At 37.6% G+C, this 54,017-nt stretch overlaps 2 protein-coding genes across 6 annotated transcripts; one reads left to right on the forward strand and one right to left on the reverse strand.

Moving 5' to 3' along the window:
• Positions 1–9,930: 9,930 nt before the first annotated feature.
• Positions 9,931–21,139, reverse strand: LOC132560809 (tax1-binding protein 3 homolog; the record flags this gene model as incomplete). The annotated part of the gene is made up of 3 exons (XM_060225496.1): positions 21,098–21,139; positions 13,897–14,049; positions 9,931–10,008 (listed from the first exon to the last, which is right to left on the reverse strand). Coding segments are annotated over exons 1-3 (273 nt in total), but the record flags the coding sequence as incomplete, so codon positions are not given.
• Positions 21,140–21,342: 203 nt separating this feature from the next.
• LOC132560807 (nucleoporin NDC1-like) lies at positions 21,343–44,094 on the forward strand. Of its 5 annotated transcripts, none has more exons than XM_060225486.1 (16): positions 21,343–21,441; positions 24,376–24,496; positions 25,728–25,829; positions 26,303–26,477; positions 28,227–28,350; positions 31,246–31,354; positions 33,295–33,340; positions 33,623–33,755; positions 37,063–37,155; positions 37,534–37,615; positions 37,914–38,069; positions 38,395–38,507; positions 38,777–38,891; positions 39,176–39,276; positions 40,416–40,567; positions 40,996–44,094. In XM_060225486.1, the coding sequence occupies exons 1-16, from the start codon at positions 21,409–21,411 to the stop codon at positions 41,057–41,059; spliced, it is 1,719 nt and encodes a 572-aa protein (XP_060081469.1). In that variant the 5' UTR covers positions 21,343–21,408; the 3' UTR covers positions 41,060–44,094. The 5 variants fall into 5 exon arrangements, with proteins under 5 accessions (XP_060081469.1, XP_060081470.1, XP_060081471.1 ...); XM_060225487.1 differs by having other exon boundaries at positions 38,398–38,507; XM_060225488.1 differs by having other exon boundaries at positions 21,364–21,441; positions 24,365–24,496.
• Positions 44,095–54,017: the final 9,923 nt, after the last annotated feature.

Consider the following 54,017-nt stretch of genomic DNA (forward strand, 5'->3'; position numbering starts at 1 on the left):
GATAATTGGGACTATAGCTAGTCTATCTACACATTCTGTCCTCATTCGTACTGAGATAATTGGGACTATAGCTAGTCTATCTACACATTCTGTCCTCATTCTTACTGAGATAATTGGGACTATAGCTAGTCTATCTACACATTCTGTCCTCATTCGTACTGAGATAATTGGGACTATAGCTAGTCTATCTACACATTCTGTCCTCATTCGTACTGAGATAATTGGGACTATAGCTAGTCTATCTACACATTCTGTCCTCATTCGTACTGAGATAATTGGGACTATAGCTAGTCTATCTACACATTCTGTCCTCATTCGTACTGAGATAATTGGGACTATAGCTAGTCTATCTACACATTCTGTCCTCATTCGTACTGAGATAATTGGGACTATAGCTAGTCTATCTACACATTCTGTCCTCATTCGTACTGAGATAATTGGGACTATAGCTAGTCTATCTACACATTCTGTCCTCATTCGTACTGAGATAATTGGGACTATAGCTAGTCTATCTACACATTCTGTCCTCATTCGTACTGAGATAATTGGGACTATAGCTAGTCTATCTACACATTCTGTCCTCATTCGTACTGAGATAATTGGGACTATAGCTAGTCTATCTACACATTCTGTCCTCATTCGTACTGAGATAATTGGGACTATAGCTAGTCTATCTACACATTCTGTCCTCATTCGTACTGAGATAATTGGGACTATAGCTAGTCTATCTACACATTCTGTCCTCATTCGTACTGAGATAATTGGGACTATAGCTAGTCTATCTACACATTCTGTCCTCATTCGTACTGAGATAATTGGGACTATAGCTAGTCTATCTACACATTCTGTCCTCATTCGTACTGAGATAATTGGGACTATAGCTAGATTCTGTCCTCATTCTTACTGAGATAATTGGGACTATAGCTAGTCTATCTACACATTCTGTCCTCATTCGTACTGAGATAATTGGGACTATAGCTAGTCTATCTACACATTCTGTCCTCATTCGTACTGAGATAATTGGGACTATAGCTAGTCTATCTACACATTCTGTCCTCATTCGTACTGAGATAATTGGGACTATAGCTAGTCTATCTACACATTCTGTCCTCATTCGTACTGAGATAATTGGGACTATAGCTAGTCTATCTACACATTCTGTCCTCATTCGTACTGAGATAATTGGGACTATAGCTAGTCTATCTACACATTCTGTCCTCATTCGTACTGAGATAATTGGGACTATAGCTAGTCTATCTACACATTCTGTCCTCATTCGTACTGAGATAATTGGGACTATAGCTAGTCTATCTACACATTCTGTCCTCATTCGTACTGAGATAATTGGGACTAAAGCTAGTCTATCTACACATTCATTAGTACTGAGATAATTGGGACTATAGCTACACATTCTGTCCTCATTCGTACTGAGATAATTGGGACTATAGCTAGTCTATCTACACATTCTGTCCTCATTCGTACTGAGATAATTGGGACTATAGCTAGTCTATCTACACATTCTGTCCTCATTCGTACTGAGATAATTGGGACTATAGCTAGTCTATCTACACATTCTGTCCTCATTCGTACTGAGATAATTGGGAGGACAGCTAGTCTATCTACACATTCTGTCCTCATTCGTACTGAGATAATTGGGAGGACAGCTAGTCTATCTACACACTCTGTCCTCATTCGTACTGAGATAATTGGGACTATAGCTAGTCTATCTACACACTCTGTCCTCATTCGTACTGAGATAATTGGGACTATAGCTAGTCTATCTACACATTCTGTCCTCATTCGTACTGAGATAATTGGGACTATAGCTAGTCTATCTACACATTCTGTCCTCATTCGTACTGAGATAATTGGGACTATAGCTAGTCTATCTACACATTCTGTCCTCATTCGTACTGAGATAATTGGGACTATAGCTAGTCTATCTACACATTCTGTCCTCATTCGTACTGAGATAATTGGGACTATAGCTAGTCTATCTACACATTCTGTCCTCATTCGTACTGAGATAATTGGGACTATAGCTAGTCTATCTACACATTCTGTCCTCATTCGTACTGAGATAATTGGGACTATAGCTAGTCTATCTACACATTCTGTCCTCATTCGTACTGAGATAATTGGGACTATAGCTAGTCTATCTACACATTCTGTCCTCATTCGTACTGAGATAATTGGGACTATAGCTAGTCTATCTACACATTCTGTCCTCATTCGTACTGAGATAATTGGGACTATAGCTAGTCTATCTACACATTCTGTCCTCATTCGTACTGAGATAATTGGGACTATAGCTAGTCTATCTACACATTCTGTCCTCATTCTTACTGAGATAATTGGGACTATAGCTAGTCTATCTACACATTCTGTCCTCATTCGTACTGAGAAAATTGGGACAATAGCTAGTCTATCTACACATTCTGTCCTCATTCGTACTGAGATAATTGGGACTATAGCTAGTCTATCTACACATTCTGTCCTCATTCGTACTGAGATAATTGGGACTATAGCTAGTCTATCTACACATTCTGTCCTCATTCGTACTGAGATAATTGGGACTATAGCTAGTCTATCTACACATTCTGTCCTCATTCGTACTGAGATAATTGGGACTATAGCTAGTCTATCTACACATTCTGTCCTCATTCGTACTGAGATAATTGGGACTATAGCTAGTCTATCTACACATTCTGTCCTCATTCGTACTGAGATAATTGGGACTATAGCTAGTCTATCTACACATTCTGTCCTCATTCTTACTGAGATAATTGGGACTATAGCTAGTCTATCTACACATTCTGTCCTCATTCGTACTGAGATAATTGGGACTATAGCTAGTCTATCTACACATTCTGTCCTCATTCTTACTGAGATAATTGGCAATCTTGCTGTGTACGGTAGGCTTTGTGCTCTCGTTCGTAGTTTTTTGATTGTTCGAGAACTTCGTTTCCGGCCGTGTTTTTCCTCCGCGTGTTCGAGTGCGTGACTACTTGTCTCGTCACTCGGATTTTCGTGAAGTTGAAATTGTTTTCTTGCTGCTTTGTCGGCCGTTTTGTACGACCGTTTTCTTTTTTTTGCAGTACTATCTTGCTGCGTACGGTAGGTTTTATGATCTCGTTCGTAGTTTTTTGATTGTTAGAAAACTTTTTATCCTTGTTTTCATTGTTACAATTTTTTATTGTTTCGATGCTGGATAAAGGTGCCGGGTTTACGTCGGGGGTCAGCGCATGGATGTTCCTATTTCTATAGATAATGGGAACCCCATGATACCTGTCCCATTTGCCGACATTGCAGCCAGACCTCACTATGTGAACTTTGTTTGCACATGGAGTCTGCTGCTTAGGCTCCCATGCCTTTCCAGCTAACTTTCCGTCGGAAGAGGGATTTGTCCTCTTCTTCCGGTAAGGGAAGTAAGCTTTTTAAGACCTCCCTCCTGAAGTTCTGAACCAGAGCGTTCCTGCTGGGGGTGCTCTCGTTCCACCGAGCTCCGCCCTTCAGCAGGGGGTGGCTCCCCCTGTCCAGGTGCGTCCTGGCCTGGAGTAGGGGGGGGGGGGGGGGGGGGGGGGGGCGGCAGCCCGACCCTGACTCGGCGCAGTCAAGGGTCGAATTGGCCGGTAGCTCTCGATAGGCGGCGGTGTTACCGTCGGAAAGGGACTTCCGGTCGAGGTCTCTGATTCCTTCAGGGACCTCGGCACGCCAGGTGGCGTCGTTGGTGGGGGCCGCTTTGACTCCGGAACTGTGCCTTCGGGTATAGGGTCAGGGGCCACAGACTTTTTGTCAGGATTGTCTGTGGCTACGGGGATTAGTGACACTTGAGTTCACTAATCCTGGTGTCAGCACGGGGTCTGTTTTCCCACCCTCACAGGCTTCTGGCTCTGGGACTTCCGTCCCAATCCAGATTTCCCAGTGCAGGGTTTCCCAGGGGGTTTTCCTCCAAGGGTTTGGGGCTTCAGGCCAGGAGTCCGGTTTCCGGTCTCCCTTTCCCCCGGGCTCAGGGAGTAGGGGTGCCTGCGGGCACTTATTCCTGGGTCGCCCAGGCCAACCTGCGGATGGTTTTGGGTACCAACAGTTACTCAGCAGTTACGGGCTTAGCCCGTACATGTCTGGGTTTCCACCTGGTGGGAGTGGCGGTTCATCCTGGTTCTTTGGACAGGATGTCCAGCCCCAGACTCAGGCAGGCCATCTTGGCCAGTTCTGGGGTCACTCCCGGCCAGCTGGACCGTTCCCATTCCCTCAGGGGTTTGGGTTTTTACCCCATGGGTCTTCACTCGTGGAACCCATAGGGGTTGGTCTCTCCTCTAGGAGATGTTATAGCAGTGCGGAATCCCCCCAATGTTCTGCTACTTCGGGGGCCTTGTTGGCCGGTCCTATAAAGGTTTGCCAGACCTTAAGGACTTCCGCCTCCAGCGCGGACCCGTCGGTCTCCTGTTCCCAGGGGTCGGCTTCGGGTCTCCGACCCAAGCCTACAGCTACAGCTGTTGGTCGCGCTGCGTCCAAATGCCATAAAGAGGAGTTCCCCTCTGCGGAGATGGCTCCTCTGGCGGCCCCTGTTCCTCCCAAGGGGACCTCGGTCTCTATTGAGGAGGAGATGGACATCGAGGGTGCGGGCTCGGCAGAGGAAGACGATGTCATTCAACTTTCTCCTGGGCCAAGAGGGTTCACAAGGGGAAGATGGCCCTGAGACTGCTGAAGCCGAGGCTCAGCATATGCTTTCTGGGATGCGGGTCCTCCGGGCCAACATCTCCCGGATTCTCAGGGCGGAGGTTTGCCCACCGCCTCAGCATCGTCGGCGCCTGAATCCACCATCCTTCTGGGTTCCCTGGTGGCTCCTCGGGCTTCCGTTCGCTCAGATCGGTCTCTGCCAGAAGGCAATATCATGTCTTCGGTTCTGGCCACGGCCCGGGCTCCGGTTTCAGAGAAGGACTCCTTCTCTACCCGTGCTCCCGGGTTTGTCGGTCTGCAGCTCAGTGTTGGTGAATTGTCGGAGGCTTCAGCTTCCGACTATGCCACACATGATGGGCAGCTGGCCTCTCAACCAGCACAGCTGGAGTTGAGACAGCTGGCTGCCTGGCCCGGCAAATCAGTGGACCAGGTGGTGCTCGATCCCAAAGAGCACCACAGGATGGAGAGAATGTTGCACCTCTCCATCCAAGTTCTGTCATACATAGACTTCCTGACAGTTTGTCTATACAGGGTATCCGATTTGCCTGAGTGTCGGTTATCCGAGACAGAACAGCCGACATACAGGACACGGCAGCCTTGCAGTTTTCAGTTCTGAAATTCCGCCCAGTCCAGTAACCCTACCGTTTTCGCTTGTTGAATGCCCCCTTCTAGGGCTCTACCCTGTTCAGGGGAGCTCTTCCTTGGGTTCAGAAGGATATGAAGGAGGACTCGGTCGCCTCAGCACTTCTGGTGAAGAGGTTTCAGGCTGAGAAGGCCAGTGCCTCGCAGGGGTCAGTGCCTCCTAAGAAGAAGGCGAATTCTTCGGCTGCTCAGTTTTCTGCACAGCCCAAGTCCCAACCTCACTTCAACGGCAACAAGGGGAAGGGTAGGAAGGGTAAGAAACCTCCTGGGGGCAAGAAGAAGGGTTCCTGACTATTTCTGCTTCTTGGCCGCGAAAGGCGAAGGGTATGGCCGGGTAGACGGTGGTTCTCCTGTCCTGGGCTCATGTCCTTCTCCCGCAGGCTCAGGCTCCGGGTGGGCAGACGATTCTCTGGTCTGGCAGGGGCTCGATCTGCCCCATCCGGAACTCCCTGTGGGCGGACGTCTCTCTGCTTTCCTTTCCCAGTGGCAGGATATTACAGAGGACGCTTGGGCTTTTGTCGGTGGTCAGGGAGGGTCTAGGTTTTCCCCTTCTTCAGGATTCGTCCCTCGCCTCCTGGCCGTTTTTGTTTCTTTCCTCCTCCCGGGGATTCAGAAAGGGCACGGGTGCTCCAGGAGGAAGTAGGGACCATGCTGCCAAGGCAGAGATGCCCTTGGGGCTCACGACAGCTCCTTTGGTGTTCACCAAGTTGCTGCTGGTGTTTCCTTCACTCACGCAGAATAGACGTCCACATCTATTTCGACGACTCCCTCATGCCTCTTTTGGTGTGGGAATCGTTAGTGAAGGACACTCGTCTGGTCCTGAAACTCTTGCTCAGAGTCGGCTTCATTCCTTCCAGAGAGAAGTCAGAGGTTCCTTCATATTAGGACTTCTTCTTCCTGGGGAACCATTTTGACATGGTTCGGGGCTTAGCCCTTCCACCTCTTGAGAAGTTTGAGAAGGTCAGGGCTCTGGCTCTGACTTTCATCACTTGGTCGCTTGTCCAGGTACATTGGTTCCTCAGTTTTCTGGGGTATCTGAACTCCTTGGCATATGTGGTCCCCCTAGGGAGGATTCACATCGGACATCTCCAGATGTTCCTCCTGTCTGACTGGGTTCCGTCATCCAGGAGCCTGGATCCCGCTTACCCAGTCGGTCAGGGAGTTCTCTTGCTGGTGGACCATTCAGGAGAACGTTTTCCACGGGGTACCTCTGACCAAGCCTATCCCCTCTATGATCCTGTTCATGGACGCGTTCATGACAGGAATGTGAGCTTACCTCGATGGCCAATGCTGCTTGGGGGAGTGGTCTGGCGAACAACTCTCGGAGCACATCAGTGTACTCGAGATGAGACTGTTCATTTGGCTCTGCAGTCCTTTAGGGGTATCCTGCAGTCCAAAGTGTGGCTACCGACAACAGTTGTCGCGTATCTGGAGAGACAGGGGCCACCAGGTCTCATGTCCTGTGTGCCCTCTCCATCCACATCCTTCTTCTCTGCCAGGACATGCAGTTGACCATAGCGGTCAAGCATCTTTCTGGCAGGCTGAGTGTGTTGGTGGCCACTCTCCAGGCGCCACCAGCCGGTGTTGACGGAATGGCAGCTGTGTCCCTTGATTTTCAAGGGGAATTGTCAGGCGTGGGACAGACCTATTATAGACCTGTTTGCCACTTCCCTGAACAACCAGCTGCTAACCTTCGTCTCCCCGGTCCCAGACCGTAAGGCGTGGGCTGTGGACGCCCCTTCTCTGGAATAGGAAGGGACGTATGCATATGCATTCCCTCCCTTCAACCTGGTGGGCAGGGTTCTACAGAAGTTCTGGGAGCATCACTGCTCCTTACTTCTGAGAGCCCCTCTGTGGCCGAGGCAAGCTTGGTTTCAGGAGCTCTTGTCGTTTCTGGTGGAGGAGCCCTTGGCTCTCCCCACCAGACCGAATCTCCTTCGCCAGCCTTGGCCCAGAACGACACACTCTTGACCAGAGATCCTCCACCTTCACGCGCTGAGGCTATCTCTGGAAGCCACGCCAAGGCAGGCTTTTCTCAAGAGGTGTCAGATTGCATTGAGCAATCAATCAGGGCTTCCTCTACTGCCGTCTACCAGTCACGTTGGATGATCTTCTGTGATTGGTGTGTCGGCAAGGAAGCTTATTCATTCGAAGCCTCTGCATTTGATTGCGGACTTCCTAATCTCTCTGTTTAGGTACTGCTATCTGCCACCTGGCACTATTGCTGGCTATTGTACAGCCATTGCCAGAGTTCTTGCTTGTTATGGCAGGAAGGAGATCGGTTAGTCCTCCTCTCTTTCTGCCCTAATCAGAGGCTTTGCTATGAATAGAGTTGTTTTTAGCGAAGAATCAGGTTCCGGGGTTCTCGCACGATCCCATCAGGATCCTGGCTGTGACTAGCTCGGAGGAGCGAGATAGGTTGCTTTGTCCTTGTCGGGCTCTTAGGTTTTATCTTGATAAAACCAGGGGGGGGCGGGGTTCTCGATCCCGTCTGTTTTGCCGATTAAACAGGGGCAACGAGATATCTCCTCCCAGTCGGTTTCCAGGTGGGTTTGCCAGGTGATTTAGTATGCTTACGAGCATTTTGATGATCTGGCTCGGGCGAGAGCGAAAGCGCGGTCTCACGAGGTCAGGGCCCTTGCTTCATCCTGGGCCCTTCTCTTAATGAGTCCTCCTTTCAGGAGGTCATGTCTGCAGTATACTGGCAGGGCAGGGATACCTTAACAGATTTTTATCTGTGATCCCTAGCTTCCCACTCAGAAGGCCTGTATTCATTGGGACCTTTGGTGGTGGCATAGTCAGTGGCTGGGCCTCCTCGTTAGCCCCGGGCCATGTCTTTCCGTACGGCGGCATGTGGGTATACCTGCTCTTTCACAGAGAGGTCCCTTCCTTCACTTTAGCACTCTGTTCTCCCTCCCTACTACTTTGGTTGTGCTGAAGGGGCTGCCTGGCTTCTAGTCACCACTACGGTAAGACGAATTCGCATACTAAAGTTATGGTAATTATTACTGAAATGAAATTGAGGTTTTTTAATGTAAAACCAATTTTCATGATGTAATACTTACCATAACTTTATGGAGTCCCACCCTATCCTCCCCTCTTCCTTATCTGCCTGGCTGCCCCTCTGTGGGGTTTACGCCATAAAGGTTATTAGAGGAAGGGAGATCACTCTGCGTTCCTGCCGTGATGGCTCATGGATCGTAGGGAGGGCGGGATTGTTTTTCTTTTGAATCTTTTGTTGTTGGGATACAAAGATGGGTGTAGGTACTGTATTTGCATACTAAAGTTATGGTAAGTATTACATCATGAAAATTGGTTTTACATTAAAAAACCTCAATTTACAAAAATTTGCACATGGACTAGATTTTTGATGGTGTAGTTGACAATGTGCTTCAGTTAACAGTATCAACAATTTCATTGTTTTCTTGCTGAGCATTTCTGTGATTGTAACTCTTGAAGTCTTGGGTAGATTTCAACTAAATTTTGCATGGATTATCATCACAAATCACAGATTTCACATTAGTGAATTCCGTCTTGGTTGACCAATTTCCCAGACATTTTCACACGAAAACATATATTGAAGCTAGTATCTTGATCTTGGAAAAGTTGGCAATTTGGGTGAAAATTTAAGCACAGCAACTCTCTCTTTTTTAATCGTGAAAAATATCCCCAAAATGTTCTCCATCCAAGCATACCAGAAGACTGTGGTTACTTAACAGTTTTAAGCTTGTAAAATCAAAGGAAAATTCAACATTTGTTTCTTAATATCCAAGTATCATACTTTTACTTTTAAAAGAAAGACAAAAATTTGTCTTAAAAAAGGTTGTTGTGAAAAACACTAAGACTGTCTGTTATTTTGGAAAATATTCAGAATAATATATGGAAAAGAATTCTTTCCTGTTTGACATATCTTGAGGTTTGTATCAGCAAGTATTGATTTTTTGCTTTTAAAGCACTCAATAAATCCTAACTTTTCAAAAATTTTGAAGAAGTACATCCTTAAGTATAGTCTAACTTTGAATGATCTTGGTATCTGTGATGAGATCTTAATAGTATTGTAGACCACTCTCTCATCACAATACAATAGATAAAGGATTACAGAATTTACAAACTCAATAAACAAGATTGAAAAGTCAGAATAATTTCCAAATCTATCTCAGCTTTATTATCTGACCTTATCACTAACAAATTCTAACTACTTAATGTCTGTGAATGGGATAAAAGATTGCCAAAAACAAAATTTATAGATATTGAAGGGTGTGTGAGAGGACAGGATTTGTGTGGACAGGTGGATAGGCTTACAATAGTAAAAGTAGGACCAAGTAGGGAGTGATGGGCATTTATTAAGCATGGTATAACAGAGCATATTGTTTGTTGACCCACTCAAAAAAATCAATATCTGATAAGGTAATCAATGAATGCTCTATAAAACAGATCAGGCATACAAAAACTTCCTTATGCAAAAATGTCAAACTTGTTTAGAGAAAAGCATACAAACTAGCATTGAGAAATAAACAAAGGATTAGTTTATTCTATCAAAATGCATAAGAAAAAATTTGTGTTACAGATATCTCTGAAGAATAAATCACATCAGTAAAATGAACCTACCTGTAAAATTTTGTCATGAACCTGAAGTCCGCACCTGGCAGCGGGCCCACCCTCATGAATGTAAGTGACATATATACCCTGGAAAACAAAGACGGTACTGATGTTGTACAAATGGTTCTCTATAATTGCTAATCATTCTGTACCTACAACTATAAAGTTGTGAACCATGACAATAGGTTGTATTGAAGAATTACTGGAATTATGATCAAAACTATTTCATTGCAGTAGTGAGAGTTATTATAAAATGAATACATATATGCAGAATATTAAGTTTGAATGTAATTAATTAATGTGAAATCTTTCTCAAAAAAAAAAATATTGAATCAATAGTATTGTTGTACAAAAGTCTACATTTTATACATGTTTATAGATAAAACGTCCACATTCATGTGTGTTACAGGAGAGCTTAGTGCATAGTGTTCTTTCAGAATCTGGGTAAAACTGAATCATTAATAATTTATTAACTTTAAAATTAACTATCAAAAGCTTAACCACGTAATTTCATCAAAGAAACATTTAAGCAGTTATTGCTTGTCATGCATTATAATTTTCTGTTTACTCAAATTTTAAACCATACAAACACATATACATACCAGGTAAACTCATTCAAGATAATTTAAACTCTGCATGAAAAATTCATGTATCTTTAAATTACACATCCCTTCATATCACAGCCCTGGAGCTCACACCCTGACTATACTGGTATACGTATCATAAAACTATGGAAGGTTAATAGGGCCTGTATCACTCACTTGGCTTTGCTGTATCCAAACTAAAGGATTTTTTAATGATTTGCAAATTCACCCCCTTGGGACTCTTCCCCTCTCAAATTTGTACAAAATACTATCACTTGTACTGGATAAGGATATCAGGGAATGTGCTACATATCCCCTAATGGGCCCTGCCCTTCCCTTTCAAGAGGACCAGCACCAACCAATTGTGCAACACTGATTCCTCTTCACCCTAGGACACTTAACACTAAGTTAGGACAGAATCCTGGCTTTCCTACAGAAGGATTAGAATAATTTGGTCAATTTCTTCTATTGGGCTCAACCCCTCCCATCCCAGAAGGAGGGGACCCATTGTTTATTCAAAGTTGAATTCCCTTTACAAAGAATGCTTCAGACCAAATTGGGACACAATTCTGGTTTACCTACTGCAGAAGTAGTATTTTAAAGAACTTACTCTATAACCCATATTTCGCCATGCCCTTACCATCCTATCTGCATAAAAAGTATCCTGATATAATTTATGCATGGGTTTATTTATGCCAAAGATTTGGTAATAATGTCTTATTTCAGTGTGTCACAACTTCACCATTGAAAAACTACTTATATATATACCTGAACAACTTTGCGTAAGTTTTTGTTCCAATCATTAATTACTGACAACTATACTAATGAGATTTGACTTTATTCTATCATGTTAAATACATTAAAAAACAGAAAACAATGATATTTTATTTTCTTAAAATATATTTTCAAAGTCATCATCACTGCAAAATGCATTTCTATAATTAATTTGACAGTCACTGCAGAAACTATTGTGTATATATCTTTGAAACCACTGTTCATGATTAATTTAAATTCCTGCCAGCAAATGTTTTCTTAGCTATGAAGTTTTTGAAATGATATTCAATACCAACAGATATTCGTTCACCTTCAAGCCTGTGTCTGACATTGGGCTCAAAAGTTCAAATAGGACACAACTATTTTGTAACTGTTCCAAGACTCAATATACAGATACTACAACCACCCTATTTCATGTGTTTTTATCAGCACACAACAAGACCGTGTAAATAACTCATTTTGATAAGTGACACTTAAAACCCAGATTGTACTTTGTACCCAGTTAAAGTTTTCTCTGCCACACTTCCAACAAGTGAATGATAAAGCTCTTTTTCTTCCCCTATTGAAATAACGATGGCTTTCAGTCAAAAGTAAATAACATATGTAAATTCTAATTTTCTAGTGGCTAGTCTTAGGTAAGAATGGGCCCAATCAGCCTAACAAACTAGAGATGTCTGGTAGACCTGGCACCTCATGTCTCTCATTTACAAGTCTAAAGTGTGCCTCAATCCCTTATTGTATGCACCTTCTACACTCAACCCAAACCCATCAAATAATTTTGCAGTTTTAGCAAACAAGATCATTTTAAAGACACTTTTTAAAAGCTTCAGCATGACACGAAGAATGTGGAAATGTAAATATCCAATATAAATATATGTCAGATTAACGTTACACTTAGAATTGTACCACTACAATTCATATACAGGCGAAGGCCTCACAATGTACACACTTTCCCTCGACATTTTACATGGCATGTTTGACAGAAGTAGAAAATATAAACAACTAACAATTGTTAAGCTTACAAGTGAAAAAAATATTATTGTTAAATATTCTGATAGATCTTTCATTTATCTTAATATATCCAAGTTATTCAAAACATATTAGTGTGTGTTTTATGTCATAACATTTAAATATAGAAAAATCATTTAAATATCTTGGTAAAATTAGTATTTATCATTGTAACAATAATGACACTCTATGCAAAATTTGTGATAGGAGAAAATCAGTGAAAGTCTGTCAAACAGAACAAATTTAAAATGATTATGAACAGATCCATAAATGATAGTTCAAACATATGAAGGGAGGTAAGCCAATATCAACTCGTGTAATACCAGGCAATTACACCCAATAACAAAAACATACCCATTTAATTACATTAATTTTAGGAATAACATTAATTGAGCACACATAATATATTAATGTAAAAATATTTATGAAGTAGGCTATTTTATTTCAAATACATATATATGACTTGATATATCCTTGTCCTGAATTCATGTTGTCACTTCTACAAAGAATCTCGATAAGACATTTTATGTAAATATTTGAAAGAGCTTACATTGAAAGCAACATTTAAAATTAAAATGTCACACAACTGTGCTTCAATAAGAAGACATGTAATATAATGCAGCTTTGCTTGCATTGGTAGAATTGCATACAAAATTCTATGTCACACTCAGTAGGCAAATACAATTGGTAACATTTACCTTCAAGTCAAGTGAAGGCAGCTGCAAACAATTAACATATGGATTACTTCTTCATATTCAGTTCAATATCTTGACTTTTGTTTTATTAACATGGGTGAAACAGGTTGCTACACTAAAATATATGTATCATGTACCTTTACATTTGATATTCTTTTAATCTTCTGCTAAGGGGAAAGAAACCAAATCCAATCTATTGTACCAAATTACAAAAAAAGTGGAGATTTTTATCTTTCTGGTTTCTGCTATGTATTAGCATTGAATTCACATGCCTATCATTTTACACTCTGTAACCCCATATATATGGCCTTGTTGATAAGCTTTTGAGACTTAAATCCCCTCTCCCTCCCTCCCAAAAAAAGGAAAGAAAACAAAAAAAAGAGATTAGTATACATTATGAGTAATTTGATTTGCATACAAGAGATCTCAGACAGAACTTGGGGCCCACCAATGTTTGATCTTATATGCTCTTTGAAAGTTGGAACTTTTCCCTTCTTTTCTCTTATCTTCTCCGTTTTTGCTCTTAATGATAAGACATGTGAACATTCCTTTTCAGAAACAGAGATGACAATCTTTACCCGCCAAATCCAAACTGGCCACCTTGAAGCCATTTTGTTACTTCTGATCAGACCCAAAATCAAACAAGCACAAGGAGAGACCAAAGGGATCATATGTATGAAAATTGATAGATATCCATTCAGTACTTACTAAGAAATAGCAATTCCAATCTTTACTTGGCAAAATCCAAGATGGCTGTCTGTCAGCCATTTTGTTTTCCTGATCAGTACTAAACTCAAACAGGCACAACAAGGGACCGAAAGAAACCTATATAAGAAGACATTTGAGAAAGATCCATAGAGTAGTTTGCTAAGAGAAAAGCACTTGAGTTCCTAAAACTGCAGGAGTCTATTTACCTTGTCAGAATATCCATAAGGACATTTTGTGTTATCCTGGTCAATACCTCCACCAATTTTAAATCCACAGCGGTGTCTAGGATTGCCATCTTGTCCAAGGACTGGATTCCCTTCATCATCCAAATCAGGATCTTTGTTCAAAACTAACGGAATCTACAACATATTCATTTGCTTGGTAAACATTGTTTTCAAATGATACATATAGCCTATTCAGCTAACAACTTCTTGGAAATTCCAATGCAGATACTGCTGAATTTAGAAATTTCAAACCTGCATACACTACAGTGAAAGTATTTAGAATTCATACTTGGTGTTGCAGTTTCTTTACAATTCCTACAAGATAATAACAAAAAAAGTGTAATATTTTCAAGTGTATGTCACTACAAAGACTTCGAATCATTGTAATATAACTTGAAATGCTACCCTAATGATTTCAGAACAGAGAAAACTTTTCCAATGTAAGCATATTCTTTATCTTATATATGGTACCATATTTCACTTGTATGTCAGTACAATTAAAATATTATCTGCCATACATATAAAATGTATCATTTTCACTAAGAAACCATTAGATATTCTCTTTTGAAATGCTACTTGGATATTCTAAGGACTATTCACTACTCAAAGGTTAAGAACTTAAATAGTACTAAAAGCAAACATGTACTTGTCAACTTTCAAATTAAAACTGGAAAGAATAGTTGGCAAGAATTATTACATATTGTCTTAATTTAATTATATAATGCTTTTTATTGCATATTTGAACTTTCTACTATGTACCATACTTGCCAACAATTGAGTTCTCAGTTCAGGAGAAAGTTTTACCATGAATGATCAGTCTTATATAAACACCAAATCATTGTTTCTCATGTTGAACCCTTCATCCATCAGATCATAAAACAATCACCACAGACTTCAAAAATATGATGTGATACAATCATTATAATGTATCACTTGTACAACAAATTATTAATCTTTACTTTTCTTATAGTTACATGTATATGAAATTAAGGAAACAGCCAAAGAAATTTTACATATATGGTTACCAAAGACATGAATTCACAAGCTGAAAACTGACATGGATTATATGTACATGTCAAACATTGACATAATTCTCATATGTTAAAAGTCACTTCTTGCAGATTCAAAAGTTGTGTATTTACTGATATTGTAGTGTTATAAAGGATATAGAAAGTTTGTTAGATTTGAAAATCTTTAAATAAGCCTTACTTTAAAATGAAATACCAAATATCGGCCATTTGGTTTGACTGAGAGAAGAAAGACAACTCCTTCATCTACTACACCCCAATAATGTCTGTATAACATGATGTAATTATAAAAGCAATACTCAGATATATTCAGGTCTCTGACATATTGGATAAATCGACCAGCCACCAATATCATTTCATTTACATATTGATATATGGCCATCATCTCAACTGACAACAGGATAATCTCAAATTGCTGCTTTTATCTCAAAGTTAGCCATATACAGAGGTTTTTTCATTATCTGTCTAATTTCTGCCTCCCAAAATTTTGTTAGACCTAACTACAGCTATTTGTGATCTTCAATAAACATGTATTTAATCAATAAACTTGCTTATTAATTGTTATGTTACATCTTGAACATCCTTTATGTGTATACAACAACCTTAAAATAGTTATAATGGATTGAAAGCATGTTATAATCACAAATGTTTTTAACAGATTCTTGACTGAATGAATCTCTGAGGTGATGTACTGCAATGTCTAAGCACGTTTTTTTAGTGGAGAAATAAAAGAAATGTCTGATCTCTTTGAATCCATCAATATAAAATTTATTATAGCATCAGCTCTTGAACTCACTCACTTCCTTGGAATGGTTAAGGGCTAACAAAATTGGACAAGAGCAATGAGGAGAAGAACAATATACATGGAAGGTCAGGTGGTGCAGTGGTAATGCACTCACCTTACACCTAGACGTCCGGGGTTCGACTCCTGGAACAGACGTGAAAAGGTAAGGGTCACTTGCCCAACCACATGGATTTTCCCCAGGTACTCCAGTTTCCTCCCACAATAAGACCCTTCACACGCTTACATCCGGGCCAATAAGAGTGATAAGTTTAAGTTGAAATAACTTGTATCGCAATTGTTGTAAAATGAATAAAGTTCATAGTTTTAACAATATACATCCATTCCAAGCAATATTCAGGACTTGTTGTATTGATACTAATAAGTCAAAATGTCAAGAGCTTCAAACGTAATATACATGTGGATGTAAGACACAAGAACTCATTACAATATACATATGCTATATTAATCTTATCTTACAACATGCCCCTAATCTGTGGTGAAGACAAGAAAATAATCTCTATAAACTGTATAAACCAAAGTTTTCCCCGAATCTCCAAAACCTGAATTTTGATCCCTTGATTTAACAAGCACAACAAAACTGATAAAATCATGTACTAAACATAGTAGTGTGATGTCAGTAAGAACATATAACAAGAGGTCTAGCGGTCTTGATGGTCACCTGAGATAAGCAACAAGAGGTCTAGTGGTCTTGATGGTCACCTGAGATAAGCAACAAGAGGTCTAGCGGTCTTGATTGTCACCTGAGATAAGCAACAAGAGGTCTAGCGGTCTTGATGGTCACCTGAGATAAGCAACAAGAGGTCTAGCGGTCTTGATGGTCACCTGAGATAAGCAATATTGAATATAAAGGTTAAAGGATAGTTATTAAGTGTTATGAAACAGAAATTATTTCTTATAAAGTTATTTCCAGTGGGAACTGACCAATGTTATGCTCAAAAATGCAATTAATTTTTCTATGAAAAGTTATAAAAGTGAGACCTATTTTGGTAATTAAAGATCCTGAAGATGCTTCAATTCATACAGAGCATTTGATTCTACCATACCAGGGTGTTGAGAAAAAGATTTTTAAAACTTAAGTCAATTTGACCCCTTTTGGCCCCGCCCACCAGTCCCTCAGGGTCAGTCAGTATCATTATGGGCATACCATCATGCCATCATCCTTCATTCATAATTCTCACCAAGGTTGAAATATTTCCAATGAATATAAAACAAATTATACTCAAAAATCTAGTTTTCCTAGTAAACTTTACCCCCCTCCCCATGGGGAAATATGAGATCCTGGGGTCATGAAATTTGCTTTTTTTGTAAAGCACTTTAAGATGCTTCCATTCATGAAGAGTATAAGATTCTACCATATCTAGGTGTTGAGAAGAAGATTTTTTAAATTCAAGTCAATTTAACCCCTTTTGGTCCTGCCCCTCGGGCCCCTGTGGTGCAGGGATTGTATAATTCACAATTCATCTTAGGCAAGGGAAGGTTTCTGCAAAATTTCATTGAAATTGGATCAGGAGTTTTTGAGAAGTCAAAAATGTTAAATTGTTTACAGACGCAAAACGCCCGTTGAAGGTGATTGCAATAGGCCACCATGAGATTTTTCTCAGGTGATCTTATAATTGCTAAAAAAAAAAAATAGCCTGCATAACATACAAAACAAGAGGCCCAGAGGCCCATAAGTTCCACATTTAACAAATTTGACCCCTGTGACCTTGAAGATTGGTCAAGGTCATTTCTTTTAGCAAACTTTGTAGGACACCATAAAAGGAACATAGTAGCCTAATATAATGATTCTAGGCCTTCCGGTATTTAAATTGAAGTCATTTAAATGTTTTAAAACATTTGACTTCTGCAACCTTGAATATGGGTCAAGGTCATTTCTATTCGCAAAATCTGTTGGGCTATATCAAGGGAACCTACAAGCCATATATAATGATTCTAGGTCTTCCGGTTTTGGAAGAAGTCGTTTAAAGGTTTTAACGCATTTGACCTCTGTGACCTTGACTATGGGTCAAGGTCATTTCTTTTTGCAAACTTTGTTGGGCTTCATCAAAGGAACCTTCCAGCCAAATATAATGATTCTAGGCATTCCGGTATTTTGGAAGAAGTCGTTTAAAGGTTTCAACACATTTGACCTCTGTGACCTTGAATATGGGTCAAGGTCATTTCTTTTTGCGAACTTTGTTAAGCTTCATCAAAGGAACCTTCCAGCCAAATAAGATAACTCTACGCCTTTCGGTATTTCAGAAGAAGTTGTTAAAATGAAAAGTTGACAGCCCCAGGATGGACGGATGACGGACGAACAGACGACGGACGCCGCGGTATGGCATAACCTCACTTGGCTGCTTGGGCTAAAAATTATGTTTACAGGCAACTTTTATTGTGATTGTAATGAGTGTAGCTGGGGCTGCCCAACAGGGGCTGCTGGTTAAGTCAGCCCTAAAGATAACATGCGCAGAGAAAAAATATTGAAAAAATTCACATATAGTATAAGTCATGAAGTTGTGACATGGAATTCCAAGTAAAGCTTTCTCATAGTAGGTCATAAATAACCTTGCTATGTTTGTCAAATTTGTAAGGCTAACCACCTGGCCACAAAATAAAGGCCTAGATAGGTGAGTACACTGCCCAATTATCTAATTAGTATTGCCCAATTCAAGTTAATCCTAATTGACAGCTAATTTGGGAGCACACTTGTACACGGCCAATTGTTCCCTACCTAATTAATGGCAGACCATTGTTCAGGACTAAGAGGTGGACCCTGGTTAATGTTTGGTTAAGATGAGGTCATTTTACAGATAATTAAGTAGTTATTACCATGTTTATACTAGGTTTATACTACTAATTCGGTCAAATAACAAATTCAACAAGAAAATGGTTTGAAAAACAATCTTTATTATGTAAGCATTCCTCAGTCAATACCAATAATTTAACCACATCAGTTATTAAAAAATTACTAAGTTGGCATCATGAGTAAAAAATCAGATAAAACAAAAATTTCACTCACTGAAAAGTTGACTAAACTTTCTAGTATGTTTGGTTCTCCTCAAAAATGTGATAATCGTTAAACAGGAAGTAGCTACACTTAGGCAAAAAACAGAAGGGATCCGGACCAAATTTCTGGATTTGTATCTGTCTATGGTTATTTTCTAAATATATATTTCACAGTTAAAGGGGCTATTTAGTCAAGCAACATTTTTTCCTTTCAGCTGGAAATGAAAATATATGTGTCTAGACTAACAAATCTGTACATAATAGTTTCCTCCTACATAGCCAATGTCCAGTGTGGTCAGTTCAAAATCTGGGAAAGCCCTGCCAAAAATAGCGATAATCCAAATATTGCGCAAAACGCTGCGCACTCTGGCGGGAAGAAGGCTGTTTGTAAACAAATGCATGCCATGAACACACTTCGGCTGGGAAGCCATTTTTGTTTAGTCAATTTATCGTGTCTACAGACGATTAGGATTTCCCCATATAATTAATTAAAACACCAATGGAAAACATGCGCTTGTATTAATATGTCAGTGAGGATAGTTCATAAGGATTATAGAACTACATTTTTACGAATGAATTTGTAACAAGAAAAAAAAATAAGCCTCTTTAATACAAAATTTCAAATATCATGGACCATTAGATCTAGATTAAAACATTTTGAATTTTATGAAAGAATTTATTTCATCTATCTTTTTTGCCTCTATCTATTTTAATAAAATGACAGCTTTAAACTTAAAATTTCCGCAGATGATTAACATTATTTTTCCCTTATTTAAATTAAAAAAATTCTTTCAGAAGCCTCATATTTGGAAAGGCACATCCTTGCAACCTTTACTAACAACCAAACAGATAATCACCAATCTTGATATCTGTTCTATTGTGCGAGTTCTGGGAATTTAAATGAATACATTTCAACTTGAACCTTACTTGCAAAAAAAGCAAATATTTTTTCACTGTTATAGTATAGTAAAGCATGCACTTTATCAATTTAAAGTTATCTAGATGTATAGATTATATATCCATTAATTAATTTCTTTTGACAAATATCACAACGGGCAAGGTATTGAAGCAAGTCAAAAATGCTGTTCACACACTTTTCTTCCCCATGAGAATTTTTGAAAAGTTGGCAGGTACACAACATGGCAGACTTAGCAAGAAATATTCTCACTCACCAAGACACTTGATCATGTGTGCAGACAAGAGTCTGGCTGATGGAGACTATGCCATTAGTATCTAATTTCACAAACATAGAGATTGTCTGAATGGATTAACTAGTGAAAAAAATGCCATGAACTAGTTGGAAACACAACAAATACAATATTCAAGGAAGGAAGACTTTCTTAAACATAAGTTAAATATTCTGTCAAATTTATTTACCACGATGAAATACACAAGTTATAATTAATACTTCCCTGTTCCAAGTAGCTTTGCCTTTACTCATAGTATATGCATAGCTCTTTATTAACTAGAGTATTGGATTCAAATAGGAGACTAGACAGAATTTATAAGGGATATCACTCTAACAGAAAAAAAAACATGTGTATTAATCAATGAAACATTGTCTATCTTGTGTGAAACAATAACAACATTAATACAACCAGTACATTTATTATACAACTTCAAATTTAAATCAACACTGAACGAGTCCTACTTTTATTTACCTTGTTTATTATTTGTCTGAGCTCTTACAGTAATCATATATACACAAGTTAACAAATACAATAGAAAAAAGATACAACGTCCCAACTCAGGCAAAAAATTAAAACCTGCCAAGATCGTCTGAGAATGTTGTCCATTTCTCTATTTAGTTTCCAAGTAAACAAATGATCAGGTCTTTAAAGGCTTGGTCTTGGTTAACATTGACAAAATGCCAGACTCCTGGCCCCAGTTGCTCAAAGGTTAGTTAGAGTTAACCAGTGGCCATGGAAAAATTATTTTGTTGCCATACAAAATAAACAATCAAAATGTAGCAATCTGTCTCAACAAATCTACAGCTGTGAAATGATAAATTAATTTAGTTTAAAAGTTTGAACTATCTACACGTTACAATTATCACTAATCGATGAATACGTATTCGCGTGCGATTAATCAGGTAACATATGAAAAAATCAATATTCTAAAGGATCCCAAAACAAGCTACGTTTCTTAAATATTTGCATCTAGGAAACACCTGTCATGAATGATATTCTAGCAGACGATTTTTGGGCAGGGCATGGAACATTCCGAGCACAAATGACTCATATGAATATCAAATTGAGACAACGATAGAAACAACTTCCCATCTGTGAAAGATGTATTCAAAGAAGCAGCTTAATGATGATTAATCTTTAAACATTAGCGGCATACGACAGAAAGCACTTACACTGTAGCATTCCAAGGGATCACCTGCCTTATGACCCGCCATATTTGTTATTAAATCTCATAAATACCGTCTTAGCGAGAACTACCAACAGAGAGTGTTTAATAAAAACTAGATAGGGATAGCAAGTATTTCACCAAAAAACTCATTTTCCTGTTTGAAATTTTTTGTTGTGATAATTTTCATATTGTTTTTAAGTCTCGCTTGTCCGAGAAGTACGTCACTGTCAATGGCGGCTCCTTTGAAACATGTGAGAAGAGAAGAAGTCGAATTGACTGAGTGTTTTTCTTATCTTTCTGTTTTCACCTGTTAAAATGGAGACCTTAGATAATTGGTACAGGCGTGAGGTATATATTTTTGTGTTTTATTTCGTCGTTGATAGGCAAGCTGTCTTCATACCATTCTCTAGTGTTGCTTTTTTGTTTTTACTTGTTCGCCGTAACCACTTGAGCACTTCTAATTTTGTTCCTGTATCGCCAGGACATCGGTTCCGGACCATGAAGTATTTCCGAACAGTCAAATTTGCGAGTTGTATCAGATAAACTATTGATATTCGTGACCTTGCACCCGGATAATTTTGGTTGTTGTAACATGTCACACTTCCAGAAAGAATAAAAAAATTGTGATTTAAACAATTCACCACAAAATATTAAGATTTCATTGACAAATTTGTGTATTTTTTACTTAATACACATTTTTACATGTCAAATATCCTTTCAGATATGATGAAATAAGCTATCAATCCATCCTCGGTCGCCAATGTTTTGCTGTTGTCTCTCATGTGAATAAATATCAACCATAAATAATTAAAAGGCCACACCGTCTAATTTTTTGCTACAGAAGTCCAAACTTGCACGTCTTATATTGAAAAAATGATGATTTGTAAGTTATCACTTTTGACGATTCAATTCTGATTTTTCTGATAAAAAGTTGTAGACAGAAAGATGAAAAAATTACTTTATATACATAGTGTTTGTTGTAAAAAAGAAGTTTACCACGAAATATGGTTCATTTGAGAAAAAAGGATCAAACAATAAAAACTTTAATCCAACCCTTAGAAAAGGTGCATACGTAAGCGTAGCTTATGGTGAATGATCACTTTCAGATACTTGGCATTGCTGACATCCTCAAGAGTGTGGCTATGTAATGTACAACCTGTCTTGAGTGGGTAGTCTCTTGTTGGTCACGTGGATCACCATATACTTTTGTGGGTGGAACTCCATCTGCCACTTGTGTTCCCAATGTTGGGAGTGTTATCAGATACTCTTGTAATCGTTTTGCATCAACTGGGCTTGATATGTGCCTATGCAGGCAGTCATCTGCAAACAGCCATGCATCTGACTGAATGTGAGCTGGCAAATCATTTAATATATATGTTAGGAACAACAGTGGCTCTAGCACTGCCCACTGTGGCACTTTCGAAATGACATAGCTTGGCTAGATGTTATACCATCTAGGTTGATGTACTGCGTCCTCTTTGTCAAGAAGTCTTTGATTCATAGCCATGTGGTCCCTCGCACCCAGTAGTAAAGCTTGTGTAGTAAGCATTGGTATGACACCTTTTCAAACGCAGTAGAGAAGTCAAGTAGAATTTGTTGATGTCAACTTTGATAGTATGTACATAATTTTCTCTACGGCTTGTCTGAACTTGGTCCAAAGTCAGTGTCTCCAGTATCTGCTATGTCACCATGAAGTGCTATCCTGATAGTATCAATGTTTGCCTTTTTCCATTGCTTGTTGATATGCCTCGTATTTGTAGATCTAAATGATCGAAGATTTAAATCGCACAAAATGATGTCATGGTCGGTTTTGCCATGGCTGGTATGTATTTTAACTGGTCTAGAAGGGAGGGATGTGAAGTAAAGAAAAGATCCAAACTGTTATCTTCCCTTGATGAAAAGTCCCCCATGTCTTGTAGATCCAAATCCTCACTAGTAGATAGGATGTTATTAGTCAGTCTGGCTGGTTATCTTCTTTCCTGAAATGATGATTTTCAACCTATGTCAGAGATTGAAATACCCACCTACATAGAAAAATGAACTGGGATGTGAGCATCTCAAATATGTGATTTTGTCTGTGAATGTCTGTAGGTATTCCTTGGTGGTCTGTAGAATGCTGATTAAATCCTAGATCTCTTATTTGGTAGATCAACTTTCACTGTGATGGATTCTGTTGCATGACGTACTTATCTTGTAATAAGATTATTCTTCATTGCTTTAATTAATAATACCTAAGTACTTCAATGTGGTTGTCTGACACCCGGTCTCGGCGATTTACAGCAAAGCTACATGTATAACCTCAGATGATGATACTGAACCATTAAGCCATGTCTCGGTACCTATTATTATGTCTCATTTGGTGAAATTAATTAAGACATCAAGTTACCCTTGTAGTTCACTTTGGTCCTGATATACTGGCAGTTGATGACAATGTTCTGTGACTGCACAGGTTGGTTTTGCTTCAGGTTTGATAGCTGGGTAGGTTGCATCTTTTTTGGTGATGATGCAATATTTTGGCTGCCTATTGAGCCTATGTGGAAGGATGTATTGGTACTGCTTGTTAGTACAGCAGACAAATCGTCTTGGCTTTGGCTGAGATGATGATATGGTACAACTGGGCGATGGCATGTTGCACAGTACCAGGATACATTTGCTAGGTTCGTGCACACTGAATCTGATAACCCTACATACTTGGCATGTTTCAACTTGTCACAAGTAATGGCTTTTTGATTCCAGTGACATGGTTGGGTGCAAACTCCTCGTGGGTATTTAATAGGTCCTGGGTTGCTCACTTCAGCCAATACTTCATGTCTAAGGCTGGCTGAATTATAAAGCACCAGTGATGTACTTTGGGATAAGTAAACAAATTCTTTATCATGTTTTTATTGTAACTGTTCTGTCTCAAAATTTAACAGCACCAAACAACCATTGAAACAGCACGATCTATGTTTTATCCACAAATTTACATATAATACAGAAACTGGCCTACAGATATATCAAACACCAATCGGGGTAAGTAGTAGTGCACATAGATTCCTTCTATTTTGTTCATTCATTTGGCCAATCATAGATCAATCTAAGGTGTTTTCTTTCCTGAACTCTTATATTACTCTGAGGTAACTATATATTTATTCCAAAATATCATTAATTGCATTGTCTTAGGCAAATTTGTATACTTATATGTTCAACACCACAAAGCAGCTGTGTGCGTTAACTAATTGCCTTGGATGGCTTATACTTTGGGACCAAAAGAAGATTGATTATGCTTGAGTATTTGATTAGGTGTACAGCTGGCGGACAGGGGCTGCTGTGGGATGGACTCTGTTGTTACAGCCTTGTGTTTTGGCGATGTACTTCATCTTCTGTACCTTGGATATATTTCACCCTCTTTCATGGATAGCAGGTATGTTGCTCTGTTACAGAAATTGCATATATACCATTTATTTGTTTCAGAGTTTCTCAAAGATACAGCAGGTGTACTACTATCTAACGTGTTACACAGCCCTGGATTTATTTCATACTTTCTCTTTATTTCATTATTTTGTGTCAAAATCGAATATTGAAACTTGCCCATCACATTTTGGCCATTGAGGAATAGGAACTGAAGTTATATATTGTAGCTATTTTTCAATTAGAATTGACCAGTTCATTATTTGCTGTATAGTGTAATTGCAAAAATTAGACATGGCGAAAAAATATTTTACATTGTGTACATGTGTATTCAATAGAAAATGCGTTAGTCATGATTGGCTCATTACCAAGCTAAATTATGATTATGTTCCTTTCTGTACCAGGTTCCTTTTCAACCTGATTTGATATCTGTGCCAGGTTCCTTTTCAATACTAATTTGTTTGCTGTGCCAGGTTCCTTTCCAATACTGATTTGTTTGCTGTGCCAGGTTCCTTTCCAATACTGATTTGTTTGCTGTGCCAGGTTCCTTTCCAATACTGATTTGTTTGCTGTGCCAGTTTCCTTTCCAATACTGATTTGTTTGCTGTGCCAGGTTCCTTTCCAATACTGATTTGTATTCTGTGCCAGGTTCCTTTTCAATACTGATTTGTTTGCTGTGCCAGGTTTTTTTTCCAATACTGATTTGATATCTGTGCCAGATTCCTTTTCAATACTGATTTGTTTTTCGTCCCAGGTTCTTTTTCAATGCTGATTTGTTTTTCGTCCCAGGTTCCTTTTCAATGCTGATTTGTTTTTCGTCCCAGGTTCCTTTTCAATGCTGATTTGTTTTTCGTCCCAGGTTCCTTTTCAATGCTGTTTTGTTTTTTGTCCCAGGTTCTTTTTCAATGCTGTTTTGTTTTTTGTCCCAGGTTCTTTTTCAATGCTGTTTTGTTTTTCGTCCCAGGTTCCTTTTCAATGCTGTTTTGTTTTTTGTCCCAGGTTCCTTTTCCAGACTGTTTTGTTTTTTGTCCCAGGTTCTTTTTCAATGCTGTTTTGTTTTTCGTCCCAGGTTCCTTTTCAATGCTGTTTTGTTTTTTGTCCCAGGTTCCTTTTCCATGCTGTTTTCTTTTTTGTCCCAGGTTCCTTTTCAATGCTGTTTTGTTTTTCGTCCCAGGTTCTTTTTCAATGCTGTTTTGTCTTTTGTCCCAGGTTCCTTTTCAATGCTGATTTGTTTTTCGTCCCAGGTTCCTTTTCAATGCTGTTTTCTGCACATTACATATTTGTCTTGGTGGTGCTTACAGTGGTGTCTGGAGTGCTGGGTATTCTGATGTCCTCCTCTTACACAGGTAAATTGTCTGGATATGTATTAAAATCAATAGGGCTTTATATGCATCATTGAAGGTTAACTGCAATTTAAATGCCATTTAATGTTTTTTCTTTTTCTTATAATGTAAACTTTATTTAATTTACAACATTGCAAAACAAGGTATCAGCTTATCAAGTGTATTAATCACTCTTGGTGGCCAGGATAAAAGTGCATAATGGATGTTACTGCTGGAGCACACAGGAGTACTCTGAGAAAACACTCTTTATACAACAGGTGACTCCTATACCTTTTCATTTCTACTTAGGGAATCAAACCTTGAACATCAAGGTGAAAGGCAAATGCATTATCACTACACCACCCAGCCACCCTTAAAAAGTGTTTTTTCAATGGCATTATCAGTTAGTTTGTTATATAGGTATTAAATCAGTTAAGAGTATCTAGTTAATTATGTAAACATGATCTTGGAAACTTATAGAATATTTTTGATTGCAGTGATTCCTGACATCCCTTTAACCCGCCTGCATGAACTTGTTCAGCTTCTATTGCCATCATGTCTTTTGCAATGCCTAATGTATCTTGTGTCGGGTGTAGTGACAGCTTGGGTGTGCACTTCCTGTATTGGAGAGCGCTACTCTTCCCTCATCATCAAATCAAATGATAATGACAGGTGAGTTTGGTGTTATACTTTGTCCTACTACCTTTGTTTTCACTCTTGCAGAAAAATGCGTTCATTTTAACCCAGTCTTAAATGCACCCTAGAATACATGTAACACATATTTCAGCTTTCATTTCAAAAAATGTAAAAGGCCAAAACTGGAAATAGCTAGAATGTAACAAAAAGTATAGATTATGGTTTATTATAAATTTTTAGCCCACCATTATCAGATCGCTCTTCGTCCATGGTCTTTCATCTGTCCATCCATCTGTCCGTAAACAATTTTTGTCATTACTATTTCTTGAGAAGCACTGGATGGATCTCTCTCAAATTTCATATGTAGGTTCCCCTTTGTCCCTTGTTGTGCCTATTTGATTTTGTGACTGATGAAAAACCCAAATGGCTGACATCTTGTATTTTTATACCCTGCGGAGGCGATCATGTATTGGCGTCATCTTCTCCGTCTGTCTGTACATCTGTCTGTATGTCCATTTCTTGTGAATGCAACTCCTAAACTAATTTTTTGTAAGATTTATGCCATTTTCAACTTTGCTCATAGTGGAGCCTTGTGAACGCAACTCCTAAAATTAATCAAGATTTTCACGAAACTTGCTCAATGTCACTACTACAATGGGTAGATGTGCATGAAGGGGCGATTTTTCGGTTCTTTGATTTTTGTAAGATTTATGCCATTTATGATCTCAGGTCCCTGTCTCTTCCAGCTAAGCTAACTGGTCTCACAGACTTCATTTTGAGCTTATGTATACAGACATGTTAAAAGCGATAATTAAATGGACCAATCTTGATCTTTATATTTTGTGGCAGCGTATATTGTGTCCACGGCACTCTTGTTAACTTTCAAAGTTTGTTAGCACTATTTCTTGAGAAATACCTTATAAATCTTTCTTAAATTTCATATATAGGTTCCTTTTGGACTGTAGTTTTTGGAGTGATGAGAAATACAAAATGGCCGACATGTCGCCATGTTAGATTTTGACTTTGAAAGTTTGTTATTGCTATTAATTGATAAGTACAGGATGGATCTTTCATTAATGTCATCTGTAAGTTCCCCTTGATCCCTCGTTGTGCCTGTTTGATTTTGGTACTGATAGAAAAAACAAAATTACCCACAAGCGGCCATCTTGGATATTGACATTGGAAGTTTGTTATCACTCTTTCTTGAGAAGTTCTCTATAGATCTTTTTTCAAATTTCATGTAAAGGTTCCTTTAGGTCCCTTGTTATGCCTGTTTGAGTTTGGGATTGATCAGAAAAACAAACGGCCATCTTGGATTTTGCCAAGCAAAGATCGGTATCCCTATTTCTTAGTAAGTACTGAATGGATATCTCTCAAATTTCATATGTATGTTCCCGTTGGTCTCTCCTCATGCTCATTAGATTTTGGAACTGATCAGAAGAAAAAAATTCCTTCCAGGCAGCCGTTTTGGATTTGGCAGGTAAAGATTATCATCGCTATTTCTGCAAAGGAATATTCACATGTCTCATCATTAAGAGCAAAAACAGAAAACAATAAATAAGGGAAAAGATCCAAATTTAAAAGAGCATATAAAGATCAAATATTGGTGGGCGCCAAGATCCCTCTGGAATCTCTTGTTAATATACCTCTTTGTTCATTTTAAGTCTTGTGAAGTTAGATTTAATGCAGAAGCGACCATTTTAATGAAACAGTAAAAATTGACAAAAGAGACAACTGGACAATTCAAATTACCATGTAAAATGTCAAGTATATTTTGAATTTCAGAGAGGTGTATTACCTGAATGAGTACCATCTATTCCTGGTGGTGTATGGTATGTACAGCGGAGTCCTGTACAACATCACAATGTTTCTTCACCAGAATAACTTGATACAGTTCCCAGTGCTTGAGGTAGAGTTACAAAGATGAAAGCCAATTATAGAGCTGCTCAATGGTCACTCAATTACCTAATATGGGATTGTCTTCTGAAAAAATAGCTTTGCTCCCTCAATTTAATAAAAAAATCTTTACGCATCATTACAAAGTGTCTGATATTATGTAGATCTGGATCTGAAGTAAAAGTTTTTGTAAGGTCTTGCTGTAGACAACACCTTGTCCAAAAGAAGTAAAAAATGTTGTACTGGGCCATTTCAAAATTTTTGTGCAGGCTTCTGTAGATAGCATATATAACTAGTCATTTTTTGCAATTTTCTTTAAAATCAATCAAATTATATGCTAAGAAATTAAAATTTCATGATCTGGACGTAAACAACATCTATTTCACACATGTCTTACCAGTTCATGGATTAAAAGGAGGAGTGCCATTTTGGGCCTTCTGGTGGCCATGACGATTACTTTTTATTTTTTGTCTATTAAAACCTTGAGGTCAGACGGTAATGACATGACATTAATCTAAGGTCAGCTCAAGGTCGTTCAGTTGTTATAGGGGGGACGAGTGGGGGGATCAAATTCATAATTATTGCAATAATTATCAAACTAAAATATTTTTTTTCAGTTTTTTTCTCTTAAATGTCATTTGATGATATATTTCAAAACCTTCATTAGAAAAAATGACCAAAAATTATGCCATTGTTGAAAAGTAGGTCACTTTAATTAAGTGCCCTATTTACTAATTAAGTCACACTTGAGCAGGGTTTTTTGTCTTAATGCATCTATAAACAATACGTTTATCACATGTAGTGTATTTATTTGAAATATTTTTGCAAATATGGATGATATTAAAATGGAAAAAATCAATTTAACACCGGGTTTCACAGGATCATAAATGACCTTTGTCTATTACTTACGAGATTGTATTTTTGTTTACTGCTTTAGTAAGGGGAATGGTGGTGTTGGGATATTCATTTAGGAGTCACTGTGGCTGTCACAATCTGACCAGTTCTCCACCGTCATTGCGTCATCAACACAACTAAGGAAACTTGAGGAGGCAGTTGTTTGTGCAGTATCAGACTGGTGTCGGTCATAAGAAAGATACCATAGGACAGATGCAATGTGGGCACAGCAGCCGACTACTCTGGCCTCAACCTTACATTGACAATACCAGCCTGATATTGGGGTCAGTCCATTAGAATATTCAATCCAAAGATTGTACACCTTTTTTCATCTCTGGACTTTCCACAAACGAAACAGCGATTCAGTAAGCGTAGCTCGTGGAATATCAAGTTTGATTTTTTTTTGAGTCAGGTGTCTCATTCTGATGGTCTTAACCACTGTTAGAATCCTCTACTGGTTCATGGTATTTGTTGAATCTCCCTCTGCATTTCTTAGATACAGGGTCACCTAAACATAAATCTTTATTGATGTTATCTTTCACGAAAGACAGAACATCTGCCTGATTCAGACAATATATTCTGACTTTATAATCTGCTTTGCAGCAAGCACACTGCTTGTGTACTGGCATTTTACAAAAATAACAAAAAGTTAATTAAAACTAAACAAAATACTATAATACTATTATATATATGTCACACTTGTATGAATGAAATTATATTTAACATTTTAGTGATACACAAGATATGTGCATAAGTCAATGCATGTATGAACTACACAGAACAAAGTATACTTTTATATCTGGATATGCCATGTGTTACATACACTGCATTGTAGATTACTGAAGTTTGCTAGTGTTTGAAACAAGACCATTAACAAGGTATACATCAGAAAGATGTCATGATGTCATACTATTTTATGTTAAAGCTCTAGTGTCAAACCATCTTATGTTAAAGCTCAAGAATACAACTAACGGAAGAATTATTATACTGTGAAATTTATTTGAAGTAATTTTTCATACAGTATAATTCAATATTCATTTGCATTGACCGGAATAAAATAGTGACTTGTGCTCTTGCATTTTAAGTTGTAACTAGTCTATTTAAATGGCATGCCTCTCTTACCCTAACTGCAACTTCTTCATTGCTCTAATTCATGCAAAATATTTCAAATAGATACACTGCACATGATAAACGTATTGTTTATAGATGCATTAAGACAAAACACAGTGCTCAAGGGTGACTTAATTAGTAATTAGGGCACTTAATTACTGTGACCTACTTTTCAACAAAGGCATATTTTTTGGTCCTTTTTACTAATGAAGGTTTTAAAATATATCATCAAATGACATTTAAGAGAAAAAAAACAAAAAAAAAATATTTTAGTTTGATAATTATTGCAATAATTATGAATTTGATCCCCCACTCGTCCCCCCTATAACAACTGAACGGCCTTGAGCTGACCTTAGATTAATGTCATGTCATTACCGCCTGACCTCAAGGTTTTAATAGACAAAAAATAAAAAGTATTCGTCATGGCCACCAGAAGGCCCAAAATGGCACTCCTCCTTTTCAGCATCACGTAAGTGCATCATGGAATAGCAAAAGTATAATCCCAGCAAACACCACCAGCTATATGTAGTACTGTACCTTTTTATAATTAATCAAGACCTGCTGTTGCTAGATATGAGATTTGTAGAAAAGCATTCATTATGGTTTTGTACATTGAGTGAGACAAAGTTACATCATGGCTTTATCCAGATATGAGGTGTTGAATTTCAACTACCTTATTCTGAATTTTCTAAGATTGAAATGAAAGGATGTTTTCATCAGTATTTGTAATTAGTTTTATAAATATTAGACTTTATAATTAGTAGTATCACAGAAGTATTCATTAAAGTCCCAATCATGTGTAGTACCAAAGATTGGAAATTGATTCATTGAAAGTAAAACTTCATATATTCTTCTGAAGAAAATTGACAAGTCTCTTTTAAATTATGTTTGAATTTTTATACAGCAAGCCAAGTTTTTCCAAGTGAGAAGTAGACTCTACACGGAACTGCTGAAATCGCTTTCCTATTCATTCTGGCACACAATGTATTTTTATCCATTCTATTGGATGTTTGGTAAGTCATTACAATGTGTTTCTATCAAAGAGTATTTATATCTGTTTGATGTTTGCTTCAGTTAAATGAAAACCTCTCTCTGTTTTCCAGGACCTATTTTGATTTGTTTCCCCTTCTTGCTTTTATAATCTTAACATTTAGCAGGCTTAGTTACCTTCACATGAAACTGTTTTCCTGAACAGCAGTTCATTTCAACTGTATTTGGAAAAGTACTTATATATAATTCCCCTTGTTTGTATCATAATCTTGTTGAGAGATCTTCTCAGTCAGTTTTCAACTAAAAAATTCTTTTAAACATTGTAGGTTTTGCAATCATAAAATGACTTTGTGTCTTCCTCAGCTTTTAACCGATTTCTCAGAAAGATGCTAGGCTTTATAAATAATACATAAAATTGTGTATTCTTTAATGGGGATGTGAATTTACAATTTTGGCTGTTCCATCTTTCATAACACTGAACCTACATGGAGGTCATGTTAGCTGCACAATCTCCTAAGTTAAGAAATGCATAATTAATGAGCTCTAAATCCTTTTTTTCCACATCATTGTTGTCTTTAATGTAGATGAATGTTACTTGATTGTTCTAACATCATTGTAAACAGGGAAAATAATCTGAAATTTTACATCCACAGCCAGTTCATTCTTATGAGTAAGACAGATTAATGTTTTCTACCTTCTAGTCTGTTACTTAAATGGACCATTCAGTATAATTTCTGTGATATATTTCAAGAAATGAAGTACCTGTTCAAGTACTTTGGCTTGACTCCCAGAAGATCCACAACCATTCTTTCATTGTCATTTCTGAGATTCTTAATTGATCTCATAATAGGGTGAAACATTAATTAGGCAGTAAATGTTTTCATGAAGATGGCTTGTACCAATGACACTATTTTCTAATTAGTAGGGGCAAATATAACCATCTGGAACAATTGCAAAAAATGATATAAAAGTGGTGTGAGTATGCTGATGTTGCTGCTGCAGATGATATTGGTTTTGTATTGAGCAACCAGTTAACATTCTGATGTTTCATTAAATTAGGCTGTACCAAGCACAAAAATCTTCACATGAACAATTTTAGAATTTGTAACTTCAATCTGAACTTGGAAAGAATGAGGATTATAAAGAGGTTTCATCAGTAAAATACAAAAATTTCATCCTCTGAGAGAGTTAACATCATTTGAAACTTGTGGGCATTGCCTGTTTTATTGATGTTGATAATAACACATTGTTGCCTGACCAATAAGAAATATGTCTCTCCATCAAATTAAGGGAGGAAGTTTAGTACTCTGTATCTTAGTTTGGTTCCTATTACTTTTAGTCTTTGCTGTAACTTAAACTGTCAATGTTATCTTAATGAAAGATGATATACACCTTTATTACCTGAAGCTGATGTGCAGTGCACTGCTATGAGGTCGCTGTAACATTGACCTGAAGGTCAAGAGTCAACTTAGAACCCTGTCAAACTGCAAGCAAAGTATTAAAGTCTTTTTTAAGGATTTCTCTAACAGTGCAGTGTTCTATAGATACAGTTATTTGAGTCATCCAGTAATGTATCCCTTATATACATATTGCATCAGTACCAGTTCTTTTAAGAATTTCTTGTCCTCAAGGTCAAAGGTTGAAAAGGGCTAAATATCCCGATTATCTCTTGTTTGGGTGATAACTCTTACACTGTTAACAATATCCGAATGAAAAGAACTGTAGACCTTTATCATTGACTGAAAAAATGCAATCGTATTGGATCTCTGCCTTTAACCTCAAAATTAAAGGTCAGACTTATCAACATTGTTAAGAGTAGCACAATATCAAATAAATAACAACAGTGTTTTTTCATTTGTATTCTTGTTCACCCAATCTACTACAAAAACTGTACATATACAGCTTTGTTACTGGGGAGGGAGATGATTTTGGTGGAGTATCTTATTATGGTTTTATTTTTCAGGTCATATTCCAAAAGACATTGTTATACAACATTCATCAGTATTAAGGTAAGTGACAACTGTTTTACAACATACCTCAGTATTAGTGTGATAACTATTTTACATCATACTTCAGTATTAGTGTGACAACTGTTTTACAACATTCATCAGTATTAGTGTGACAAGTTTTTAACAACATTCATCAGTAAAAGTGTGACAACTGTTTTACAACATTCATCAGTATTAGTGTGAATACTGTTTTACAACATTCATCGGTATTAGTGTGATAACTATTTTACATCATACCTCAGTATACGTGTAGGTGACAACTGTTTTACAACATTCTTACAGCTCTGAGATAGCACTTAACTCAGTATGGGGCCTGTTTGATGTGTCTCTCCTGTACCAGACTTTCCTGTGTGGTGTGTTCCTCTACTTTACTTGGACTGTTAGCAGTGTGCTGTACAAGATCTACAACACAGAGGTAATACAAGTCAACCAACACTTTTGTCAAATTATTGGTTATTTGTTATTTGTAAACAATACTATTGTCATTGCTATTTCACTTGTCTAAAGCCAGGGCTCTCGATCTGCCAGATATGGGGCCAATATTCGGCCCCATTCCCAATGCAAAATATTATCTTTTTTTTTTCCAATTCAGACCCCAAGTTTTCCCAATTCTAAGTAAAACAATGTTATTTTTCCCAATTCTTAGGAAAACAATGTTATTTTTCCCAATTCTAAGGGCCCCGGACCCCAATCCAGAAATGGGGTGTGAGAGCCCTGAAAGCTGTCTGAGTTACTGTATAGTTGATGTTTCTGGTAGGATATTTAATTTCACTATATTCCCATTTATCAAAGAAAACGAAACAGAAATGAATGCAAATACTCAGCAGATATTTAGCATAAATCAAAATGCAAGGAAATAAATGTTATATGCATACGGATACCAATATAATGACAAAATTTCATCATTGTGAAATAGACTACCGTAAATTTCCGTGTATAGTGCACGCTTTTTCAAACTAAAACGTGTCAAAAAGGGGGTACGCATTATACGCAGGAACATGCAGGTTATCATTCCGAGTTCTGCGTCTGCCATATTGGATTACCCTTCACATAGTTATATGTAAAAGTCATCGGTCATATATGATAGTTGGGAGATAAAAACAACAAAAAAAATAAATAAAATTCGAATGTTTTAATCATCGGCCATACACGCTGGCATTACGGTGAATCTAATTTTTGTTTTCGTTTCCCGTTGTTCGAATAGTAGTGTCTGAATTTCCGCCTGATTTTGATGATGTATCTCTGTTGTTCTGTTCATAAATCGGACAGCCCATCCCACCAAGTTGGTGACCCTATGACCTCTCTTGATCTGCATGGCCCGCACGCGCAGTTCTGTTGTACTGGCAGCGATGCCGGCATCTCGGTGATCGCATACAAAGTTGAACAGCTCTCTCTCCATCTCTGGGTGTTTCACTGTCGTATCTATGTCAGCCCTTCTGGTCAGTGGTTGGGACTTTAAACGGTCTTTTTTTCTTCCGTGCCTTGATATTTCACTCTGGAATGTCGAAGTGGCGACCGGCGGCACGAAACTCAAGTCTCTCGGCGTAGTCAATAGCGTCCAGTTTTTCTTTCGCTGTAATGATGTTTGCTGTTTCCCCATGTCGAAGTCGGTGTAAACAATCTATAATTACGTACCTTCGGAGACCGCGGTAGGTACAGATATGGGGACAAGGTAGGATTGAAACTTTTCAGACAGTTCAAACAACATCGTTTTCTGAGCAATAGTACGTGTTCAGCCCAAGCCGGGTGTCATCAATCTCCTCATACTCAGCGTGTTACCTGTTGAGAACCATTAATTATCCAATTAGCCAAGCCTTTCACACTTGTTAAGTCAGGCACCTGTGTGAATTTGTTTACATAAGGTAATTAAATATGTTAGGGTCACGATAGTTGTGGTTTCCTAATTATCAATGGATCAAACCACATCAACTGTTTCATCGCTGTAACCAGTAATCAATTAATCTTTCTGTAGAAAACTTTTCTTTTTTTTTTAATCTGACCCCAAAAAAGTACCTGCGCACTATACCCGAGTATTTATGGTAAATAGGAACATAGGAACATTTGCGAAAGATTAGCCCTTGGAAATTGAACAACTATACAATATATATACCGTAGGTACCCGACTATAAGTCTCTCTCGCTTATAAGTCGCACCCCCCTTTTTCAGCTGTCAATTCTTGGGTTTTCACCTAGGACCAAACTATAAGTTGCATCCAACATTTTGACAAATTCTGGGCTTGCATATGTTTCATCCCAACATGTATAAATTGCATACACTCCGTACTGAACTCGAGAACTTTACAACGGCATAAATCAAATTAAAACACAAGAAAGAAAGAAAGATGACAAAAATACGATGGTATTGGTGATATCTTTTACTTATTGTGTATAAAAAAGCAGTCGGACATGGTTTTTTGTTGTTGTTTTCTAAGCGTGAGCAAATTGGGTTTTCAATATGAAGCGTATTTGGGATATCAGTAAAAACCGGTAAAAACCAGAAATGTCGGGTAGGTTGGAGCTTCGTCCCGTCAGCGAGACAGAATAACGGTGAAGTGCACCTTGTCGCTGCCGGTTGTTTTGACTGTCACGGTGTCGGTGCCTTTGATGTCTACAGTTCTGCTGGCTGGCATGTTGTTTCGTACATGTTTCCTAGTTCTTTCTCAGATCAATGACATATGCTTGAAGGCTGTTTTTTTTTATCAGCAATACGACCCATCTTCAATTTGGCCAATCAATTTGGAAATGTCAACGTCATTTAACTAGTAGTCCAGCCCATCAACACATTTCACCCAATCAGGAACAACTTTGTGCAAACATGGTTGGGTACCAGTAATGCTAAATGGCTTCTTGAAAAGGCGGTGTTTTCACAGCAATCAACACTGTGAAAAGAACCCTCCTCAAACTGTCACAGTTTGACACATGCCTGTGTTTATAATTAGTGTTGAAAGGGTAAAGATCCACGTAACACATTTATAGACACAAGACGAAATGTAATCAGGTTCGTGATGTTGTTGTCTGCAATCGGGTGTCATTAATTTGTTTGACAAAATGACGAAGCCACATAAAATCAAATTACCTTTATTTCTCAAAATCGTATTGAATTATAATCCCAGAAGGTAATGTTTTGAATAATAATAACCATAACGAGTAATTAATTAACTTATTAGAACTCGTATGCTAGTTTTGTTATTTATTTTTTCCAAGACAAAGAAAGAATACCCACATATGTTATACAGGGCCGCGATCTAAACGATCTCAATATGGCGTCCATACTGAATAACAAACTCAGCGTGTTTACTTTTTACAGATTATTTACACATTTTAAGCAAGTAAAGAAATTCTGTTGTAAGTTAACGTTTTCTGTTTAAATTTCTTTATGGCAAATCCTGTAGTTCAACTTTTTTTATCTCTTCTGACCATTTTCCATCAGTAAAACCGTGGAAGTCATATATGGCCTTTGAAGTCGGTATTTCTGTCACTCGGAATGCTGTTTTCCTGTGAAAATTTTAAGATGTGATTGTTATATCTCGCTTATAAGACACACCCTACTTCAAACTGAATTTTGATGGGAAAAAAGTGTGTCTTATAGTCGGGTACGTACGGTAATTTATGGTACTGTCATTGAAAACATGATAAACATTTTGGTTGACATAACATTTTATTTTTTCTGTACTGAACGATAACGACATATGTTATGTAATGTGAAAATGTTACTTTTTGTAGCATTATGCATTTCCTGTAGAAGATGTCTTTGATGATCAGAAAAATAAATGCCTTGTTGACGCCTTGTCTTGTAATACTAACAGTTTACTGCAGGTAAGTTACCATTCATTTTGATAGCAAACATTTTATGACATCATCTTTTGGGAATTCAAAATGGTTAAAAGCCATTAATGTGTTTCGTAACCATTCAATATTAAGGATTGCATTCTAAAGTCTCACAGTTTGTTAATCTAGTCATATCCATGTACTTATATACAGTTAAGTAGCATTCTGGGAAAGCCAAGAAGGGTAAGAAAACTATCTGTAGATGAAGTAATATAAAAGCGCTATATTAATTTTGGGACTCAATATTCATGCTTTTTCAAACCTCATAATATGTTTCCATTTGATTTCCTATATAAATAAAGATCAATAAATCTGCTAATTTTAACAATGGAAATAAATGCTCGATGTTGTATTTTGTGTTTACAGTGTCTGGGATTCTATGATTTGTGCCACTTATCCAGAAAGTGTGGCGTAAGGAGAAGTGTTGTGTTTAGTCTGAGTCAGCCAGGTTGGTAATCCATCAAATGTTGTTTATGAAGATTGGATATAATTTTCTACTTTGAAGCTTTATATCTTTCACTAGGAACAGTAGATACCGCTGTTGTGAAGGAATGTTTACCTATTCCTGGAAAATTTTACTGTTTCATGTTTATAGGCATTAAATACTTTATTACATAGTGGTAATATTTTAGGTATTGTTGATAGATGTGCTTGATAATGAAGGCGTATTATTGTACATCAGATACTTCCTACCTCTAGAATTAACCATTACAATGAATACTCCTGGTAGGCAATGAATATTTCAGGTGGTCATCCCCACAACTGGAACAAGTTGTATTCAGCTTGTGTGGCTGAAGTCAATGCCCTCAACCAGAAAGTACAGGAAGCCAACTGGAGAGTATTTGCTAGTGTTCCAGTTAGACAGGCCAGTGGTGAGAAAAACCTACCTTCAACACCAGCAGGTGATTGTAATTTGCTTTCTGAAGCAAACATGTGAAAACTGTGAAAATGTTTCCTGATAAAATGTGAAAGCATTTTGTGATTTACTTAGATATCCAGATTATATTAACAGAACTCAGAAACTGACTTTAATATCACAAACAACTCCATGATTGGATCACTTAGTCATAAGCAGTGTAGCTGTGTTAGAGTAATATATCAAAAATCTCACCTATATGAATTCCAACATGATTGAATATGAGAGTTTTACAAATGACCCAGAATAAGATTTATGTTATATTCCTAATCATGTCAGTGTGAGAGAGAGAGAAAAAACAATCTTTTCAGCAGAGAGAACTACTGCAACGTTGTCTTACCGAGGGACCACAAATGTCACCGATGGGAATCCAAGTCTGCCTGTTGATAAGCCATCATCCAATGTGCAGACTTTCAAAGATCTGGTTTGTATTGTTTCTAATAAATGAAAATAAAACAATTCTTTAATTGTAATCTTTTATTGCCAAATATGAAATTAGAACATTTTTGTACAGACGTAAAACAATGTTTTCAATACAATTTCTACAAATGTGCATTACAAAATCCTGAATCATTGCTACCTTTATCATATGTAATGTCATATATGAGCATTTCTGTAACAGTTGATCAAGGTTATAAGGCTACCCCTGGTGTCAGTTGATTATATCGATGTGCTGTTATATGTTACTTGTAGACTCTAGTGTATCTAAAGAAGAAACCCGTTTTCAGTTATTTCCTGTCGGAGTTGCCTGATTCTAAAAGCAGAAAGCTTTTTGCTACATGTCAAGTACAAGTTTGGGCAGTTGAAGGTATTATTCCTAAAAAATGTGCTATAGCGAAATGGTTTGAAAGCTACACTTTACATAGAGGGTATTAGTGGTTAGCTATAAATTCAATCACTTTAAGACATTGAAATGTCATTTTTATGCCAGTTATGTGAATATGAAGTATATCTGTAAGATATATCATTCATTACTGGACGACTAGTGAGACAATCAGATTATTTGGGAATGCATCAACGAGACAGTATATATGTTGTAAGTTGTGTATTGAATGTATTGAATGATAAGTTAATTTCATTGATAATTTTTAGCTTTGTCCAACTTTGCCACTGCCTCCTATACTGATGATAAATATGGTGTAGTCCAAAGATCCCTACCAGAAATTGTTACTGCAATCGTGAATTTACAGGAGGTGAGTTCTCAAAAACTTCTTTCGTTCTTGAAAAAATTAATTCAGATGTTTCTGTCTCATTGTTTGGTTTTATTGTGGTAACATATATATATGATATTATATAAATCATGTGTACGCTCTGAAAGTCTGAAGTTTGTATATAGTTTTGCTGTTGTCTTACTATATCTTTGTATCATCCTGTTCTATTCTGTCTATTCAAATGTTTCTGACAGACATGGAGAATACATGGTCAATGTCTTTATATAGAAGCTGTATTTAGTTCGGTAAAGAGAAATACAAAAAGCAGCAAGCCTCTGGTGAGCCACTTTCCTCTCTCAAACTGCAGCTTGTATTTTAAAACTCTGGCCATGTATTCATTTTGTTTTACAACTTTTATTGAAAATTCAGATAATCAAACTCGAACAGTTTGTTGTGCCTATTCAGTTTTTGTTTATGTGACGTTGATGTGACGTTGATTGTGCCTGATGATTACCTCACATGGAAATAAAGTTCCACACTTATAACAATACATTTCATGAATTTCCATTTACTTTTGTTTGTTACACCTATTGCAATTGCTTATTTAAACAGTTATTTGAATGTTTAAATGAAATATTTAAGTATGTCTGAAAATTATTCCGTTGAACTAATGCACACGCTAAAATCTCTCGTGATGGTAAAAGTTTTCATACTGAAATTATACCTATCTATATAGAGTGATGTTCACTGCTGTTCTCTTGACTCATCAGTTATACTCGTGCCTTCTATTATTGCAAATATTGTTTGTTGCTTTGCCTTGGTAAAATCTTGTGACATTTTATTATCATAACCGTTTTTTTTCTTCAATTTCCTCTCAAGATGATAAGGCGTCTTGCATGTATGATTTGCTCTTAAGCCTGATGTATGGAGAGTTATGGCTCTTTGTTCTGCATTGCTAACAAGTCTTGTCCAGAGGTTGAGGGCAATAGAAATTTTTTGCAATGATTTGTTTTTCTTCTTTTGTCATATAAAATTGAAACATAGAAGCCAGTTTTTTTTTTCAAAGTTTTGGTACAATATATTTTTTTTCTGATTATTTTGGAAATGTAATAAGATCAATGTTTACAATAACATCTGATTGTCCGGTGTATAATGAAAAAGTCTTGATTTCCAACTTACAGAATGTTGAAAAACATTTTAAATTGGCCACAGCAACGAGTCGTCGGAATCAGAGAGACCTGGGACATTATGACACTCAGCTCGGATATCTGTTACAGACAACACTGAAAAGTTCCATGTACAAAATCGTAAACACTTTCGGAAAACATATATTGTAAGTGTGTTGTGAATATGCTATATTGTTTGTACAAGTCATAATTGTTTTCACAGCATGCACTTAATAATTTTTTTTTCTTATTTTTTGTCTTCTTGATATATATGCATTAAGAAAAATATTAGGAAAGCGTATGCTTTCACATCATTACGATATTACTTTACTCTGACATTACAAAGATGGTATGGTGTTGATATTTTGGATGAATTGATTACTGAATGACTTTGTGATCAAAATGACCATTAACACACAAAATAGAAATATTGTTTTTAGAGAATTCCGCTTTCTTTCTGGAAATTTTAAAAGTAAATTATAAAGAACTGCTCAATACAAAGAATATGACAATAGAAAAAGGTTAGAATTTCTTTCTTTGTTTGCTGTAACATACTAATTTATTGTTTGAGACAACTGTCTGATTGCTTTTTCAGAAGCCTTAATCTTTCTCCAGAATGTGTGAGGAAGCTTAGACTATTTATGGACTACAAGGAGTGACACCAAGAAAAATTTATTTGATTGCTAACAGAAAAATCTATGATGATAACTATAATGGGAGAAGTCACACCTTGATTACATGTTAAAGAGTTGAAATATCTACAAGATAAATACTGTATCAGGATCTATCTATACATGTATATTGTGTCTAGATGTGTTGATGTAAGTGCTGTGATTAAGTGACTTCATTATTGTTAAAAAGGTATTGAAGGCTTTACCTATACATGGTACTTATGATAGACTGATATGTGGAGATTTGGCCATAGCTAGTGCCTGTGATGAAAGTGACGATGGTTAATCATGTCTGATCAAATTAAGGCAGTATATATTGTCTTAATTTTAAATTTGAATTATTGAAAATATATGAAGAATTCTATTATTGGTGCTGGTTGAACATGCCATTGATGATGCAACCTCTTGAAGCAAAAACAATATCTATGTGAACAGTTCATCTTTGTAAATTACTGACTACACATGACTTATAATAATCAAAGCAATAGATGGAAATAGAAAAGAAGTGATTACATGTAGTCCAGGATTTGTGTGCATAAATATTGCTTGTGTAAATTTTGTATAAAAAAAGGCCATGCTGTTACAAAATCCTACTTTGGTTCTGGTAAAGCTAACTGTAGTTATTGAAGAAGACTATACCAGACTACTGGATAGTAATCAGTATGTCAATTTCTTGTGAAACCTACTTCCTTATTGGAGAGTTTTTCTTTCTGATGTTATTTGGCATATATTCTATTACTGTCACAAAAATAGTGTTGCTTTTGAAAATTAAACATATTTGAAGAACAGCTATCACACTATTTACTTATATAGCCTATCTTTGTTTGGTTTTGAACTGATTTCAGACATTTTTCATCTCATGATATGTTAATTGCTCCCGTCTGTGGAGTGTCCATCATTCCCTACTTTTGTCTGCATGCTCATGAACAATTCATGCTATCACGAATTCTTTAAAAGTGCTTAATTGATCTTTCTCAGATTTCAAATGTAGAGTCTCCTCAGCCCATTGTGCATGATCAATTTTGGGACTGAAAGAAAAATAATTTGGCTGGCAGGTGACCATCTTTGATTTTGACAATAAAAATTTCATGGAAGTAAGGTATAAATCTTTCCCAAATTTAAGATGTTCCTTGGGTAGTTTTCTCTTGGTCCCTAATTGTACCCATTTGATTTGGGATTAATCAGAAAAACAAAATGGCTGACATCCCACCATCTCAGTTTTGAACCATGAAAGATTGTGCTCTTTTTCTAGAGGTATACTGAATGGGTCTTGTCATGTTTTATAAATAGGTTCCCTGGTCTTTTATTGTGCCTTTTGATTTTGGACTGATCAGAAAAACAAAATGGCTGACTGGTGGCCATTATGGATTCACTATTTCTTGAGAGGGAATTTAATTTTGGAACTGATGGAAACATTTTTAAAAAATCAAAATGACTGACAGGTAGCGGTGATTAACATAGTATTATTGCAGCAATGATTTATGTTTATTTCCAGAATACGTTTACCTCCAGCAATTACATAATATATGTTAATATGTAGGATATATCAATATATCATAGCAGGTTATAACCTCATTCTACCACTGTGTTGGTACTTTGTTGTAGATAAATTTTCATTCTTGGATATTTTTGGTTATTGTTTGGAGTTGTCAACAAGTAATTGTTACCCATTGCCATGGAAACATATTTAGAAAAGAATTGATAAGTATCCAAACTCATTTCTAGACTGTTCTATTATGGGTCCGTCGTCAAATTGCTATGTGTAATGAATGATTATGGTCATGCAGTAACCTATTTTGATCAAATTTGCTTGGAAGCATCCTAGGGGGCAGGAGAACCATGTTTGTGTAAATATTGGTCTTAAGCAATCTTTGGTGAAAAGAAAACAATCATGTGTAAGCATAAGGTCTCGGTCCTTTGGGGCAAGAGGGGCGAGTCCTAATAGGGAAAATAGAATGAATTCTTTAAAATCCTTCTCCTCCAGGAGAGATGAATGAATATTGCTCAAATTTGGTCTGAAGCATTTTTAGGTGAAGAGGAATCGGTTTTGCTAGGTGATTGATAATGGCCCTACAGGCACTCAGATTGTTGCTGTTCACAATATCAGTGCACAGATAATGGGTAATGGTCAGTCATTTTCCTGAAAACCATCAATACCTTATTTTGCACACTGATAGGTTTTGAATAAGTAACATTTTTGAGGTGTGCAGTTTTATGCATGAAATAAATGAGCAGATATGTTGATTAAAATACTACCCTATGTAGATGGATGAGGAGAACATCTTCTGGATCTGTTTGATGTTATTTAGATGTGTTTACTTACTAGATCAGTGAGGAAGATTAATGAAAAATAATGGTGTTTACCAAAATTCTTTTAAATACTTACCAAGATTGATTTTTCACCTCTCTAGATTTTGATGTTATTTGAATTATGATTTTTCTTAAAATTCACCACAGGGTTCACTTGATTAAGTGACATAAATCATATCAACTGATTGGAATTCTGAGCCTATGAATTAGAATCAGCAATATTCAAAATGTTATTTTAAGAAATTAAAGGTCACCAGCCACCTCCTTTCAGTTTGGAGAAGCAAAGTCGTTAATTAAAATAAACATTGAAAACTCAATAACAGTGGTCTTTAGGAACAAACAAACAAATTAAAGGGAGGTGAATTTCTCAGGATGAAAACTGGTAAATATTTCTTAAAAAATAGACATGTTGGCTTGAAATGTCCATTTTTCTTTTATTTTAAATGGCATATATTTTGTGTTTCAGAACTTTTGTCATATTTATGAATTATTGCTGAGAAAGTCAAGTTAATGAGAAGTACACAACTAAAGAATATGTACATTATAAAAAGCATTTTAATATAAGGGTAGATCATCCTGTACACAGCTTAAAATAGGACAAAAATAATTATTCCTCTTTTGGGGTAAAAAACATTAAATTTGATGGATTTTTCTATTCGTTGATAACACCATCAATAGATATTGCATTCATTTCTGGTTTGTACACACTTTCAATAAACACTTTAACCATTAACATTAAAAATGTATATTTGTTTTGCATACATCAAGGGGACTAAATTGTTAGATTTTTATTTCATAACTGATGACAATCATTATAGAATTTAAATATCTGTTAAAAGTTGTGCACTTTCTGTTAATTATAATTTTTAAAAGTTGGCATAGCCACTTTATTTAATCATCAGAAAATTGAAATAGGAGCAACTCAACACTAATTCATATCATTTTTGTTTGGAGAGTGTAAACAATATCTTTGCACATGCATTTAGAAATCATAATAAAGCGATGGGTTAAAACAAGGTTTCAAAGGGCCATGCGATGGACTCGCCTATCTCCGATTAAAAGAGTGAATGGCAGTAGGCACAACAGCAAGTGTCAATCAGTGTTAGTTTAAAGCTGATAATCTTTATCAATTTTTCTCAAAAAATGCTCAAATTTTGTGATTATTTTTCAGTATTACACTGCTTGCCCGAAATCAAATGCACAGAAAAAAATGATGAAATCTAACCATTTAGTCACTTCAAGAATACTTTTTTTCCACAATATTTTTCTTTCTTTTTGGTTTTTTACACGAGATATTTGCTTCAGCCTATCGATCAGGATATTGGTGTATACAATAGAAAAATTCCCAACTTCTTTCATAATTTCCTTCTGATTTTGAAGTCGGGACATTTTCAGGAACCCATCATTGTTGTTCTGACCAAAAAAAATGAATGAGCTCAACTGTGAACCAGGAGATGATTGCATATTAATTATGAAAGAAAGTCATCCTGTTCTTTCTGAAAACATGTTAACATTCTTCAAACACCAGGCGGGTTGCTTGTTCATCTAAACTTTAAGAGGAATTGGCTGTCATGAAATTTGAAAATTTCACATCCTGTGCTGGTGCACCACAAACAACTGCAGCAAGCAATTTAAATCTGAGATTTCTCAGTATCAGAATTGAAGACAGCAACATTGGAGCCATTTGTTCTTCAATCAGTTTCAAAATTCAAGAACCACTTTTGTCTTGAAGAGCAGACATATCTAGTGCTCTTGTAATGAGCTAAATAAACTTTTGAAATATCAATGGCAAGTTTTATTTTGAAAGATCTTTGATAATCTGCTAAATAACTAAAAGATCTAGGATTTTCGTTTGTGGCTAGTGGCTATAAAATTCCTACCTAATTTCAAGTTCAGTTGGGCTAAAATTTAAAGCTATGAATTTTTTGTAAACTGTAAGGTCATCATCAAATCACTTTTGATGTTATCAGGGTATTTATATATCTGTACAGCTCCTGTCAACTATCACTGATTCTGGGTTTGATAGTTATAGTCTGAACATAGTTTCTGGGTTTCATATGCAAACAAGATTTAATCTAAACCAGAGTCCTGTTACAGACAGTGGTCAGAAGTAAGTGATGTGGGTGCTACTTACCATTCCATGAAGGCCAGCAGTGACATGTGACATTGATACCATTCCATGAAGGACAACAGTGACCTGTAACAATGATACCATTCCATGAAGGGCAGCAGTGACTTGTGACAATGATACCATTCAATGAAGGCCAGCAGTGACTTGTGACTGTGATACAATTCCATGAAGGCCAGCAGTGACTTGTGACAATGATACAATTCCATGAAAGTCAGCAGTGACTTGTGACAATGATACCATTCAATGAAGGCCAGCAGTAACTTGTGACTGTGATACCATTCAATGAAGGCCAGCAGTGACTTGTGACAATGATACCATTCCATGAAGGACAGCTGTGACTTTTGACAATGATACCATTCCATGAAGGACAGCTGTGACTTTTGACAATGATACCATTCCATGAAGGACAGTTGTGAATTTTGACAATGATACCCATTCCATGAAGGACAGCAGTGACTTGTGACAATGATACCATTCCATGAAGGACAGCTGTGACTTTTGACAATGATACCATTCCATGAAGGACAGCTGTGACTTTTGACAATGATACCATTCCATGAAGGACAGCTGTGACTTTTGACAATGATACCATTCCATGAAAGTCAGCAGTGACTTGTGACAATGATACCATTCCATGAAGAACAGCAGTGACCTCTGACAATAATACCATTCAATGAAGGACAGCAGTGACTTGTGACAATGATACCATTCCATGAAGGCAAGCACTGATTTATGACAATGATACCATTCAATGAAGGACGGCAATCACTTGTGACAATGATACCATTCCATGAAGGCCAGCAGTAAGTTGTGACAGTGATACCATTAAATGAAGACCAGCAGTGACTTGTGACAATGATACCATTCCATGAAGGCCATCTGTAACTTGTGACTGTGATACCATTCAATGAAGGACAACAGTGACCTCTGACAATGATACCATTCAAAGAAGGACTGCAGTGACTTGTGACAATGATACCATTCCATGAGGGACAGCAGTGACTTGACAACTATACCATTCCATGAAGTGCAGCAGTGACTTGTGACAATGATATTCTTTGAAGGAGAGCAGTGACTTGTATCAGTGATAGCATTCAATGAAGACCAGCAGTGACTTGTGACAATATTACCATTTCATCAAGGACAGCAGTGACCTGTGACACTGATACCATTCAATGAAAGACAACAGTGACTTGTGACAATGATACCTTTCTATGAAGGACAACAGTGACTTGTGACAATGAAACCATTCCATGAAGGACAGCAGTGACTTGTAACAATAATAACACTCCATGAAGGTCAGAAGCGACTTGTGCAAATGATAACACTCCATGAAGGACAGCAATGACTTGTAACAATGATGCATTCAATGAAGGCCAGCAGTGACTTGTGACAATGATATAATTCAATGAAGGACAGCAGTGACTTGTGACAATGATACCATTCAATGAAGGACTTTTGACAATGACAATGACTTGTGACAATGATACCATTCCATGAAGGACAGCAGTGACTTGTGACAATGATACAATTCAATGAAGGACAGCAGTGACTTGTGACAATGATATCACCAGCCAAGTGACTTGTGACAATCAATGAAGACCAGCAGTAACTTGTGACAATGATACCATTCCATTAAGGGCAGCAGTGACTTGTGATACAATATGATACCATTTCATGAAGGCCAGCAGTGACTTGTGACATGATTGCATTCAATACCAGCAGTGACTTGTGACAATGATACCATTTCATGAAGGACAGCAGTGACTTGTGACAATGATACCATTCAATGAAGGACAGCAGTGACTTGTGACAATGATACCATTTCATGAAGGACAGCAGTGACTTGTGACAATGATACCATTCAATGAAGGACTGCAGTGACTTGTGACAATGATACCATTTCATCAAGGACAGCAGTAAATTGTGACAATGATACCATTCAATGAAGGACAACAGTGACCTGTGACAATGATACCATTCCATGAAGGCCAGCAGTGACTTGTGACAGTGATACCATTCCATGAAGGACAGCAGTGACTTGTGACAATGATACCATTCCATGAAGGACAGCAGTGACTTGTGACAATGATACCATTCCATGAAGGACAGCAGTGACTTGTGACAATGATACCATTCCATGAAGGACAGCAGTGACTTGTGACAATGATACCATTCCATGAAGGACAGCAGTGACTTGTGACAATGATACCATTCCATGAAGGACAAGTGACTTGTGACAATGATACCATTCCATGAAGGACAGCAGTGACTTGTGACAATGATACCATTCCATGAAGGACAGCAGTGACTTGTGACAATGATACCATTCCATGAAGGACAGCAGTGACTTGTGACAATGATACCATTCCATGAAGGACAGCACTGATTTCTGACAATGATACCATTCAATGAAGGACAGCAGTGACTTGTGACAATGATACCATTCCATGAAGGACAGCAGTGACTTGTGACAATGATACCATTCCATGAAGGACAGCAGTGACTTGTGACAATGATACCATTCCATGAAGGACAGCAGTGACTTGTGACAATGATACCATTCCATGAAGGCCAGCAGTGATTTTTGACAATGATACCATTCCATGAAGGCCAGCAGTGACTTTTTACTATGATACCATTCAATGAAGGACAGCAGTGACTTTTGACAATGATACCATTCCATGAAGGACAGCAGGGACTTGTGACAATAATACAATTCCATGAAGGCAAGCAATGATTCATGACAGTGATACCATTCCATGAAGGTCAGCAGTGACTTTTGACAACTATACCATTCCATAAAAGTCAGCATTGACTTGTGACAGTGATACCATTCAATGAAGGACAGTTGTGACTTGTGACCATTATACCATTCCTTGAAGGACAGCAGTTACTTGTGACAATGATACCATTCCATGAACGACAGCAGTGACTTGTGACAATGATACCATTCCATGAAGGGCAGCAGTAACTTGTGACTGTGATACCATTCAATGAAGGCCAGCAGTGACTTGTGACAATGATACCATTCCATGAAGGACAGCTGTGACTTTTGACAATGATACCATTCCATGAAGGACAGCAGTGACTTGTGACAATGATACCATTCCATGAAGGACAGCAGTTACTTGTGACAATGATACCATTCTTGTGACAATGAAGGGCAGCAGTGACTTGTGACAATGATACCATTCAATGAAGGCCAGCAGTGACTTGTGACTGTGATACAGTTCCATGACGGCCAGCAGTAACTTGTTACTGTGCTACCATTCCATGAAGGAAAGCAGTGACTTGTATCAGTGATTGCATTCAATGAAGATCTGCATTGATTTGTGACAATGATACCATTTCATCAAGGACAGCAGTGACTTGTGACAATGATACCATTCAATGAAGGACAACAGTGACCTGTGACAATGATACCATTCAACAGTGACTTGTGACTGTGATACAATTCCATGAAGGCCAGCAGTGACTTGTGACAATGATACCATTCAATGAAGGACAGCAGTGACTTATGACAATGATACCATTCCATGAAGGCAAGCACTGATTTATGACATTGATAGCATTCAATGAAGACCAGCAGTGACTTGTGACAATATTACCATTTCATCAAGGACAGCAGTGATTTGTGACAATGATACAATTCCATGAAAGTCAGCAGTGACTTGTGACAATGATACCATTCCATGAAGGACAGCTGTGACTTTTGACAATGATACCATTGCAGTGACTTGTGACATGATACATTCAATGAAGGACAGCAGTGACTTGTGACAATGATACCATTCCATGAAGGACAGCAGTGACTTGTGACAATGATACCATTCATGAAGGACAGCAGTGACTTGTGACAATGATACCATTCCATGAAGGCCAGCAGTGACTTGTGACAATGATACCATTCCATGAAGGACAGCAGTGACTTGTGACAATGATACCATTCAATGATGGCCAGCAGTGACGTGTGACAATGATACCATTCAAGTGACTTGTGACAATGATACCATTCCATGAAGGACAGCAGTAACTTGTTACTGTGATACCATTCAATGAAGGCTAGCAGTGACTTGTGACAATGATACCATTCCATGAAGGACAGCAGTGACTTGTGACAATGATACCATTCCATGAAGGACAGCAGTGACTTGTGACAATGATACCATTCCATGAAGGCCAGCAGTGACTTGTGACAATGATACCATTCCATGAAGGCCAGCAGTGACTTGTGACAATGATACCAATGATACCATTCCATGAAGGACAGCTGTGAATTTTGACAATGATACCATTCCATTAAGAACTGCAGTGACCTCTGACAATGATACCAATCAATGAAGGACTGCAGTGACTTGTGACAATGATACCATTTCATCAAGGACAGCAGTAAATTGTGACAATGATACCATTCAATGAAGGACAACAGTGACCTGTGAGAATGATACCATTCCATGAAGGCAGCAGTTACTTGTGACATTGATACAATTCAATGAAGAACAGCAGTGACTTGTGACAATAATACGATTCAATGAAGGCAAGCACTGATTTATGACAATGATACCATGCCATGAAGGGCAGCAGTGACTTGTGACAGTGATACCATTCAATGAAGACCAGCAGTGACTTGTGACAATGATACCATTCCATGAAGGCCAGCAGTGACTTTTGACAATGTTACCATTCCATGAAGTCCAGCAGTGACTTGTGAAAATGATATTCCTTGAAGGACAGCAGTTACTTGTGACAATGATACCATTCCATGAACGACAGCAGTTACTTGTGACAATGATACCATTCCATGAACGACAGCAGTTACTTGTGACAATGATACCATTTCATGAAGGACAGTTGTGACTTGTGACAATGATATCATTCAATGAAAGACGGCAGTGACTTGTGATAATGCTGCCATTCCATGATTGCCAGCAATGACTTGTGACAATGATACCATTCCATGAAGGACAGCAGTAACTTGTTACTGTGATACCATTCAATGAAGGCCAGCAGTGACTTGTGACAATGATACCATTCCATGAAGGACAGCTGTGACTTTTGACAATGATACTATTCCATGAAGGACAGCTGTGACTTTTGACAATGATACCATTCCATGAAGGACAGCTGTGACATTTGACAATGATACCATTCAATGAAGGACAGCAATCACCTGTGACAATGATACCATTCAATGAAGGAAGCAGTGACTTATGACAATGATACCATTCCATGAAGGCAAGGCAGCAGTGACTTGTGACAATGATACCATTCAATGAAGGCCAGCAGTGACTTGTGACAATGATACCATCTGTTGACTGTGATACCATTCAATGAAGGACAACAGTGACCTCTGCCAATGATACCCTGAAGGACAGCAGTGACTTGTGACAATGATACCATTCCATGAAGGGCAGCAGTGACTTGTGACAATGATATTCTTTGAAGGAGAGCAGTGACTTGTATCAATGATAGCATTCCATGAAGACCAGCTGTAACTTGTGACTGTGATACCATTCCATGAAGGCAAGCACTGATTTATGACAATGATACCATTCAATGAAGGACGGCAATCACCTGTGACAATGATACCATTCAATGAAGGACTGCAGTGACTTTTGAAAATGATACCATTTCATCAAGGACAGCAGTAACTTGTGACAATGATACCATTCAATGAAGGACAACAGTGACCTGTGACAATGATACCATTCAATGAAGGACAGCAGTGACTTGTGAAAATGATCAAATTCAATGACTTGTGACAATGAAACAATTCCATCAAGGACAGCAATGACTTATATCAATGATGCAATTCAATGATGGCCAGCAGTGACTTTTGACAATGATACCATGCCATGAGGGACAGCAGTGACTTTTAAAAACTATACCATTCCATAAATGCCAACATTAACTTGTGACTATGATACCATTCCATGAAGGCTAGCAGTGACTTTTGACATTGTTACCATTCCATGAAGTCCAGCAGCGACTTGTGAAAATGATATTCTTTGAAGGACAGCAGTGACTTGTGACAACTATACCATTCCATGAAGGACAGCAGTGAATTGTAACAATGATACTATTCACTGAAGGACAGTTGTGACTTGTGACAATGATATCATTCAATGAAAGACGGCAGTGAGTTGTGACAATGATACCATTCCATGAAGGACAGCAGTGACTTGTGACAATAATACGATTCCATGAAGGCAAGCACTGATTTATGACAATGATGGAATTCAATGATGGCCAGCAGTGAGTTTTGACAATGATACCATTCCATGAAGGACTGCAGTGACTTGTGACATTGATACCATTCCATGAGGAACAGCAGAGACTTATAACAATGATGCAATTGAATGATGGCCAGCAGTGACTTTTGACAATGATACCATTTAATGAAGGACAGCTTTGACTTTTGACAATGATATCATTTAATGAAGGACGGCAGCGACTTGTGACAATGCTGCCATTTCATGATTGCCAGCAATGACTTGTGACATTGATACCATTCCATGAGGAACAGCAGAAACTTCTGACGGTGATACCATTCCATGAATGACAACAGTGACTTATGACAATGATACCATTCCATGAAGGACAGCAGTTAATTGTGACAATGATACCATTCCATGAATGCCAGCAGTGACCTGTGACAATGATACCATTCCATCAAGGACAGCGGTGACCTGTGACAGTGATACCATTCAATGAAGACCAGCAGTGACTTGTGACAATGATACCATTCCATGGAGGACAGCAGAGACTTGTGACAATGATACCATTATATGAAGAACAGCAGTGACTTGTGACAATGATACCATTCCATGAAGGACAGCAGTGATTTGTGACATTGATACCATTCCATGAGGAACAGCAGAAACTTCTGACGGTGATACCATTCAATGAAGGACAACAGTGACCTCTGACAATGATACCATTCATTGAAGGACGGCAGTGATTTGTGACAATGATACCATTCCATGAGAGACAGCAGTGACTTTTGACAACTATACCATTCCATGAAAGTCAGCATTGACTTGTGACAGTGATACCATTCAATAAACGACAGTTGTGACTTCTGATCATTATACCATTCCATGAAGAACAGCAGTTACTTGTGACAATGATACTATTCCATGAACGACAGCAGTTACTTGTGACAATGATACCATTTCATGAAGGACAGCAGTGATTTGTGATAATGATACCATTCCGTGAAGGACAGCAGTACTTGTGACAATGATACCATTCAATAAAGGACAGCCGTGACTTGTGACAATGATAACATTCCATGAAGGACAGTAATAACTTATAATAATGATGCAATTCAATGATGGCTAGCTGTGACTTTTGACAATGATACCATTTAATGAAGGACAGCTGTGACTTTTGACAATGATATCATTCAATGAAGGACGGCAGTGACTTGTGACAATGCTGCCATTCCATGATTGCCAGCAGTGACTTTTGACAATGATACCATGCCATGAAGGACAGCAGTGACTTGTGACAATAATACCATTCCATGAAGGCAAGCACTGATTTATGACAATGATACCATTCCATGAAGGCCAGCAGTGACTTGTGACAGTGATACCATTCAACGAAGACCAGCAGTGACTTATAAAAATGATGGAATTCAATGATGGCCAGCAGTGAGTTTTGACAATGATACCATTCCATGAAGGATAACAGTGACCTCTGACAATGATACCATTCCATGAAGGACTGCAGTGACTTGTGACAATGATACCATTCCATGAAGACCAGCAGTGACTTGTGACATTGATACCATTCCATGAGGAACAGCAGAGACTTCTGACAGTGATACCATTCCATGAATGACAACAGTGACTTGTGACAATGATACTATTCCATGAAGGACAGCCGTGACTTGTGACAATGATAACATTCCATGAAGGACAGCAGTGACCTCTGACAATGATACCATTCCATGAAGGACAACACTGACTTATAACAGTGATACCATGCAATGAAGGACAGCAGTGACTTGTAAAAATGATAAAATTCAATGACTTGTTACAATGATACACTTCATGAAGGCCATCAGTGACCTGTGACAGTGATACCCTTCCATGAAGGTCAGAAGTGACTTGTGACAATGAAACCATTCCATGAAGGACAGCAATGACTTATAACAATGATACAATTCAATGATGGCCAGCAGTGACTTATGACAGTGATACCATTCAATGAAGGACAGCAGTGACTTGTGAAAATGATAAAATTCAATGACTTGTGACAATGAAATAATTCCATCAAGGACAGCAATGACTTATATCAATGATGCAATTCAATGAAGGCCAGCAGTGACTTGTGACAGTGATACCATTCAATGAAGACCAGCAGTGACTTGTGACTGTTATACCATTCAATGAAGGACAACAGTGACCTCTGACAATGATACCATTCATTGAAGGACGGCAGTGATTTGTGACAATCATACCATTCCATGAACGTCAGCAGTAACTTGTGACA

The sequence above is a fragment of the Ylistrum balloti genome, unplaced genomic scaffold (assembly GCF_031769215.1).
Source record: "Ylistrum balloti isolate Yb309-2 unplaced genomic scaffold, AGI_CSIRO_Ybal_v1 Utg371116, whole genome shotgun sequence".
NCBI classification, from domain to species: domain Eukaryota; kingdom Metazoa; phylum Mollusca; class Bivalvia; order Pectinida; family Pectinidae; genus Ylistrum; species Ylistrum balloti.

What these genes read in the sequence shown, in the direction of transcription:
- LOC132560807 (XM_060225486.1), top strand. Translation starts at nt 21,409, where the DNA reads ATGGAGACCTTAGATAATTGGTACAGGCGTGAG. An exon ending in ACAAGATCTACAACACAGAG is followed by an intron (nt 33,756 to 37,062) that starts GTAATACAAGTC and finishes TACTTTTTGTAG; the next exon opens with CATTATGCATTTCCTGTAGA. An exon ending in TGCAGACTTTCAAAGATCTG is followed by an intron (nt 38,508 to 38,776) that starts GTTTGTATTGTT and finishes TGTTACTTGTAG; the next exon opens with ACTCTAGTGTATCTAAAGAA.